The 72,089-nt window shown below is 37.9% G+C and overlaps 2 protein-coding genes across 2 annotated transcripts; one reads left to right on the plus strand and one right to left on the minus strand.

Moving 5' to 3' along the window:
• Positions 1–16,671: 16,671 nt before the first annotated feature.
• Positions 16,672–19,272, minus strand: LOC113319412. Its single transcript, XM_026567667.1, has one exon. The coding sequence runs from the start codon at positions 18,602–18,604 to the stop codon at positions 16,754–16,756; it is 1,851 nt and encodes a 616-aa protein (XP_026423452.1). The 5' UTR covers positions 18,605–19,272; the 3' UTR covers positions 16,672–16,753.
• A 6,972-nt stretch (positions 19,273–26,244) lies between these two features.
• Positions 26,245–27,006, plus strand: LOC113316211. The gene has a single exon (XM_026564430.1). It carries the CDS (start codon positions 26,245–26,247, stop codon positions 27,004–27,006), a length of 762 nt encoding a protein of 253 aa, XP_026420215.1.
• The last annotated feature ends 45,083 nt before the right edge of the window (positions 27,007–72,089 follow it).

Raw genomic sequence — 72,089 nt, forward strand, 5'->3', positions numbered from 1 at the left:
TACCTATTTTTATAGGTTTATATTGCTTTGCAATCAAGTATCTAGTTCGGTTCAAGAACCCGACCCGAAATTACGAAGGAAAGACCCTAACCGTGAGTTTTGGCCTTCACAAGTACGTAAACCACAAAACCAAGGGATAAGTATGCGTACCCGTATGCATACTACAAAATCCAGGAGAAATTTTCGGAATTACAGTATGCGTACCCATTTGCATATTTTACTTTCTTTGACATTCGATAAAAACTTATTTTGGCCACAACTTCTTCGTCTGAACTCGGAATGACCTCATTCTTTTGGAATTCTTTTTATCTTTCAATTCTATTCAATATGGTGATGAGAAATCCTTATTTTGAATGAGTTAAGATCAGTCTTTGGCCCGTCTCTTGATTTTGAGTGTTTTGCTCCTTTTCGTCGCACTTCTTTAACTTCTCTTGGACTTGGGCACTTGGATACTTGGAATAATTCCCTCCTTAGATCTTGTTATAACTTTGTATCTCCTTTTTGGATGATTCACCTATTAGAGGCAAATAAGAGAAAACAATTGTAATAATACGAAAATATGCAAGAATAATAGTTAAAGCAAGTATGGAATGAACACTAAAATCATATGAATTATGCACTTATCAAATTCCCACACACTTAGATTTTGCTAGTCCTCGAGCAAACTAAATAAAACTAATCCTAAATACAACAACTCCATGTCGTTGAGAAAACGGTTACACTTAGCATGTATAACAAGCCTTTAAACCCCCTATGTGTCCCTAGTGGACGAGTTATAGTCTCGTGAGGGTTTACAAGAGGTATATCCACAAAACCTACTCCAATCTCTCGCCTTGGATGAACCGGTAAGGATAGACAGAAAGTAGAAAGCCAAATAATTAGCTTGCATAAGTTCTTTACCTACAAACATCCCACATACATTCCAATCATCACACACAAGCAAAGACTTACGTGAGACATTCAACCTGATGAAAAACTCTACTAAGATACTCATTGTACTTGTTGCAACGTTTGTCATAACACTCGCATACTGAAATCACATGGATAGATAAGAAAATGGAAATAGAAAAGTGAAGTGTGCAAATGTTAACTAAAGTGAAAGATGTTACCCACAATACTTGTATGAATATCGTCAAAGGATTCTTATTTATAGCGCAATAGTTGAGAGAAGCACCCATTTAACTTGACCGCATGATTAGATACTCTAAGCGCATGTTTCCTTTCAGCAAGTATGTGATAGTTGCCTTGGATCCTTCGTTCCACGCTTGTTTAGGCGATGGAGACATGGACAACGTTTCACACATACTGCTATCCAAGCGTCAAGAACCTCATCAATAGTCTTTTTGACTTGCTATATAATGATGATATGGTTTTTGTTTTATCGACAACATGATTAGTCCGCAATTCCGGACCTATCATTTATTAGTGTCGATAAATGAAGATGATCCTTATATATATTTCTTTCTTTTTCTTTTCTTTTCTTCTTTCTTTCTTTTTTTCTTTTTTTCCGGCTTACTCTTTATGAGTGTAAGAAAATTGTCTTTGGGTCTTTTATATACTCAACCAATGGTTACCTTGCTACAACATCCACGGCAGTATCAGGATCCCACCAAATCACTTTAGAGAAACATATAACTGCAAAAATAAAAAGAAAGTGATTCAGTAATGATTAATTGCGAGGATGAATCTTTCAAATGACTACCATAGATGAGTTTCGCATTCAATTATGAACGTATATATAATTAAGGATTGTAGAATTATAAAATGGAACTCAACCTATAGCTGTAAGAACTGTTTCAACCTTAAAAAGGTTTAGAGTGTCATCCTAAATAGCTCATAATTAACTCCAAAGATGAAGTCTAAAAACTGCAAGAAATCAAAGAGTATTATTTATTTATTTATTTTCAAGCCAAACATGCTTAACAACCCTCCATCCCCCCACCCCCCACCCCAAACACACACACTTAAACTCAACATTGTCCACAATGTTCAAAACCGAAAATTCTGATTTCTGACATAACATCCCTGAAAACCTCGAAAACTGTACCAATGGGTAGGGAACTAGGAAAAACATCCTAAACAAAAGTTGTTAGCCTACGTATTTTCTATAGGGTATCAAAAGGGCACATTTTTTCGACAGACGGTCTGACTTTTATGGCCTCCAGACTGACTGACATGCAATCTGAAAAAGTTCTATAAAAATACTGAAACTCAAATGTCCAGGCCTATCGCTCCAACTTAACAGACTTAGAATTCAAATTCTGTTTTTGGAAAAGAAAGGTGAGTTTTTCCTCTTTAAAAGTTGGGGTCAACCACTTAAATCGGACTTCGTATGAAGTCTCGAGAGCCGTTTTCGTGACAAGTTCGCAGTCAGAATTTTCTGACGAGCATTCGTCAAAACTTTCATTGTAGATATAGGACTTCGTAAAATCTAAGATGGAATGCAAGATATGATATGAAAACTAAGAAAACTAAAAAAAAAGGGGGATAGAGGTACAAAACCGATGGGTTGCCTCCCATGTAGCGCTTGGTTTAACGTCGTCAACCCGACGTTATTGTTATCGTTCGTACACCAACAATCTGAAAATTTGGTAATCCTTCCAAATAACAATCTGCAACTCTAATAATATATTCACAAAAACATTAGCACAAAACATAAATATTGAAGCTATCACATTATTGAAGTTTCCCCCACACTTAGTTCTTTCTACACTCGAAAGTGAATAAAGAACATAGAATTCGGGAACTTCAAAAGGTTCCTCATCTTGGTGAACCTGCACAATTCTCGAATCAAACACATTAAGTGGCAGATGCTTATAAGCAAAATAATTCTTAAGAATATTAATAGCACATATACCCAAACCTAAGTGAGGTATCTCCTTAAAAATCGGGTTAACGACTCTTTCAGAAACTATTTCAAATAGGAGAGGAGAATCAAAAGATATAGAATCATGCAAAGGATTAGACAAACCTTTCACAATCTCTTGTATTACGGGATCCTCGTCATTCTTAAAGAATTTCAATGAATTATTTACCACATTTGTATCGTGTTCCTCTATCAAACTATTTAGCCATTCTTCGTCTGCTTCAACCGTAATCTCAGCATCATTATAATCCTTGGCAAGCTCAATTGGATCTTCCACGAATTTAATCAATTTTGTTTCATTCTAAATATCTTCAACACTCTCATCATCTGAATCAAATTCCGCTCTCATGAACTCTTCTTCAGTATAAATTTTAGGTTATTATGTATGAGTCTCCATCGATGGAATAATCGGGTCTACTTCTTGCAAATCAACCGGCCTAAAAACATTGTAATCCAGATATTCATTTTAACGTTGATATGCATTTGAGTACGTCACCCCGTTCATAATAATGGTTTGGTCATACCAAGGCTCCTCCTTTTGAATAGGCGAATGATCATAATTACGATCCGGATATGGTACAACTTCATCACTGTTATATGAAATTCCAAAGGATGCTCATCTCCAAAATATTTGTTTTCGTCCTCAGAAAATTCATAACTGGTTTGGTTTTGAGGCCAAACTTCTTCCTCATTCCTATTCTCAATGAGTTGATAAGTTTGTATCTTTATCTTTTCCATATTCCTTTGAAATTCTTGGCGTGATTCTTCCATCTTTTTGTTGTCCTCATCCAAATTTTGAATGTGTTGGTCCAACCCTTGTTGATGTAGCGTCATCGCTTGGATCAGTTGGTTAAGACGTTCTTCAAAACCTACACTTTCACCACCACAAGATTTCCAGACCAAGTCTCCCCTTTTTGAATAGGTGAATGATCATAAAAACGATCAGGAGTTTGGTTAGATATATTGAAGTAAGATTCAGTTGGCATATTGTTCTCCGCTCTTAGTTTCTCATTGAGTGCCTCCAATGTGGACATACTGGCCTTTAAATGAAGCATAATCTGATCAAACTTTTGTTCAAGTTCATGAGATAAACGATTAGAAGTACAACTATCCTCCCATCCTTATGATTGTTCACTTACATACCCACCATAAGGAGGTTGACATGTATGAGAATATCCGTAAGGTTCCGTGGGATATTGATCATATCCAAAAGATTGGTTTGATTATACCCATAGGATCGTTGGTAGTTATTATATGAATGAGATTGAAAACCATATTGATTACCACTGTTGTATTTGTAATCTTGTGCTACGTACATGTTATTTCCGTAAGGAAACATGACGACTTACAAGAGTAAAAGAGAAAATAAAACAAAAACAAAAACAAGCTAAACAAAATAAAAAATCAATTAGCGACTGCTCCCCGGCAGCGGCGCCAAAATTTGTATGGGTTGTCGTAGGCACAACAAATTAATAAATATATTTCCCACTAATTAACTAGTAATATAGCGGTAGTAAGAGATCGGTACCACAGAGAGCTGTGTAATTGATATGTTATTTGATCAGCGAGATAAGGTAAATAAGAAAGGGGGTTTGTTTCATTAAATTAAATAAAAAGATAATAATAAATAAAGAGATGATCAAGGAATCCTTCACCGTTAAAAAGCGTTAACAGGATTAGAATACTTATTTATCTTAAGTTAGAACCATTCATTACCAACTGTAGAATAGCAGCTAGAGCGGTGTTATTCCCAAAGTTCCTTATGTAACCGGATACCGAAGTGCTCGCATATCAAGTTCTATCCAACTGAACCACCAAGTAGTAGCGCACCCAAGGTGTAACCCAATCGGAAGCTTTAAGTTATGTGAACTTAGGTTGATCCTAGCAGTTAGACTCTTAGCGCAAGGTCCACTTACTATTGTTATCTTCACACACGATTCCTCCATATAATCCCTCTATGAAGTCTCACGTTCTCTGCTTGTGTAAGGGTTATTCAACAATTACACGGATATCCTAACCCTTTACTAGCAATAGAATGATCAAAATATTAATACAACTGTACACTTGAACAATCTAGAAATCAATCATAAACCCTAGATATAGTGAAAACAAATGATGATGATAAAAACTCTCAATAAATTTGTATTAATAATAAAGCTTCATGCTTAGAACATTGAGTTCATCCTTAATCAACAAAGGATTTAGCTACTCATATTACAAAGAAGATGAATAATGGTGGTTTCCCCCTAAAGGGGTAAACCCTAGGTTTTTGATGTAGAACTTGTGATATGAGATTGATCCATTCTATATGAAAAGCCTAATACCTATTTTTATAGGTTTATACTGCTTGGCCATCAAGTATCTAGTTCGGTTCAAGAACCCGACCGGAAATTACGAAGGAAAGACCCTAACTGTGAGTTTTGGCCTTCACAAGTATGTAAACCACAAAACCAAGAGGATAAGTATGCGTACCCGTATGCATACTACAAAATCCAGCAGAAATTTTCGGAATTACAGTATGCGTACCCGTTTGCATACTTCACTGTCTTCGTTATTCGATAAAAACTTGTTTTGGCCACAATTTTTTCATCTGAACTTGGAATGACCTAATTATTTTTGCATTCTTTTTATCTTTCAATTCTCTTCAATATGGTGATGAGAAATCCTTAATTTGAATGAGTTAAGATCAGTCTTTGGCCCGTCTCTTGATTTTGAGTGTTTTGCTCCTTTTCGTCGCACTTCTTCAACTTCTCTTGGACTTGGGCACTTCGATACTTGGAATATACTTCTCTCCTAAGATATTTTTAGCACTTTGTAGCTTCTTTTTGTATGATTCACCTATTAGAGGCAAATAAGACAAAACAATAGTAATAATACGAAAATATGCAAGAATAATAGCTAAAGCAAGTATGGAATGAACACTAAAATCATATGAATTATGCACTTATCATGGACCAATACGATATTTATCTATTTATTAATTGGTTGAGTTGATGCACTTTTGTGCTTGCAAGATTTGAATAAATTCATTTCTTCAACTATCTCATATTACAAAGCATATGGAGACACAAGTTGACTATGGTGTAAAAGACATAATCATAGTACTTGTAAAAGTATTAAAATACTTTAAGAACACAACATAATTGGAATTGAGTTGTGTGAATGGTAGTTTTTCAATAAAATGCCAAATTGCTTCTTACAAAAGAGAACTTAGAGTTCAAACTCAAAATATATGTCATATTCTTTGCTACAAGAGTATAATTTTTATAGCATTCAACGTTTTCGACATAATATGATTGGTACCAATCAAGAGGAATTGCTAGTTCAAGTTTTGGTAGACGTGCCAATACAAGAGCTTACAACTATCGTATATAATAAATACTAATCAGGGTGCACACTGATAAAGTATAAGCTGTCAATTTTTAATAACATATATGAGCATGGGTGATTTAAAATTATTAATTAATATTATGATGAACAATCCGAAGAAAAAAGTTTTCCGGAGGACCTACTTGGATCCAGGGTCACTCGCCCATAAAAGAGTTCACATGAATACAACTTGATATGATGAGACTTCCCGCCGTTAGGGGGGGAAGCAGTCGTTATAAGAACGTCGTGAATTGGTTTCATCATAATTCTTGCACCAATTCGGTATAAGGTGGAGAAGTTATTCATGTCACTGTGATATCCTTGAAGCATTTTATTCTTACAAGAAGAATAATCAAATCTCATATGTTGTTGCATGTATTTTGGCATTAGTTAATGTCCTTGCAGGGCATGCCTTATCTTAGCAATAATTGAGTAGTCTACAACTCATATGATTTGTTGATGAAAAACATATATATTCCTTGATAGAGGAAGCCAATCACGCTGAATCAAAATAGTGCTCTTAGGGAGTCTATTGATAATGTTCTCAATGATACTATCTAACTAGGATCTTTAAACCTGAGCCATATATATGTCCTAAAGAGGAATTCGTCCCTAAGTGGACAAGTGGCGTCAGTATTGAAGAATAATTTTTATACGCGTACATAATCGTAGTTATTGACGAATATGTATTCAGAATAGCCACTGAAAACATTAAAGATGATCATGGATGATATCATTTTTCACGCAGAACGCAGTGAAGTATCGACAATGTTTATGACTGGCTAATTATGGGTGAAATCCATCCATATTTAGTTGTTCTCTCACTAATGTGCACTTTCTGACATCAAATACTTATATATTATGAACTCAGAGGGTTACAATTTTGATGCTTACTTTACATGGAAGTGTGACGAGAGAAATAATGTCCCTTACCCCACAGCGACACTGGTGGCATGTAGTTTCTAAATGCACTTGGGACTTATTAAAATGTATTAGTCTTAAATGACTAGAAAATATAAAATACTTTGGTAAGTATTGTGTACCCTATTGGTAGAAGAATTTTAATGGAAACTATTATTTTTCTGTTTAATTTGAAGTGATTATTAGTTATCAAAGATGTAGACACCCTAATTTCGTACATAATTTGAAATCGTAGTTCCGTGAAATGATCCAAGCATTAAAACCGTCTGTATGCCCATGATAAAGGTCCAAGGATAAACATTTCTTACTAAAGACTAAGAGTACATCCACTAAGTTAGACTAGAGCTAAAATGATAGTCCACAAACGGACGCCCACTAGTCTAAGTTAGACGTCCACCAAGTCCGCCAAGTTCATGTCCGTTTTTGTTTAGTACGAGCCTCATAAGTTAGCTTCCCTCCCAAAACAAATGTCAAAATGATGTCGACATTTGTCTTGGGATGGAAGCTAACTTATGAGCTCTCCGTTTTTGTATGAGTAGGAGAAATAGGAGATACAGACGTGTCTAGACGTGCAGGAGAAATAGGAGAAATAAGAGACAAATGCAAGTTGTTACTTGTCGATCGTATCCAAGACAGCCCAATGCAACGATGGAAGCCCAATGCAAGTTGTTACTTTGTCTTATTCTAACTCTCCGTTTTTGTCTGTACGAGCCTCAGAAGTTAGCTTCCACCCAAGTCTTTCCATTATATGAAGATCCTAGATTTAAATGAATGTCTTTAGACTTTGGTAATAATGTCGGATGATTTTATGAAAATGATAATAATATTTTTAAAAATGAGTAATAATATTTATGTTTTTAAGTTGAACCGTTTGATCAAAGTCATTTAATCCTAGGATCCTAATTGAGGAGAATGGGTTATAAATAGGGAGCTTTTCTTTGAGTTGGGGGAGGAAGGAATTCTGATCGATCTTAGAGATAGAGAAGTAAACTTGTGAGATTTTTGAGTAGGAGAAATAGGAGATACATACGTGTTAGAACAACTTGCATTTGGCTGTCTTGGATACAATCGTGTTCGTGGAAGTGCTTACCCATCGTTGATTTATCGCATTCTAAGTAACACTGAAATCGCTATGTTGCGAAAACAGTTTGGTTGGATAATTTCTTCCGTTTCATTTTCTAATTGTGAACACGTAAATTACGAAGGCATCTATATGTTCACAAACAATGTTCGCATTCTATACACATGCTCGCACTGATGAGACGATTGTATTGATTCTTTGGCTCAAAACCTTCGGGTTTATCATTGCCTCGTCTAATATCATCACCAGAGGCGTTCACATAGAGGAAGATAAAGAAAACGAAGTGTAAAAGTAATACTCGTGGAGTATGAAATGGATGTAAAGTGCTGAAATGTAAATAAGACTGGGATTTACGTGGTTCAGCACTAAGGCCTACATCCACGGGGTTGTCGTTTTCACTATGCATTTGATGATTACAGAGGTAGTCGAATGACTTTGGAGTTTACATAGGTCTGCGAATTTTAAAAGGTAAACTTACACTAACAATTCTTGTCTCTCGACTTCTCTCTAAACCTCTCTCTCTTTTTTCGATCCCACCTCTCTTGGTGGAGAGGGGGTATTTATAGGGTTAGAGTGTGGGACCCGTTTCTGAGAGCCGTTGGAACCTTATCTTCTTGTGCTTTGTGTCCATCACGCAGAGGTCTTCGTTTATTGCTTGATCACGCAGAATCATCCTCGTTCGTTCCACGGATTGATCGACACGTACACTGCTCAGAGTGTTAATGCGGGTAGTTGAGACGCATGCTCGTGTCAGACAAGTGTCTTCTGCCCCTGTCACGTCCATGTCAGTCAACCTTCTCTTCACCGTTGATCTTGGATTCTTTTGGGGATGAGATAAAGCAACTCTTCGGGAGTTATTGGGTGCTCCGCAGTACACCGTGCTTTTGGTACATCCTTTAACTTCTGCCCTTGGATTTGTTCGGGCGAAGATCCGACGTCGACGGGATGGGCTTCTTTGCTGTGGGCGTGTGTCATCATGTTTTGATGACTTGGTCCGCATGCTCTCCACGTGTCTTCTCACATACACGTGTTTGATGATGAAATATGTACACACAATTTGCCCCTTTTCTTCGGGATTGAGTGTTTAGTGGGAGCATTGAAGAAAACAGACGTTACATATTCCTCCTCTCTCCTAATAACTTCTCCTAGATACTTGGGTACGTTTCTCACTCGTGCATTAACTGCTCATTTAATGAGCACATTTCCCATTCCTCCATTAACTTCCTTCTCTTTCTTTTGAGTATATAAAGGAGAGGAGAAAAAATTAATTTCATTCTCCTTGAAAATTAATTTCATTCTCCCTGTCAGACTTCATCCTTTGTTCTTCAACCATTAAATTCTCTCTGCCCTAGCATTAATCACGCTCGTTTCTTCTTTGTTTCTGGTTTGTTCTCTCATTTGTCTTCTTTTGGGATTTTGTTTGTGGTGGTAAGGTTTCTTTTCTTCGTTTCTGTTGTTTTAAATTTTGTGTTGATTGTGTTGATTGTAAATTTCCTGCTGCTGTTGTACCTTGTTTGTGATGAAGAACATCTTTCGATGCATGTATGCTAGTTTGCCCCTGTTCTTCTTCTCAAGTCGAGGAGGCCAGTGTTTCAATTGTATTGATTGATTTTTATTTTTTTTTATTTTTTTTAGGGTTTCTGGGCTATGCTGAGATGAACTGTTAATTTTGTGGTTTTTTGATCTTTGGTGATGCCCTCGTGTTTGCTTCTAACTTGTTTTTTGTACCTCCTCGCAGCCATGTATGACCGTCCGCGGCTTCCTTATCAAACTCCGCCTTCCAGTCTGCCGAGATCCCCTCCGCATAGAGAGTCTGATACATCTCCACATGGGGGAGATCTCTCTAAATTGTCGCAGATGGATCCCCGCGGTAATAGAGTTTCGTCTTCTTCTGGGACGAAGGCTTCACCTCCTAGGAAGGGGGATCCATCGAAGGGCCCTTCCGGGTCTCGATACACTGCCAGTCGTGCTCCTTCTCGTCCTCGTGATGACTCCAGGTGTACGCAGACACCTCCTCGCGGTGACACCTTCGATATTCCCCCTCTTCGTTCTATATTGCCCGTGCAGAACCCTGTGTCGCCGCCTCCAGTACTTTCTTTCAAAGGGAAGAACTCCAAAGGTGTTGTGCCGAGAGCTGAATCATCTAAAAATCCTCCTTTCAAAAGAAAAGCTTCCGAAGCTTTTGTTGGTTCGTCCGATCCCGCGGAAGAAGAGGAGGCTGTCCCGGTGATACGCAACGTTTCGGTTAGTAAGAAGAAAGTCACGTTTAAGCACATTGACCTTGAAGTTTTCAAGGAAAAGCATGAGCTCCAAGCCTTCGAGGTTCGTTTCTATGCCCCTGAGGATGATATTACTTACGAGCTCATCTCGAAGTATCAGTTTGATGAGTTTCATCTGTTGACTACGGTTGGAGCCTTCGAGGCGGGTCTTATGCTGCCGTTGTATAAGTCTGGTGATTTCTTTTATTATGATGTGATGGCTGGTCGCGAAGGCTCTTCCACCAATACTCATAGTCGTTTCGTGTCGCAATTATCGGGGAACTATCTCCGTGCACTGATGGAATCTTATCTGCGGAGTAAGGGGGAGACGACGATGACATGTTACGTTCCAAATCCCGCTGAGAGGGAGTGGTATACTCCTGAAAACTTCAACAACTCCTTTGGGGATTATTTCAATAGTAGGAACTGTAAACCGTGGAGTGTTATTCTTCGTAACCTCGCTGCTCCTCGGGGCGAAATTCGTCTCTTAAGTGAGGTGAGCGATGCCAAACTGAAATACGTTCCAGGCACCGAGGGGTCGGCTCAGCGGAAACTTTTTCCTGCTCATGAAAGGATCAAGCGTGACCATGATTATGAGTGGCATGCCACTATTATTGAAATTGTTGGTCCTTGGGCGTATGGTTGGATTCCCGGTCCGCGCGGTTGGCGTCCTTCTGAGAGTAGCAGGCCTCGTGAATCTCCTCCTGCTCGTTATGGAGATTTCTGTCCCTGGCGTTTAAATTTCGAGGGCATGAACTTTCCTTATGCTCTCGACGTTGTTGATGGAGACGAGGAAGGGGGTTCTGGTGCTATACTTCCACCGAAGAGTGCCGCTACTACCAAGGTATGGTTATTGCAGATTCTGGCCGCGCCCCTCCTTTTTTGAAAATCAAACTTTGTGTATGAGGAAATAACTGTTTTTGTGGAACGTGTATTGGTTTGCAGGTGTCGAAAAATAAAAATATTGGGCCCAAGCAGTCTTCTACCATTGTGACGGGTGAGGCTGAGGTTCATGAAGAAGTTACCAGTCCAGTGAACGAAGAGTTTGCCGAGGATGAGGAAATGTCTGATGGGGAAGAACGCACTGATACTTCCCCTCCTGATGTCGAGGAAGAGGTTGGTGCGGGTTGTGATGGTGTTGATGGGGGAAATAATACCGCGGTGGCCGAGGGTAGTGTTACCGCGAAAATGTCTGCTCCTGCTGGTGGTCTGGAATTTATCAGAGGGGGTGAGGCTGCGGAAACTCTCCCCACCATTTCTCAAGAGTTCTCCTTTGACAGGATATATTCCGCAAGGGAACTCTTTGATGATGCCCTCGGTTTTCCCGAAGACTTTTCTTTTCTTTCCCCCAATGATGATTGGGATGTGCTCTGGGATTTTGGTAAGAAAAATGCTGTTGTTCAGAATGAGGGCGCGGATGAGCACATTGCGCGTGGTGATGCCGAGACTTGTGCTGATGGGGAAATGACAGCAAAGGGGAAGTCTGTGGTTGACTCACCTTCCGAGGATTTCCCTAACTCGCTGATGTTTGAGGGTGAGGATGTCATAATGGATTGGCTCAAGAAAAAGAGTCTGTTGTTTGTTCCCCATCCTGCCCCAGTGGTTGCTGGCGAGAAAGATTCTGATGCTTATACTCGTCGAATGATGGAACTAAACCCCATCACTGGGACGACGGAGGAAGCAACTTTTCATGATTGTGGTAAATGAATTAATTCTTTTATTGACTATTTGCATTGATTTAATTGTTTTATGATTTCTATTAATTATTTGTTATTTTGTTAGATGCCGAATGCTTAGTTCTAAATGCTTTAGATGCGTCATGCTTTTAACTTACAAATAATATTTTACGAAATCTATTTTTGGCAAAGAACTAGAGTCACAACTTCTTTTGTTTGAGCTATATTTTCTAGAGTTAATGACTGAACCATAACAATATGAAAAGTAGTGGAATCCCGCGTCTCAGCATCTCTTCATCTTGTGACAAATTGTGTGTATATATTTTTCTTTATTTTATTTATTAAGTCTTAAAAAAAATTCTCAACAAATCTGAGTGAACGAATCATCTTACTACAACATCATAAAAAAACCACACCAGTAATAGGTGATCTCAACATTATTTTCAATATTGAAGAAAAGGAGGGGGGTCTGCCTTTTGATAGAAAAAAAGTAGAACCTATTCTAAATCTTATAAATAGAATAGGATTATAAGACTTAGGATATAAGGGAAATATTTTTACTTGGAATAACAAAAGAAAAGGTGCTGCAAATATCAAACAGAGACTAGATAGAGGTTTAGCTAATGCAGAATGGAATATAGAATTTCAGGGAGCTACTCTAGAAAACTTAGTGGCAATAGGCTCTGACCATGGACCTATTTGTTTAACTCTTAACTCAAACAATATAGGTCAGAGTCACACATTCAAGTTTTATGATACCTTCCTTAAGGAACCAACCTGTCTAGAAGTGGTAAAAAACTCTTGGGATCATAGCATTTCATCGCATGCTGAAGATTTACTTCACAACATTTCAATTTTGGGAGAAAACTTGAATGAATGTAAAAAAAATGTTTTTGGGAAACCAAATAAAAAGATAAAATTACTCTTAAAACAGACTGACATCATTTCAGCAAAACCTTTAGATAATACTAATACTGAACTCTTAAACAAAAAACTGTTAGAATTAGAAACCTTGTATGATACTCAGGAGGAGATTGCTAAAAAACAATCTAGAAACAATAACATTTCTCTAGGGGAGAGAAATACTAAATTCTTTCATGTAACTACCTTGAAAAGAAGAAAAATAAACAACATTGATTGCATACAAGATAGAGATAACAACGTAGTTTCTTCTAGGAAAGACATTGAAGAAGTGTTGACTTCTTATTTCTCTGTCACTGAATCTCCTAAAAATTTAGATAATGAAATCTTCAAGCATGTGCAACCTTGCATTTCAGTTGAATAAAACACTTCCTTAACTGTTATTCCAAGTTCAGAGGAAGTTTGGGATGTGGTTAAGAAAATCAAATCTAATAAAGCTCCAGGACCAGATGGTTTTCCTGCGAGTTTTTTTAAACATAATTGGGAATTAATTGGACCACAATTGATCTCAGTGGTTCAAGATTTTTTTAGGAATGGAATTCTTCATAAAGATTTAAACCAAACTTTTCTCTTTCTGATTCCTAACATTAAGAATCCCAAAACTCCTGCAGATTTCAGACCAATTGGTCTCTGCAACACCCCTTGTAAAGTGATAGAAAAACTGTTAGCCAATAGATTCAAAAAATCTCTAGAAAAAATTATTTCCCCTTTGCAGTCTGCATTCTTATCTTCAAGACAAATCTCAGACAACATTATTGTAGCTCATGAGATAGTTCATTCTATGAAGAAAAGTAAAATGAAAACAGGGAACATAGGAGTTAAAATAGATATGTCCAAAGCTTTCGATAGAGTAAATTGGAAATTCTTAATCAAAACATTACAATCCTTTGGCTTTTCGGAACAATGGTGTAACTTAATATTCCAATGCATCTCTACCTCTTCTATTTCTGTCTTATTGAATGGCAGTCCTGGTAAGGATTTTAAACCTTCTAGGGGAATTAGACAGGGAGATCATTTATCTCCCTATCTATTCATTCTTTATATGGAAGTTTTCTCTAGGCTCCCCTGTCACTTAGAAACAACTAAACAGGTCCGAGGCATAAAACTAACACCAAAATCTCCTCCTATTTCTCACTTGTTTTTTGCAGATGATTTACTGCTCTTCACTAAAGCTGATTTAGGTAGTTGTAAGAATCTTTTAGAAGCCATAAACTTATTCAGTATCTCTTCTGGGCAGGTCATAAATTTCAATAAATCAGGGTTGTTTTTTAGTAAAAAGGTACATAGTAAACATCAAGGAATAATATGCAGAATGATGAAAATAAAAAAAATCAATATCAAAGATACATACCTAGGAGTTCCTCTTTTTGTAGATAGATCCAAACTGAAGTCTTTCGATAACATTATAGAAAAAAATGGAACATAGAGTCAAAAACTGGCTAGCTAAGGTTCTATCTCAGTCTAGTAAGATTGTCCTCAATAAATCTATTATGTCTAGTATGCCTATTTTTAGTATGGGATGCTTTGTCCTACCTAAAAAAATTACTAAAAGAATCAATGACATACAGAGGGACTTCTGGTGGGGTAAAAATACAAATTCCAAAGGAATTTATATCAAGGCTTTTGATTTCCTATGTAAACCAATCAACCAGGGAGGCTTAGGCTTTAAAGAAGAAAATAAGGTTAATCAAGCCATGATCAGTAGGATAGCTTGGAGACTAGTTAGTAGTCTTGATGATCTTTGGGATAAAATCTTAAAAGGAAAATATTTCAAAAAAAAACTGGTGCTTTACATTTCAAGAAGAAATCAACAGCTTCTTGGATTTGGAAATGTATCTTGCAAGGTATTGAACACATAAAAAAATATTCAGTTTGGGAAGTTGGAAATGGCTTCTCCATAAACGTTTGGAATGACAAATGGGTACCTCATAGAGAACAACCATTAGTCAACTGCACTACCTTCAACTCCAATATAACACTTGTGTCTGACTTGATAAATCAAAACACAAAGAAGTGGAATGAACCTTTATTACTTTCTCTTTTTGACAGACCTTTAGTGTCTGAAATTATGAATATTAGATTATATAGTTCAGCTGATGGCAGGTTGAAAAGGATAAACTAAGATGGCTTCTCACCAGAAATGGTAAATTCTCGGTCAAAACTTTGTATGCTAAGCTGTTAAATCCTATGGGATCCATTGCACCAGAAACTAAAAGTTTTTGGAAAAGTTTATGGAACATGGACACATCTCAGAGGATCAAATTATTTACTTGGAAGTGCCTCCAAGATACGCTACCAACAAGACAAAAACTAAGTTCTCATATGGGTGTAGAAACACAATGCATATTCTGCAAACATGTGGTGGAAACAACTTATCATCTGTTTTTTGAATGTGAATATGCAACAACAGTGTGGAACTTAGCCCCAATGGCTATACATGGAGTAAATTCTAACTCTACTAATGTTTCCTTTCTAGATCAGTACAATGTTTGGCTTAAAGGTGATACTAATTCTATTTCCATGGCATTAGCTGCCACCAAATGTTGGTTCATTTGGAAAGAGAGGTGTCCCAGGGTGTTTGAAAAAAAGAGAGAACACCAGAGCAGCTTGCGATAGACATCCTTCGTCACTTCACATATTTGCATCCACATAATAGTAGTACTAACCAGCAGAAACACAGAAAAAACACTGCAAAGAACATACAATGGATATTTCCTAGCAGGGACAACATTAAACTAAATTGTGATGCCTCTTGGGTGTCAACAGATACTAGTGCAGGTTTTGGTTTTGTGTTGCGCAATTGGCTAGGTACAGGAAAAAGAGCAGGAATGGGAATCTTCAGGGCTTCAACAGCAAAAGAAGCAGAAGCTCTAGCTCTTTTGCACACAACAAGATGGGCCATATAAAATAATCTGCAGAATCTGGTCATTGAAGGCGATAATCAAGTGACTATTAACTATTTACAAGGAAATGAGGTTTCAGTTCAATGGCAGAGTTTACCAATATTAGAAGAAGTAAAGGTTGCAGCTACAAAACTAGTATCTTTTTGGGGTTTTCATCACGTAGACAGACGAGCTAACAAGGTGGCTGATTTGTTAGCTAAAAAGAGAAGAAAAGAAAATCTAGCAGACTTTTGGTTTAATGATGTACCTATGTTTTTAATTCCTTCAATGGCTTTAGACACTGTCAAAGCTCAAGATGTGTGTAATTTAAACTCTGTTGTAATCACTACAGATGGTGTCAATTCTGCAGATTCAGTCATCGGAGGAACAAATCAATCTAATTTGATTTCCAATGAGTCTGAATCAAAGGATTAACCCTCTGCCTTTGGTAATCTATGCTATTTTCAAAAAAGAACATAGCTGGGTTGATCACATCCTTCGGGCAATCTTAACTTATCTAAATATTCAAAACCGGAACGAAAATGTAATGATGTATCGCTGCTCCAATTATGGAACCAATGGTACTTTCTTATCAATGTATTGAGGGTATCTCATTTTTCTAAAAAAAAATAATAATAATAAACAATGGCACCATTAATGTTTTCTTTTCTTACGTATTACACAAACCATCCGAAGAAAAAAAAAATACTGGACTTTATGTACAATATAAAATCAGAGCTTTGAATACCAGACAATAATCATATTTTACTAGCTTGATGTCACAGAAAAGTATCTTGCCACCTCCAGTCTACGCATTCATCAAAATCAAAACTGCTTGCACAGTCTAATAAAGCGTTCTGTTGATGTTCATAACGACAAATATAGTTGAGTCCAACAAGAAGTTGGCAAATGGCTGCTTCTGTTTTTTCCCTGTCCGCAAAATACAATGTTTGAAGAAGGAGAACGTTTGTCCTCGTGATAATTTGTTGCTGCTCCAAATTACGTTCTGTTTGCCACCTGATCATGTTGTGAGCTAATGGTGAAAACCATGCTAACATTTTGTCGAGTTTTTCCTTCCAATCATGAGCAAGAGGAGCATCATAGATAGCCATATTCTTAAAGTAAGACTTTAGATTAGTCTTCAAAGATTTTCTTAAGCTTTCTGGCAACATTTGATATAGATCATCTCTTGCTTCTTCGCCAACTAAATGTGGGTATCGGAGGAATTTCTCAATAACAATGATAACATTCGCATAATGCAAAGCCAGAGCAGAACCTCCTATAGTGGAAGGAGGAGCATTCACTGTTAACCTACTCTTCAGAACAAACTGGGCTCTGTTGGTCATATTAGACTTAGGCTGTCTTTGATCTCCGTCGGAAGGGACACCAAGAGCAACCCGGCTAGAACAACCAGAGAAGTATGTTTGATCTCTCCTCAACCCATTAATACTACCACTATGAATACCCACAGCCTGGTCATTATTTTGACAAACATTCTCAACTTCATCATGTAGCTCTGCCGAAGCTGAACTGCTCAAACTAAGACAATTCATGAAAAGTCTCCCAGGGCTACTTCCACAAGGAAAGTTACAATACTCTGGACGAAAAGTAGGATCACCTGGTTTTGTCGGCGTAGGCCTAGAATGTGCCCCTTTTATCTCCACTGGCAATCTCTTGATTAGTCCTGAAATCTGAACACTAGTCTTCCTTGAAGCTGGTTGTAATGGATCACTAATCATCTGAGAATGTCGGCTTCCACTTAGACGACTCAAAAACGGGCCACTTTGACCCTGAATAGAAGGCGAAACCGAACCCCCAACAGCACCTCCAAAAGAAAACTCTGACCCTAAAGCCAAAAGGTTGGAGACATCTGACCTTGAAACCGAATCCCCAAACACAGCACAAATCCTGGCGTAAATTGTACAAACAGTTCTCACCAATAATGCAACAATCTTATCATAAGTTTGATTCCATAATGAAATATCTCTAAGATGCCTAACATCTTGGCCTTGCCAAATCAATTTCTGTTCATAAGCTCTCCGAGTCTCTTCATGTTGAGTTAATTGAAACTTTTTCGACGCTTGTTCTAATTCATTCAAAACTTGCATCTCATTGTATAAACTCGATGTTGCATTCACAAATCTCTCCATTTTCTTAATCATACCGTCCATATCTTTAACTAAAAAACCCAACTCTTTAACATCAATAACACCAGTCATAATATCAGCATAAACATGTTCAAATCCTTGCAATGCAGATTCAGTACATTTCTTTCCTAATCGTGATATAACAGACGCAACATGATTTAAATCATCGAGTTTTTCAGCAATTACTAATTCTATCAAGTATAATTCATCAGATGCTACTACGGTTTTCACGCCTTCTGAATTCAAGATCTCATTTTTCAGCTTAGAGATTTCTTGATCAGTTAAAGATTTGTGGAGATGCACTGTTTTAGACATAATATTTGCTACTTCAAACGAAAGAATCCCAATTGTTTCCTTATGTTCTGGTTTCTTGTTGTTGTTGTTGTTGTTCTTTTTCTTTGATGTATGATCTAAAAGTAAAGCACTTTTAAGATTATTACTTACTTGATTCCCCATTTTCAGAATCCAAGGTTCTGCCACCATCTCTTCGTCTTCTCCAAAGCTGAGCTCAATATCACCGACGCGAAAATCTCGGAAAAAAACTTAACTTTTCCCGAAATTGACGAAATCTCTGAATAATCAGAGTAAAATAATTCTCAGCCGTTCAATTGGAAGCTTCTTTAATCTCACCGTTTGACTTGAAACTGAGTGAAAAATCTCAGTTATGATAAAATAAATGAAGAAATATTTTCTCTTTTAAACCCTAGATTTATGACCAGATCCAAACTGCTTTAGAAAAGTGTCTCTGAAAAAGAAATCCAGTATTTGAAGGAAAAGTAAAATGAAATGATAGGAAATGAATAGATAATACCACAGAATGGTAATTTTAGTAGAATCTCCACGCTTATCTTGAGTATGTATGCCTACTGATTGTTTCACTGAAACAATGTTGAAGAAAGTTCAGACAAAAAAAAAAGAAAGTTTGATAAGAAAATTTTGAGCTTTTTTTTCCCTTCACTGGTAAAGCTGTGCACAGGGTGCGCATTTTAGTGACAAACTATTCAAGAAGAGGTACTTGAAAGGATTTGGAAGGAGAGAGGAATTGTGGGGAAGGCAAAGGATTAGCGAAGAATTGGGAGGGAAAATAAAATCAAAGAGGATTTAGGGGAATGATTTTATTTTGGTTTTTTCAGAAAGTAGGTCAACAAAATCACCTTAATTATAGTAATTAACTAAAGATTTTGCCTTTTGATTTTTCATTCAAAATCTGGTTATTGTTATGAATGGACTTGTGTTTGGATGTCCATATTCTATGGGCCCCACCTGAACCTATATGTATATGACACCAAAAAGAAAAAATAAGTGTCACTTAAAGTGTTAATGTTGATCTTTTAAATGGGATGATTCACCTCCTACTTCAATACTATATATACACGTTCATGGTACTTTGTAAATAGAGATAAATAAAAAAGAAGAACAAAATTAAATGAAAACTGCCTCTTTCTCTTCCACTTCGTTCTTTCTTATTAAGCTTTATTTGTATGTATACATATCATCCGTATTACGTTGTACCTTGGCCCATAAACAGTAGCACAGTTTAGACGAATTTCAACACGTTATCAGCACGAATAGCTCGATGCCGCCAATTGATAAACCAGTGTTCGACGATGTTTATGCCAAGCTGTCGGGGATGATACCCACAAAGCCATATAATCAACTTCACAATTTATATTTGTGTTTTGAGTTGAATTTGTGTTTTTGATTATATATGTGGATAGTAGTACTGACTCTGTTGCTTCTATTGATCAGGGTAGTAAAACTATTAATGGAGGCAAGTTGTTCTACAAGTATTGTAAACTTGTACGAATGTTTTTGGGTAAGTGCGGGAAGGTGAGAACCGCGACTCCGTAAACTTTAATAATTTTCCGCTAATTATTTTTGTTATGGTACTTGCGGTTTTAGTACCGGCGAAGCGAGAAATTGTTGTATCCCTAGAGGATAACATAAATTTAATTTCTCTTGCTCTAAATAATCTCCAGAGATTTTGAAACAATTCCACCAGAAGCTGGAATTTCGTTTAGCATAGTATGGATGCAAAAGGCACGGTCCGCTAGCCCTTCGGTCCCAGAAGTGACCCGTTATAAAAGTGCTAGTCGTTCCTATTTGCGGTCCCTGAAGTGACCAAGTAGGAAACTTTTCCATAAAAGAGTGTATCCATTTGTACGCTTGTAAATTAATATTTCGTTGACCCTGAAGGTGACGAAGTTGGAGATTTATTGTTATTGTATTAGTACCATATGTGTTTTGATGTTTATCCTTTGTTTTAAGTTTTGTTTGTTTTCTTTGCTTATTTTTTTGTAAGTAATGGATTCCAGAAGCAATCCATGAGATGTTGCCGACTCCAGAAGCAGTCCAACATGTAATTTGTGGTTTCTTGTAAAAATCATATTAGACTCCAGAAGTGGTCTTTGGGTTCCCGAAGTAGCCCATGGTTACGTAATGATATTGTTAATGACTTATTAATGTATGTCTCTCGTCCAACTGTGACATCGAATATGGATTCCTGAAATAACCTATCCATTTTAAATAGACGATAGAGATATTTGTCTCTAAACAAGGGAACAAGAAACACAAATTTTTCGAACAATTTCTGTAACCTTGTAGAGGTTTTGGGAAATGTGAAATGCCATTTCGGGTTCGAATAATATGATAAACGGCTCCGGAAGAGCGTGTATCATTTTGGTGGTATAACAGTCATCTTTATTAACGCCTTATAGTATTCCGGATTCCTGAAGAATCTGTTGAGTTTTTGAGAATATTTGGCGTTACCACCTTGAAACGACAAACGAGCATTTTTATGGAGTATTTTGTTACTTCATTTGTTTTTGTGCCAGAAACACATCGTAAAGAAACATAAGGATTTCTTTTATGGGGTGTGCCATAGGAGAATTCGAATAGTCGAGTTCCATGTTGTCATTAGCCAGAAGTTTAATGACCCTTGAATTATTCATGCTCAGGCATGATCAGTATGGACGCCAAAGTTCTACCAAGATGAGTAGACGATTCAAAATGCTAATGGAATCCTTTACAGAATCTGAAGCTTCTATTAGATAAGGATGTAAATTGTGTTATTGGTCCCTGAGACAATTGGTTGTTAAATTGCATTAACATTAACATTAACATTATGGTAACCCATTACTGAATCACCAACATTAACTCCTAGAAAGGATTCAAGGTGGAAATTGCATGACTTATTCACCCTGCAATATGGACAATTATTTCAATACTTTAATGTATTGATAGACACATCTACTAGATGGTCTCTTGTTATATTAACACGTAATGTTAGATTTTGCTGAACTGTTTGTGCAAATCTTGTGGTTGCGTATCCATTTTTGGACTTTCCACTTAAGTCCATTTATCTTGGAGGTAAATTGATAGGCTTTGATGCTTTGCCTTCAGTTGGTGTTATATCGAGCATATAGTTAGCACATGTGCGCACTCGACATGGTCTAGTTAAGTTCTTTTTTTGAAGCATCTTTAGTTTATTGCTCGACCAACTATTTACCATCAATTATATCTTGGGAAGAAACCTTACAACTTACTTATTTGTTCCATAACGTCACCTAGTTATATATGTTGGTTTCGATTCATAAGACATTTAAAACCATGTGCTGGTAATGTCTTATTGAAGATGAGACTGTATTCCCGCCGTTAGGGGGAGGAAGTAAGCCGTTACAAGGAACGGCGTGAAATGGCTCATCTTTTGTCGAGCCTGCAGTTGTTTTTGGGATACTTTTTGTCTAGTTAAATTAAAACCCAAAAACTATCATGAGCAGAATTGCCTTTGAAAATCAGGCAATTATGGAACCAGAAGTTTCCAGAAATAAGATAATAATGTTTCCGCCATGATCAGGAAAACTAAAATGCCACCAGAAGTTGGCATGGAAACCCGCCACCAGAAGTTTGGAAAGAGTAGGGTTGATAACCTTAAAGGTTCTCCCACTTTAGTCAGGGGGAGAAACGTCACCATAAAAGGATGGTGCAAATTATGATAACCTAAAATGTTTTCCCGCCTTAACCAGGGGGAGAAAGACTTCCACCTGAAGATGGCACGTATTATGTCGAAAAATTTAAGGACTTTTCCTTGAAGTCATAAAGATGCCAGACACCACCTAAAGGTTGCAGTAAGCAATGTCGACAATTCAACAGGTTATCTGATTAAGTATTTATCCTGATCAAACAAAGTTTGGCTGCCGCTAGATATTGGTGTGAAACTATCTCAGTTTGTTTTCTCACACCAAGATATTGGATGTAATTGAGGTGTTGGAGATTACACATGATTAAAACAAATAACTGCAGTAGCTCTGGGAAAATATCATTCGTCACTTGCTTGAGGATGCAAACACGAGAAGTTGTCTCAGCAGGTTAAATTATGCATCTCGCAATGACGAAGTCGTGTGTTAAAACACGCTTGAGGCCTGAATGAATGCCTCATATATGCCTCACAAAATAGAATCCAATCGCTTTTATAATATGTAGTGCTCTTGAAGAGACTACAGATAGTTCTCGTGGAGACTATCGGAATATGATCCACATTCTCTAAGCTTATACCTCATTAAAATGGGGATATGATAATGCCCCTGAAGTGGCAATGGTACCAGTCTATGAAATTTTCATAAATGTGCATGCACTAGATAATGTGTTAGATCGTATATGATTGTCGATTACTGTTTACAATAATGGTTGTGTACCCCTCTGCAGAGGAACATCGACATTATGATTGGAAGGCATATAATTGGTTCCTCTATAACTAAGATAGAGGATGAAATCTCTCGAAAAAGTGTAATTTTCGGATCCGACTCACACTGTAAAATCATGAGGCCTGAATATTACAGGTTGGTGTTTGAGATGAAGCACAAAGAGATTAATATAATCACTCAAGGTGCGATTTAAGGGTTTTTCCTGCTAAACCCCCAGGATTGATTCTGTAAAACGAAAAATATTCTCCTAATATAGATGCACTTTAACATGGTAGTCACTGAAGGACTCATATTGCATCTGGTTATGACTAGTAATTGTAATGAATCCCTGAAGGATTCGAGGTTCTCTGACTCAGGAAGCCAGCCACCTGACTTTGTGAATTATGTCAGGCTTGAAATTTAGTCATAATCACCATCTTGAAGAGGAGAAATTTATGAAAAATCCTTTGTGTATTTTATGTTCTTGGTATAAGGTTAAAATCCGGATGAAATGATGATATCATTTTTGACTTCTGAAAGAACCCTTCGTAGCGCTAAAATCCACGCTTGAACTAGATTTTTGAGATCTCGCTGAAATCGAAATATTTGCTCGACCTAAAGTTCGAGGACATGCTAGCATAATAAAACTTTCCTGTATATACCAGAGTATCTAGTTTTGATACTCGTAATACTTATCGTGCTTCTAAATTAGCACCATTACTGGGAAGTGATCGATCCATCTGATACGAACGTTAAATTTATGGTCCAGAAGTACCATACATGGATATAATGCATGCATTATCTTGTGTTTTCTAACTTTTATTTTGCAGGTTACACTTTTAGATGCTGAAATTGATTCTACGGTATTTATGAGTTTACAAAAGGCCTTTTATTGTTATTCCTGAAGTTAAAGCGAAAATAAATTGGTGTGCAATGGACTGAGGATTTAAATGCAAGGTGTACAATGGCAATTGTGCACCCGGCGCAAGACCTGCAGTCAATCCTCCATAAACTGAAAATGGTAAAGCGGTTTTCTGAAGGCTATATAATGTTTGCACCACCAGCCGCTTTAAGAAGTCATGCTTCAGGGGGAGTAAACTCGTAGAATCTTTGGCTGGACTAAAACGCGTTGTACTCTTTTTCCTTCGCTAAGGTTTTGTCCTGATGGGTTTTTCCTTGTCAAGGTTTTAACGAGGCAGCATATGCGTGTTCAGCACCATTATCGAGCGGCGTCCGTTGTACTCTTTTCCTTTGGTCTGGTTTTGTCCCACGTGGTTTTTCAGACGAGGTTTTTAACGAGGCAACATTGGCATTGACGTCAACATTATTATGAACTTTGGGCACTCAGGTTTTGTCCCAAGTGGTTTTCCTGGTGCGGGCACCCAGGTTCTGTTCCAAGTGGTTTTCCTGGTGCGGGTGTTCAGGTTTAGTCCCAAGTGGTTTTCCTGACGCATTTTCGTCAAAGAAAATATTTTGTGTCAGCGACCACCCTCATTCTAAGCGCAGGTTTTGTCCTAAATGGTTTTCCTGACGCAACTTTGACAGAGGAAGCATTTCATGATGGTGACCAACCTCACTCTAAGTTCAGGTTTTCCTAAATGGTTTTCCTGACACGATTTCGACGACGGGAGAAAATGTGCGACTAGCATCATCACTTTGAAGCTACCGATGTTGTACTCTTCGAATGAATTTTGTCCCATTGGATTTTACCGACAAAATTTTAACGTGGAAACGTTATTAAAATGGTGGTCATCCAAGGGGGAGTGTTACGAATGGACATGTTTTTGGATGCCCACATTCTATGGGCCCCACCTAAACCTATATGTATATGACACCAAAAGAAATACGTGTCACTTAAGGTGTTAATGTTGATCCTTTAAATGGGATGATTCACCTCCTACTTCAACACTATATATACCCGTTCATGGTACTTTGTAAATAGAGAGAAATAAAAAAGAAGAACAGAAATTAAATGAAAACTGCCTCTTTCTCTTCCACTTCATTCTTTCTTATTAAGCTTTATTTGTATGTACACATATCATCCGTATTACGTTGTACCTTGGCCCATAAACAGTAGCACAGTTTAGACGAATTTCAACAGTTATTAAATTGTAGCAAGTTTTTCCTTTTTTAAAATTTATGAGTAAATCTCATATACTGGGAGCATTCAAGTTTTGGAAATGAATAATTTGACATTTTACTGTTTTTGACTTTATTTGGGTGTTAAATGTTGTTTTACTTAAATACTACCATTAAATGGTACGGACGGTGGAAGTAAATAATGACGGGGTACACTTTTTTTTTTCTTTAAGAAAAGAGCTAACCGCCTTATAGGTAGGTACTAGGTAGGGGAAAAAATTGATCTCGGGGTGCGGGAACATTTGTAGAACTAGCAGCCTCCCAATCGTTGGATTCACTGGATGTGACATTATCAAACTGGGGATAAACCACAGTTAATCTTTTTTTTTTTTGAAGAAAAAAGGCGAACTTTTAATTAATAAACTGTAAACGGATTCAGAGTTCAGACTAGTAGGCTGAAAACGTAAATAAGTGGAGGAGAGGAGAGAGACTCTGTGAATCGGGAGATTTTTCTTTTCTAACTCACTAAAAAAAAAATTTGATGTTTTTTCAACGACTTTAAACCAATCTTAGATCTTTATGCACTTCAAAAACTAGATTTCTTAAAATTGCAGCTCTTTTTCAAATCATAGACATTTCATTTTACCATTCTGGAAAAAATTAAACTTGAATTTTAAGTCTTTCTTGTTCATGTCGAACTAATTCCCTTTTTCCTTTTCTCTCACAGTGTTTACAGCCGGTATGATCCAAATGGCGTTTGTCGTGGTATATGAAGTGGTAAAAGCGTTTGCAGAAGTTGTTTATTTGCTCGTTGTAGCATTGTTGTCTCATATGATTATCATCAAAGTCCAGGAAATTGATTTTCTCAGCCGAGTTTCCACCGATCCAGAAGCAAACCCAGAGAAGAGAAGCCGAACAGCCCGCGTCAAAAGAATTCAAAACTTCAAAAATCAAGGAAACAGTTACCAAATTTTGCTCCTGCTCCTAATTTTCCTCGTAACGTCAATCTCCAGCTATACTCTTTCCATAATTATAGATAACAAATTAAAATAGAATATACAATTTTTTCGGTATTATTCTGTAGAAGATTTTCAAACCCTAATCAACACTCAGTATCATTATATATACCATATCCCTTTTAGTGTCTATTCACCAAACAACGGGAGTCAATCACATTCATCTTTCCACAATACTGTGGAAAATGATCAATCTATTTCAGATCTAGTTCAACAATTCAAGACAACAACAATTGAACTAGGTGATTCTTCAGAGATAATCCAGCATAACAATGAAGAGGAAACAACTGAGGAAAATGATCAATGGGATATCTGTTTGATAGGGAAACTGATCAATGAAAATACTATGGGGCTGAAGTTGATAGAAAATAATATTGGGTTCACATGGCCATTCCTTGCTGAAGATGATTTGCAAGTAATTGAAATTGATACCAACATAATGGTATTCAAGTTCAAAGATTTGGATACTCTTAAAAAGATCTTTGTAACAAGACCATGGAGTATAACTGGGTATCTTGTAATGCTGCATCACTACAATCCAACTATCCCATATCAAGAACTGGATTGGACTAACCAAGCCTTCTGGATCCAACTAAGGCATCTGCTGCTAGAACACTTAAAGGTGGATACTGTAAGGAAAATTGGGGCTCTTATGGGAGAAGTTATTGTTGTTGATCCTGAAGATGTAATTCCAAAAGCTGGAGATCCTGTGAAAGTGTGTGTTATGCTTGATGTTAACAAACCATTAAGAAGGGGAGTCTTGGTTATGACTGAAGCAGGTTGCACAAGATGGATTAGATTCTTCTATGAAAAACAACCTAACAAGGTTTGTAATGACTGCTTTATCCTCAACCATAAGAAGGGTGTATGCAAAGCTGCTGCTGAATATCTGGATGCCCTGCATAAAAAAGCCCACTACTTTGGCACTAAAAAAATTCAAGGAAAATGGCAGCTGACTGAACCAAGAGCTACGATTCAGATTCCTAAAAGAATCCAGAGGAATAGTATCAAGAAGACTCCTTTTGTTCCACCACAAGATGGTATAAAGATCAATGTACCAGCAGTTATGACTATACTGGAGCTGAAGATCAGGAAGAGGCAAGACTAGGCAAGAGGCAAAGAAATGAGAAACTCCCCAAGGAGCAGGACATGAGTACTGGATTAGCTGATAATCATATGGAGACAAAAACAACTTCAAAGGCCATTCATCAGGACAAACATGCTGAGAACACAAAAGGAGGGAAAAAGGTTTGCTCTAAACTAAATAACTACATTTTAAATCCTCATCTCTACTTTTTATCTTTTGGTAAATTTTGCAACTGTTTTTCTATTAGTAAAATGCAGATATTATCTTGGAATGTCTGTGGGTTTGGTAATAAATATACTAGGTTGCATCTAAAAGATCTAGTTAGAGGCCAAAATCCTGATATAATTTTTTTATCTGAAACCAAAAATAGGCTGTCTAAGATGAAAAGATACATAGCTCCCTTAAAGTATCCCAATGTTTTTTTCCATGAACCAATAGGCCTTTCTGGTGGGTTGTGTCTTTTATGGAAAGATGGTGTTGACTTGAAAGTTGTGGACTGTCAGTATAATGCTATCAACTGTATTCTCAATGTTGATGCTAGGACTGGAGAATCCTTATTCTCCTTTGTTTATGGAGCTTTGGATGAGGATATTAGAGATGCCCAATGGGATTATCTTATGAATATAGCTAACCAACACCAGTTAGCTTGGGCTGTCATAGGGGACCTAAATTTCATTCTCAGTCATGATGAAAAAGAGGGAGGAAATCCTGTTAATCAAATTGATATTGATAGGGCCAATAATATTCTCTCAAGTTGTAGTCTCCATAGTATGTCTTACACAGGGAACCCATTTACTTGGTCAAATATGAGACAAGGTCAAGATCTCATTCTAGAAAGACTAGATAGATGTGTTACCAACCTTGAGTGGCAACATAATTATCCAAAAGCTGTTGTTTATCACCTCATTCCTATGGCCAGTGACCACTGCCCTATTCTCTTAACTACAACTAGAAGTGAATCTAAAGTTTTTAAACCCTTTAGGTTCAATAGAGCTTGGTTTAGAGATGCCACTTGTAAAGAACTCATTGAAAACAGCTGGAAAAAATATGGAATGGGTTCTCCTGCTTTTAGACACTCCAAATCTTTGACTGTTACTAAACATGATCTTAGAAAATGGAACTACCGTGTCTTTGGTAATATATCTACTCAAATAAATAAGCTGGAAACTACTCTGCATAATCTTTTAAATGATAATCATGCTCCTAACTCTGATGTTGTTTTGGATGTGCAATCTAAGCTTAAAAACTGGTATGATATTGAGGAAGATTTCTGGAGGTAAGAAAGAAGTTTTTACATTTGGTGAAAGAAATACTGCTTACTTTCATAATAAAACAAATTTTAGAAGGAAAAGAACCCAGATTGATACCATTCAAAATGACATGCGTATTTGGTTAACTGATAGAGCTGATATTGTTGCTAATTTGAAGGGTCATTTCTCTAAAATGAGTAGAATTGCTATGCCACCAAATCCTAGTTCTTATTTAGACTACATTATGCCTTGCATCTCTAATGAGGATAATAACATGTTAACTGAAATTCCAACATATGATGAGGTTAAAAATGTAGTTGTCAGTATGCAACCATGGACCACTCCAGGTCCTGATGGATTTCCACCTGGTTTTTACCAGGAAATGTGGTCTACTGTTGGTGATGATACTGTCAGAATGGTCCAATCCTTCTTTAGAAGTAAACATTTGCTTAAACAAATCAATCATAATTTTGTCAGCCTTATTCCCAAAGTTAATAATCCTAAAACTGCTGCAGATTTTAGACCCATTAGCTTATGTAATGTTGCTTACAAAATCATTTCTAAACTGTTAGCTACTAGGTTAAAAGGTCTTCTTGATAGAATCATAACTCCTTTTCAATCAGCTTTTCTCTCTGGTAGATTAATAACTGATAACATTGTGATAGCCCATGAGTTAATTGACTCTATGAAACATTGTAAAGCTGAAAAAGGTTGGATGGCTATTAAACTTGATATGTCAAAGGCATTTGACAGAATTGAGTGGAGCTTCTTGTTGAATGTTCTATCTAGACTAGGATTCGGTGATGACTTTTGTAGCATGATTAATCAATGTTTATTTACAGTAAGCACTTCTATATTGTTAAATGGTTCTCCTGGTGATACTTTCAATCCTCAAAGGGGTCTAAGACAAGGGGACCCCTTATCTCCCTACTTATTTATCATTGTTATGGACTCTTTCTCTAGAGCTCTAATGAATGTTGAAGAAATAGAAGGAATTCATGGTTACAAAGTAAACAAGAATGTTCTTTGTATCTCTCATTTTTTTTTTTTGCAGATGATTATTTGCTTTTCACAAAAGAAAATTCAAAGGAAGCTAGGAATCTAAGTACCATCATTGATCAATTCAGGAGTTACTTTGGCCAAGCTGTCAATTTTAGTAAGTCAGGCTTATCTTTTATCTCTAAGGTCCCAAATCAGGTAAAGAATGAAGCAGCCAATATTTTGAAAATTAAAAAATTATCTTTAAATGATAAATATCTTGGTGTGCCTCTTCTCTTGCAGCAAAATAAAATGGAATCCTTCTCTAGTTTAATTGATAACAACTATGGTAGGCTTGCAGACTGGAAAGCTCGCTTCTTGAATCAGCCTGAGAGAACTATTCTAGTTCAGTCTGTTTTAGGCACCTTAGCAAATCACCAAATGGTTGTTTTCCAGATGCCTAAAAAGCTGACTGATAAGCTTGATACTATTCATATGAGGTTCTGGTGGAATAAGAAAGAGGGGAAAAAAGGTATGTACTTTAAAAAATGGAAAGAAATTGCTTTAGCTAAAGAATTAGGGGGACTGGGGATCAAACAGTCTGTTATTATGAACAAAGACCTTTTAACTAAATTGGCTTGGAGTTTGTTACAATCCCCAGATGCTCTATGGGTCAAGCTCATGGAAAGTAAATACTTTTTTGGGAGTAATCCCTTAACTGATATTTCTAATAGTTCAGGTTCTTGGATCTGGAAAGGTTTGCAGGAAGGATTAGAAATCATTAGGAAAAATGTTTGCTGGGAATTAGGATATGGTTACAGAATTAAAATCTGGAAAGATATATGGCTTGCAGATTCAGGTAAACCAGTTGACAACACCTTAGCTTCTACCCACTATGTTACTGTTAACCAACTCTTAGATCAAGATACAAAGCAATGGAATATGAACACCATTAATACCTTATTTGATGCTAATACAGTTGCCAAAATCACTAGGATTAGAATTCCTCTTAATGGAAGTGATAAACTGAGATGGAAGCACACTCATGATGGTACTTTTACTGTCAAGTCTGCCTATAAAATCATTCAAAGCTCTACTACTGCTGTTACACATGGTACATGGAACTGGAAAGGATTTTGGAAGAATGATCTCCCACCAAGAATTATAACATTTTTGTGGAAGTGCATTCAAGATTGTATTTCTACCAGGGATAAGATATGTAAGTACCTCTCTACTTGCCCTGATATCTGCCCCTTTTGTACTTCTGCTAAGGAAGATTTCCAACATTTATTTTGTGACTGCCATGTCACAAAAGAAATTTGGAGAGCAACTGATCCTTCTCTTGATGCTTACATGGAGAATATTGTGTTACATGATTGGTTGGTGAGTAATTTCTTAACTGCAGCTATCACCACTACTATTCAAGTAGTTAATACAGATAAAATTACTACCTGTTTATGGATTATATGGAAGGTGAGATGTGCTTTAGTATTTGATAGTATACAGGTTAATGTTCAGGAAATTGCAGGGAGGATTAACAGGGAATTTAATGAATGGTTATCTCACAGATCTATACATCATCAAATTAGTAATAATAATGATGCAGAACCTACATCCTGGGAATCTCCCAACCAAGGAGCTTTTAAGATCAACTTTGATGCTGCATTTTATAAATAAACAGGAATTACTGGACTTGGTTTAATTTGGCGTGGTTTTGCAGGAATCTGCCATGGAATTAGATGCATTCCCACAACAACAGTAGATGCAGAACAAGCCGAAGACATGGCGTTATTAGAAGCAATCAAATGAGCAAAGGAAATAGAGCTAAAAGAAGACCACTTTGAGGGTGACTGTAACAATATGGTGATGGCTTTCAGTGGTCACAGGAGAGCAGTTCACTGGACCAATAACAATATCATTGAAGATTGCATTTGTTTACTTAGTCATTTTGAGTTTTGGTCATGTTATTTTGTTAAAAGAGCAGTTAATAATGCAACACATGTAGCTGCAAAGTTCTCTATAGAGTTACCTGTCAAAACAGATTGGAACAACTCATATCCTACGGGTATTGAGAACTGTATTCAAGCAGATAAAACTGCGATTTAATCATCAATGCAACCGACTTTTGTATTAAAAAAAAAAACTGTAAACAATTCGTACATCAGATTCAAACAAAAAATAGTACAAATGATAATGAAAATTCCCATTACAAAGGAACTAGAGTACACCATACATACTAATTGTATGTAACTCCTCTTAGAATTACGACAAATGGCTTTTGAAATTAAATTCAACCATTTTGATTTTGGTTTGTGAGTCTTCAAATTCTGATTCTCCATTAAAAAGAAGAAAGTCACCCATGACTTGTGAGTCTTCAAACTCTGATTCTCCATTAAGAAGAAGAAAATCACCCACAAAATTGTAGTCACAACCAGCAGCCACTGATCTTGTATAAAAGGATTCACACCATGTTTGAATGAAGTATCTCATAAAATATACTTGAATATATGCACTTGAAAAAATTGTTGCAGAATATATCAAAGATTGATGTTAATACAAATAGAAAAACAACTAAATGGCCAATATAAACCATTAGCGATGAGAAAACATCTAAATGGCAAGAACTACATGTCATTGATGATTGACTATTGAAACAAACTAAAACCTAAATCACTTAAGAGAGTGATGGTTTATTTATTTATAATTTACATAAGATTCTGATATGTCTGGCAGATCTGAAATATCAGATCATACCAAACAAATCAAGGAAAATCAGGAAGAAATTGGGGAAATCAAGCATTGTTTTGGGAAGTTTCAGATAGAAAAGATTGGAAAGAGAGAGAGAGAGAGAAAGAGAGAGAGAGCGGTTTTTTTCGTCACCACAGTTAATCTTCATGTTTTGATAAATTTCTCAAACAGATTTTACTGTGATATTTATATCGAGCGACTCTTTTATAATTTCCCAACTACCGAAGATTGGATGTTATTTGTAATATCTTGATTGAACATAACAGTTGTAAGTGTTTCTCGATTAATAGTGTTTTTAATCAAAAACTGTAAGTAGTTTTCGTAATTTTGAGAAAAAAATTTGTACGCTCCAATTATAGCAAAACTTTATAATCCGGTTGAAGCAATCTTTGTTTTATTATTGTCTGTTATTTTTGACTTTTATTTTTAAAACGAGCAGATTCATCATAATCTGTGATCTTTCTTGTTTTGGACCACATATAGTTTACACAATAAATTGCTAGGAACACGCATATTGTAACTCAGGCATTAAGCCCGAATCATTTTTATAGGATTCACATTTTAAAGTGCCTTGGAAGTATTAGAGACTTCAGACAAGGATAAGCTTTTCATGTGATGCATGGTTGGTAATGCTTAATTATGATGTACTCTTAATTCCTTGATTCAGTTTTGTGTTGCATATATGAATCTGAATTAAGCTTATAAATTGTTTTTTAAAGATTGTTTAGAGAGAAAACTCATCCCAATATATCTGGTACAGAAACATTAATAATCACTTGAAGTTTATTTAACAAGGAGCTAGTGAAGAGATAATGATTTTTTTTTGTTGATATGCCAAAAAAAAACAACAACAGGGAATAAATAAGTATATGGTTTAACTCTAGTTTGATGATGTCACATCAAGTGAATCTAACAGCTTTAGAGCTGCTAGTTCAAGATATGCTCCTGCATTGCGAGAGCATTTTTTTCCAATAGTTTCTCATCAGTTACAAATTGGTCCGCAGAGCTACCTCGTGCATCATGGAAGGACATATGCGCGTTATACAAAATATCTTCATTGTCGTTAACTCCTACTAATTTAAGGTTTCTCAATAAAAACATTAAGTTTGGACCTTTCCAATTGAAATTGTTTAAAGCGAGTAGAATTTGTAGCTAGAGTAACTAAATTAATTTTCGTCGTGTTTTGATCTCTATTGACTTTGATCAGATCTCCTAAGACAAAAGAGACTGCTTCAAAATTTTAATCCCTCATTTTGTGGAATCCCAGACTGAATCTTCCTTGGATTTCTTTACTGAACTCACTTTTATTTCCTTCACAGTTGCGTCATTTTCAGCTTTAAAGGCGATGTTGGTTCTTTGCAACTCTTTGGGCCATCAACTTTTTGTATATGAAAATTGTGCAAAGTTTGTAAAACGGCCGTTTTTCTGGACAAGACGATCGTTAAGCCGTGACAACTATATAGTGTGGTGTATTCAATGTTTGTGAAACGGGTATTTACCAGAAAATATGGTTGTTAAATGCGATCACAATATAATGATATATAGTGTGGTGTCTTTGTATCTCCTCTAAATATCTTTTTTTATTAGAAAACGACTGAATAAATTAACAGAAAAAAAAATCTTTAAATAAGTTAGCCCTGATGAGATATAAAAATGCTAGCTAGTAGCCAACCAGCCGTCACGAACTTGCTGAAAATAAAACACCAAAAAATATAACTTTTTGAATAATCGAAAGAACATGAAACAATGCTTAAGTAATGCTAATGATACCCTCTTAATCGTACATAACCATATTCAAATATATGTTCTCCAAAAAAAATTTGTACAACAGACCAATTCAAGATCAAATATTTCACTTCATAGAAAAATTATCATAATTTTATATTTTCCTTGAATAACCTTTTGTTGCGCTCGTTCCATATTATCCACCAGATTGTTAATGGAATCATACTCTAAATCCTGCATTTCATTGAATTTCCTTTCTTGTTGTTTCATTCTCAAATATTAGCCCCGACATCTTCTTTGAGAACCCAAACCAACTTAAAACTATTGAAGAAAAAATTTCATAGTTTCCTAATTTCTTCATAATGCATAAAAAATAATTGTTTTATACATCGGTCTTTTTACACACAATGCAATCATTTATGATAATAGGATTTTTGAGAGTATCCAAAGTGGGAGCTACATTATAACATATAAGCGCCAAGTGAAGAACATGACATTCTGAAGGATTCTTGGTTATAATATTCATATGGATGGGGATATGAGTAATCCATCATCCTTTATAGCATTATAACAAGACTTAATAGTAAAAGTATTACCAGGTACCCAAGTCAAATAGTCATCATCAATTTCGGAAATACTAGGATTATTGATTGACTACATTAGCTCAACTACCATAACCTTCTGAGTCACAGGAAGGCACATTTTTAGTATAATCCACGATTTCTTTTAAAAAATCATGTTGAATTCTTGATAGTCTGTAAAGAGAGGGGAATAGTTCACCCACTTGTCTTGCCAGGAGAAAATTTTGTTGCCGCCATGCACTTGAACTGAAGCATTTTGTTATGGGATGTGCTTAGATTTTGGAATTCCAGACCATAAGCTCTTACCGACAGGTTCAGTACGATTAAACATTTGGAATAATAGTTTTTCGCAATTCATCTTTCTCCATTTTATATCTCCAACGCCATTTAACATGCAGAGCCTTGTTGACTAGATCTAATTTCTTGATATTAACACCACCTTTTTTTTTAGGTAAGACAATCTTCTTCTTTTTGAAATCGGTACCAGCTTTGATATCACCTAATATTTCTTTTTGCAAGTAACAATTGATCCCCATAAAACGTTTCTCATAATACTTACTATTTTCTTTTAAACAGATACAAGAATCTCTGGAAAAGGGATAAATATCAACTTTTTGTAATATAATAGCAAGGTTGTGTAAAGCTTATTAGTTTTCACAGTTGTTAAAAAGGTTAAATATAAGTCTTCATTCAATTTTTTTTACTCTATTTAGTTAAATATTTGGTCTAGACAGATTAACAACGATTTCAAAAGATGAGAAGAAATATTAAATATTAAAGGAGTCTGATATCTTAAATTCAATCCAGCTGAAGTGAAAGAGCCTTTAAGACTGATGCACTTCCGAAAGATATCACATAATAGTTTGTCTTATTTCAAATTTTAATTTGCATTTCAGTCTGTACATCTGAAAGTTGTAATAAAAATATCATTTACTTTATCAATAGGCAAACCACAATTACCACTTTATATTTATGAATCATACTTTATTTTAGTTTTCGCTTGATGTTGAAACTCTAGGCTGCTAATATAGGGTATCAGTTTACTTGGGCGTGTACCAATTCCTGACCAATAAATGTTTTGTCTTATATATCCACCCCAAGTGAATATCCCTTATCATTTTTGTTGAAGCTGACTAATTAGTTTTGTTTCTCAAGAATTTTAGCTTTCGTTATCGTTGGTAGAATTCTTATTATCTTATTTTTATTTTTATTTTCTGTATATAAGAATTACTCATATGCTAACGTTTCAAATCTTGTTAGACCAATTTAAAACAAACTCCGGTGAAATTTATGTTTTAAAAAGAAATGTATATATAATAAGAAGTTCAACCGCAAGTGGGTAGCGTTGACGCGGACAAAGATAAATTTTTGAAAAACTAGGACGCAGACACCTTATGGAATTAATGATACTTCCCACTAAAATGTTGTATATGTTTTGAATGTAATTCTTCTACATGCTAATAAATTATTAATAAATGAGAAATTTGCGTAAAAATAAACATATATAGCAACAAAATAATATATGTATATAAATATTCAAACATTTTTTATACATTTTTATATTAAAATAATATGTGACGTTTACATATGAAATCACCAATGTATCCGGCTCTGAGACGCGCACGTCCAGGGAACCTGCGCGAATCCGATGCGGATACCCAATCATTTTAGACACATCAACGGCAAATAGGGTTTGTGTTGGACAGTCCGTGAGAGAAAAGAAAATATAAATGTTCCTAACTGGGAAGTACTTTAATCTGTCCCACTCATTTACCTGCTCATCTGTTTTTCAACGTTTTGACTTCCCAGTTCTCACCTAAGCCAACATCATTCAAACTAACAAATATATAATATATATAATATTATATATCTATACATATTTGAAGCGTGATATTTTCTTATTTTTAACGGTAGTAGTTAAATCTTCCTCATGTACAATAAATTTTGGGTAAATTTTTAGTTTGGTCCTATGGTCTCAAATTAATTTGGTCTCCTAAGAGCAACTGCAGTGGTGCGACCAAAACCAAAGACCAAAGACTAAAAAAAAAGATCAAATTTGGGTTTAGTCCGTCGTGTGGTGTAGAGGGAGAAGAATAAATTTGGTCGCGCGTTGATATAAAGTTCGCCTGGACATCGAGCGTTGGTAAAATTTACGCCTGGAATCAGGCGTTAGTAAAGATAACGCCTGAAATGGGGCGTTTGTAAAGATTACGCCTGAAATCAGGCGTTAATAAAGATTGCGCTCGGAGGAATTCAAACAGAAAATAAAAAAAAAATAAAAAAATAATGGGGCGGAGGTATAAAGCCCGCCCCATGTGATGGTGGTCTTAATTGTAAGCTTGGGGCGTAATGTATATCAACGCCCACTAAAGGCGTTAAGTTTATCCCCGCCTGGTAGTCAGGCGTCATGTATATCAACGCCCCGTGGGGCGTACATTTAACCTCCGCCCGTTCCAGGTGAATTCTTTACGAACGCCCCTATATCAGGCGTTAACTTTACAAACGCTCGATGAATTGCGGACATTATATCAACGCCCGTTGTGTAGGCGGACATTATATAAACGCCCGATTATATTTGGGTTTGGTCTTGGTCGCAGACCAAATTTGGTCTGGTTTTTAATCTTTGATCAAATTTTGATCGATAGTCCGTCCCACTACGCCTATACACTGGACCTAATATTTGGGTTTGGTCGTCCATTGTGGACGCTCTAAGAGCGTCCACGGTGGACGATCAAACCTATAACTATGGTCCAGAGACGAGATACAGCGGGACGGAGTAAAGACTAAAAGTCGGACCAAAATCAAATTCCAGACTATATATGGGACCAAGACCAAAACTATATATAGTTGAGCGAACGTATAATGTTCGTTCGTCACCGGGCGGGTATATAATGTGATCCTGTTGATGGGGCGTGCATATAATGTGATCCTGGTGATGGGGCGGACATATAATGTGATCCTCATGAGGCGTACATATAAAGTTCGCCTGATGGATGATGGGGCGTGCATATAATGTGATCCTGTGATGGGGCGGGCATATAATGTGATCCTGGTGATGAGGCGGGCATATAATGTGATCCTGGTGATGGGGTGGGCATATAATGTGATCCTGGTGTATGCTTTTTCCTACCGACCAAATTTACTCTTCCACCCTAGTGTAACACCATGAACTAAACTTAAATTTGGTTGTTTTTTTTGGTCTTTAGTCTTTGGTTATGATCGCACCACTGTAGTTGCTCTAACAAAAAGGGAGTTTAGTTTGGTCCATATTTATAGTATAAAAATGTCAAAGTATCTCAAATGTTTTTTTCTTTCTCTCATATTTATTCAAACTTATTCACGTGATATATAATTGTACCATTTTTTTTATTTTATTAGTTTCTCTCGATTTTCTTAACGTAAACAAAATAAATAAATATCTCACAAAATATAAATCAAAAATTAATAAATTTAATATATTCGGAAAGGCCTCGACGAAATCCACACAATGAGTACCCATTATACATGTTTCAGAACTTTTTTTTTCAAGATAATGGTAGTTCATATCCAAAAATGAATTCTATTTTAGAGCATGGTAGTTCTAGTTCTTGCAGTTTATTCTGTGAAATGAACTTGTAATGATAGTTTTTTTTTCTGACAATCAAGGCAAAACTTTATTAAGAAAAGCGCTACTAAATCAGTGGAAAAAGTTACAAGCAAAGAGAAAAAAAAGGGAAAAGAAAAACAAGGATTAGTTGTGCAAGATAGCATCTCAATCACATGTGATAGTTGAGAGCGATATATCTTTAAATAAATTTGTATGTAATGACCAGTTGAATAAAGAGCACTTCACCGCAATAAGTAGTTGCTTAGCCTCCCTTGCTATATTATTAAAAATTATATCATTTCACTCCATCCGCACATTCCACCAGATTGCAAATGGCACCATATCCCATAATTTTTTAGATTTTTTATTGCTCTTTTTTGGACCCCAATACCACAAAACATTTTTAACTCCGTCGGGCTGAACCCACTTAACGCCAAAACTGTCTAAGAAGTAATCCCATATTTGTTTAGTTTAAAACAGTGAAGAAATAAATGCGAATTTGTTTCATTTTATAACTGACGCAAAAGACAAGCCGCGTCTTGAATTGTACCAGCTATAAAAAGATAATCTAATGTTGGCGTACCTTGGAAGCATAAAGTCCATACCAGAAAAGAAACTTTAAGAGGAATTTTTAGATTCCACAACTGTTTATTAGAGAATCTTAAGTAAGCATTAGTATCTAGAAACTCATATATATTGGCCATCGAAGAATCCTTACTTGAATTCCAAATTCTCACATCTTTTCCATTTGAAATTACAGTAGTTGGGTCACTTGACAGTTATATAAATTTGACTACCTCCCCAATCTCCATTTCGTTTAAATTCCTGCGAAAGTTAAAATTCCAAGATAAACCATTAGAAACCATATCTTTTACTACTGCCTTTTTGTTTCTAGACAACTTGAATAAAGAAGTAAAAGATCTCTTAAGTTGACAATCCAAGAATCAGATCACAAAGAAATTTTGCACCATCCTTAACCTGAAAAGAAGTATTACTTGTGACTATTCCTTTGGAATTTAGAATACCAGCCCATAAGCTTGAGCTAACAGTCATTTTTCTGTCACTTGGAAAAAGAGCATTAGCATCACCTCCAAACGTTTGTCGTACAATTATTCTCTATAAAGCCTTTTTTTCACTTCTGAATCTCCACATCCACTTAGCGGGCAAGGCATTATTAACCAGATTCAATTTCTTAATCCCGATTCCACCTTTATATTTAGAAACTGTTGCTTTGGACCAAGAAACCCAACTTTTTTTTCCTAGTATTTAAAAACCCTCATAAAAAATCCCTCACAATCTTATCCAATTCATTCACCATGGACAATGGCATTTGAAACATAGACAAATAGTAAATTGGGAGACTTGAGATAACATTATTAATCATAATTAATCTCCCTCCCTTTGACAAGTATGTTCTTCTCCAAGATGATATATTTTGCTGAAATTTATGAATGACATCCTTCCAGACTTCTTTCGATTTAAACTTGCTACCTAGCGGAATCTCTAAATAATTTATGGGAAGAGAAGTAATTGCACATACAAAAGCTTGAGCACACGCATTACCATTGGGCACATTCCCAATACCCACAGTTGCACTTTTTCTAAAGTTAACCCTCAACCCTGAAATAATTTCGAAATCTAGCAAAACATTTTTCATATTCAGAACTTGTATCGCGTATTTATCTAAGAATACTATCAAGTCATCATCAAATTATAGATGGGTGATCGTAGTTCCACTTGTAGCCACTTTGAATCCCGTAATCAGACCATTGTCAACTGCCTTTTTAGAAATAAAGAAAGAATCTCAACAACTAGAATGAAAAGAAACAGTGATATGGGGTCACCCGGCCTAATTCCTTTTTGACTCATGAATAAACCTATTGCTTCACCTTTTAGGAGAACTGCAAACCTTGGAGTAGAGATGCAACATTTAATCCAACTCCTAAAGAAATGCTCGTAATGATAGTTAATTATGGTAATTCACATTGTAAAATGAAATCGTAATAGATGTTAATTATGGTAGTTCATGTTGTAAAATGATCTCGTGATGAATGTTCATATTGTAGATTGAACTCACAATAGTATTTCATTATACTAGTTCATTTTGTAGAATTAACTCGTATGGTAATTCGTTTTGTAGAATGAACCAGTTAATATAGTAGTTTATTCAAGTTGTTCATTTTGTGGAATGAACTCGTATGGTGGTTCATTTTCTAGTTGAGGTTTAGCTAAAGGATAACATAAAAATTAAAATCTTTGAAATATAACAACAATGGTACTCGTTGTAAAGGTCTCGTCGAGTGCTTTCCAAATATATAATTTTTTTTTTACTTATGGTTCAAAAAACATTTAAAATATATAAACCTTTTGGTCAAAAAAAATATTTAATTTTTTTTTTTACAAACCGTGAATTTTTATTTTTGTTATTATTTTGAAGCATTACAAGAGATTGGATGGGAGTCTCGCCATAAGCTGAGCTTCAGCACCCTTTTGAATGGCCACCCCTATTATATGGAAAAGAAAACTGCCAGAACCAGCGTTTTCCACGTTATTCACTAAACAATTCTTCAACCTTTTCAAATTAAAAGATAATAGTATCTTCACCAAGCTTCCCTACGGTTGAAAAGGCCAGGATACCAAATCCATAACCATGAGCCACACACTTGTCCAACTACTTAGTGCATTTGCGTTGAATAGCCTGAGAAATAGCTTGACCGGGAAAGGTGAGACACCAGTGACATCTAAACAAACATCTTGACCATTTTCCCAAGTGTAAAAAAGAACATCAGCAGGCCTCAAAGTATTACCTCCATCAGAAAAGAAGCCCAGAGAAACTTCTTTCCTAGCAGGTACACTATCCTTGTAACAAATATCTATGAAAACATCTCGAACCAGGTCATGTCTGAATTTTAGCCCACATCACTGGCACAATGTAATGCGTGATATCCAAAAATATCCATCTTCCTATTGCATCTAGAACACAAACTACCTTCAGTGAAAAGAGGCATACCAAGCCTGTAACTAACCACACTCCTGAACTGCCTCGGCTCAATACTCTGATTAAGCCCACAAATTGACAAGGCTAGTAGATAATTTTGAGCATGATTGACCTTGTTCCGCTGCCACAAAATTGCATCACGTTCTGACATCTGAAGGGTGGAGGGGATATGCTTCTTTATAGCCTCAAAGTAAGTGACTTCCAGAGAATACATGGAATAGGGGGAAGTATCCTCGAGGATGTATGTAGTAGGCAAGCCACATACCTGAATGAAAGATTGTAACAGAAGCTGGTAAGAGTCACTAATGACAACAGGGAATACACTGTTCCGGATGATCCGTTGGATATAACGAGTTTGACACTATGAAGCCAAAAACCAATATTTACTCGTATTCGACATAATGTATATTCCCAAACCACCCTACTTTATGGGAAGAGTAACAATACACTGCTGAATTAGACCGAAACCTGCACCATCACCCACAACTAATTTCCTCAGATATATGAACAAATGATCATCAAAAAGAGTTGTAGCCTGATGCAGGGCTAGGGGATGAGTAATACGCATAATGAAATAAATCCTTGAAACACCAGTACAATATTTCACTTTGTGAGTCCTTCAGTTTCTTGATAGATGTCATCAACTGTATATTTTTGTTGACTCTACTTACGACAATATCACTACAGAACTATAAGTCCATACTTACCGGTCCACCAAGAAGTTTAACACCAACTGCAGGTCTTCTGATGTTGATGGGGAAAACCCCCACCTCGAAACTTCTGGGATCCTTGGTAGGTCAAAACAACTCGGTTTTGTTGATATTAAGGTGTAAGCCTTTACAACTGCCTTCAGATTGTATAATATGTAGATAAAAACCTCCAATGTATCCCCAACTAAGGTACCATCATCCAAATACCAAGCTTGTAAATCCAGTTTGCATTGAGTGACAACTTTCTTCACAAAAGGATGGAAAGTTAAAGCAAACAGTAAGGGACCAAGTGGGTCACCTGTTGCACCCCTTGGGCCGAAGACAAATGAAAGATGTTGTAATAAAGTCTAGTCGGCTTTGCATAACAGAATTCCACCCACCTTGAAATAGCCGGGCATTGCTGCCTAACTTCCTTAACGAGAGTTGTTCTATCAACCATATTGAAAGCATTGGAAAAATCAACCAAAAGCATAGAGCTGTCATTCATCGTACATTTCAACTCCATAAGCTTGTTTACTGAATGAAGAATACTCTTTCCACCGCATGGGATACCCACTCCAAACTGATAATCACTCAGGTATGTGTCATTTCTTTGACAACCGCCGATGCAGCCAACTTGGACACTAATCGTCTCCAAACTATGCCGACAACAATAGGTCTAAGGCCCACTCCTTATTTCATAAGTGGAGTGAGTGGTGCACTGGCAATGTATTTCACCTAAACTCGATGTGCATTTTCTAGTTAGACGAATGTTAACTACACAGGCGATGGATGAAAGAAACTCGTCCGCCACAGCTGAAGCCGCACTACTCATGGCATCAAGTAGGTGTTGCGCACGTGAAAAACCGGGGGTCTAACAACACCACCCAATATTTCGATTAGCAATCTGTATGGACAAACTCCGAAATACTTTACTAGAGAATCAACTAGACAGTCATACTCAATCTAGATAAAATTATCTCAAGGAGTTAATATCTCTCTCTTGATTTGATTTTCACTCAAGCTAAAAACAAGAACGAGTCTTTATCAAATACAAGGAATAACTTGGACGGTACCAAAGACCAATTTCCAAGGATCAATCAATATCAATCAACAACCAAAGGTTGGATTTCCAATTGATGATCACGAACGCACAACCTGTATTATTTCAATTATATAAAATATAATGCGGAAAAGAAATAACACAGACACCAGAAATTTTGTTAACGAGGAAACCGCAAATGCAGAAAAATCCCGGGACCTAGTCCAGATTGAATACACAATGTATTAAGCCGCTACAGACACTAGCCTACTGCAAACTAACTTCGGTCTGGACTATAGTTGAACCCCAATCAGTCTCCCACCGATCCAAGGTACAGTTGTACTCATACGCCTCTGATCCCAGTAGGATACTACGCACTTGATTCCCTTAGCCGATCTCACCCACAACCAAGAGTTGCTGCAATCCAAAATCACAGACTTGATAATAAACAGATCTGTCTCACACAGAAAAGTCTATCAAAGGATAAATCTGTCTCCCACAGATAAACCCTAGGTTTTGTTCCGTCTTAAGATATAAAATCAAGGTGAACAGGAACCAATTGATAATCCGGTCTTATATTCCCGAAGAACAACCTATATTAATCAATCACCTCTCTACAATCCTTCCTGACTACACATGCGGTTTGTCGAGGAATCACAAACACTGAGACGAAGATGTTTGTGACTTCTTTATCTTGCCTATCGGAGAACTCTCACGATCTCAAGCCAATCAATCGATTGTACTCGTACGATAGAAGATGCAAGATCAGATCACACAACTACGATAAAAGTAGCATCGGTCTGGCTTCACAATCCCAATGAAGTCTTTAAGTCGTTAACCTGGTTTTAGAGAAGAAAACCAAAGGTTAAAGGAGAATCGACTCTAGCGAGCGCACTAGTATCACACAGACGTGTGGGGATTAGTTTTGCACAATGCTAGATGTCTCCTTTATATAGCCTTCAAATCAGGGTTTTTCCTTAGGTACAAAGCAATCCTTATTCACCGTTAGATGAAAACCTGATTTAGATTCAAGTTAATATTTTTCAACCGTTAGATCGAAAACTTAGCTTGTCACACACACTTGGGTAGACGTTTGCCGGGTTTGTGAAAACCATGCCCAAACGTGTACGTGTATGTTGGTTCAACATAGTGACCCAAAAGGTTAACCATATGAGCATTTCATATTAACCTTGTTCTTCTTCACCATAACTAGTTCAATTGACTCAAATGAACTAGTTAAAGAATTATTCAATTGCTATGAGATCTTATGTAACTACACAAGACAAAATTGAAACAAAGATGATTCGATTCGATTGAATCGGCTCATGAATATTATAGCCACGGTTTGCATAAAGCATTCCTTAGTAATTTAATGTTTCATGTTCAGAGCACATCTTTAGATCACAACCTCATAAGTTCACAAACAAGTTCGCGGACTTAAGTTAATCGGTTGAGTTTTCCAAACTCATCAGAAATTCTCGGAAAGAGAACTTCCGCCAGTTCGGGACTGGGTTCGCGGACTTAACACACAAATGAGTTTTGGAAAATCCAGCAGAAATTCTAGGTCGAGAACTTCCGACAGTTCGCGGACTGAGTCTGCAGACTGGGTTCGCGGACTTGGCAAGCCAATTCCACAATCCTTCTGATTTCTCTTGATCAACAAAGTTCGAAAACTTCGGATCAAGGAATACATGGTTATGTAATCTAAACTCTCATTTCAATCATTGAGACATTCTCAGAGGACGCAATGTAGTCGTTATTCACAGACCGATTCACGTCAGAGCAATTCTCAAAGTGATTGAAACTTTTCATGACTTTCGTCACTAGGTGAAGATAAACTTGATCAAAGCGAAACGCTTTACCAACACGCGATTTCGAGATAAAAGATAAGCAATGAATGCTCAGCTCGAAATGCCAAACGTGTATGATCTAGTCTATATAGCATACGACTTTTGTCTCATAAGAAGTAGGAGATAGAATAGATAGACTTTTGAGTGATAGATAAGTCAAGTCTCCACATACCTTTTTGTCGATGAAGTTCCACGGTTCCTTGTATAGATCTTCGTCGTTGTATGATGAATCTCCATGAAGTCCTTGAGCTCAACTACACTTTTCTATCCTAGTCCGAGACTTAGCTATGTAGGCTAGAAATCAAGACTCATAGTTTTGATCACTAACATTAACAAACATGCTTGAGATAGCAACGCATGCAAGGTCGACCGATCTATGCTCTAACAATCTCCCCCTTTGTCAATTTTAGTGACAAAACTATTAATACATATGGAATACAAAAAAATAAACTTTAGTGGCTCCTATTCCATAGTCTAATCTTCAACGTTCCCTGAAATCTTCGTTCTTCCAAGTACTCCAATGATCCCAAAGGTTGTAAGTTTAGCATCACCGTTGTTGAAGATCCGTAGCTATAACAATGATAGAAATCGAGATTCTCGATCATTATTATACAATGTCATAGTATTATTATGTAATATCAGAGTCCAATTGTATCACGACTTTAACAATAATACTACGGTGATATCACTCCCCCTTAGTCAATACTCAATCTCGATCATGGAAGCCACTACCCCTTACACAATGATTCGGAAACTATATGTATTTGTAGTGTGAACAACATTATTTCTCCCCCTTTTTGTCAATAAAATTGGCAAAGGTACAAGAACGGGATCATAATGAAATTTCCACAAGAGACATTTCATAGACTAAAAGAAAAATATATACCAACTTAATTTAGATGCAATCATAAAGCCGAAGCTAACTGAATTCATCAAGGAGTTTTAAGATACAAGATAACCCCTACAAGATTCCACAACCGCACACCCCGCAAGATATTACCATTAAGAACAAGTTCAAAAGAACTCTCCCCCATTTGATGTCATTCCCGAAAGAACAACAAGAGCGACCTTAATTTCGAAAGAAAAAAAGGATTTTTAATTGGACACCAAAAACCATAGGAAAATGATTTTCTATATCTAAAACTCAATCAAATTAATCACAAGTAAACCCATGATTAATTTAATTGGAATACACAACTAAATCAAACAACAAAAGTGATCAATTAATTGATTGTGCTCAACATAAGTAAACTTACGGAGCTACGACTAAGGTAACCATACGGAGATGACTAATTTAATCGTTCATATACTCAACATAAGGAAAACCTTACGGAATATACGACTACATCAACCAATAGAACATAGTTAGTATATCCGTTCATATACTCGACACAAGAACTTGTGGAATATATGAAAACTCAACTAGATTAATTACAAGAGAACCTATAATTAATCTAATTGGAATACAAACAACTAAACTAATCACCGAAGTAATCAATTTAATTATTTTGGGCTCAACATAAGAGAACTTATGGAACCCCGACTAAGTTCATCATAGAATATGACAACCTTAACCGTACCTGTACTCGACATAAGAAAGAAAACTTATGGAGTACAAACTAAATAACCAAACTGGTTGATTAATTTAGTTACTAATGCTCGACATATAACATCTTATGGAACAACCAACAAAGCCAAGGTAAATCGACTTAGTTGTAAGGTGCTCAACATAAGACACACAATGGAGCTTTAACGGTAAAACATAATAAAATGGATCAATGAAGATAAATACCGTGGATAACATACAAGGATCTATTATATTTTCCATCATAGCGATATAATAGACTTTATCCTTGTCAAAAAAAATATATCATCCTATTTTCCATCAAATACATGATTGCATATGCATAACTTTTGTATATGTCAAAAGTCCATTCGTCCTTTCATTAATACGAATACCGATTCATAAACGACTTTGCTTTTGACCGCAATATGGGATCTTCAAGTTCACGGACGCAAACAATACATATCCCATAAAAATATTTCAATATCACAAACCATTAAAATACTGCAATAAACATCGTCCTCCAAATATTTTTAGAATTTAATAACCAATAAACCTAAAAAATAACATAAGAAGATGAAAACAAAAATAGCTATGTGTAGTCACAATCATCGCTATTCAAAGCACTAGTTATTCTTCCAACTAATCCAAAAACAAGACATCCTAGGCGACAATGCCTTTGAGAAATTCAGCATCATTCCCGAACTCCTTTTTGTCAACAGCCATTGCAACATACGGTTCACGAAGATAGGAGTTTATATCAACGAACTGTCTTGGCTGATTATGTCGTACCAGGGCTCTCTGAATTTCTAAGGACTTTGACACAAAAGCCTTTATTTCACGAATATCCTTTCTTACTTCCTTCAACTCATCAAGAACATCGGAAAACTTCTGAGAGTTAGAAGGCACAACCCTGGGATTTCTTGTATTCCTTCTTTTTCTTTTCAGGGACTTAGAAACAAGAGATTTTTCTTTTTCCTTGATAGAAGATTTAACAATCATGTTGACATCCTTTCCATCTGACATGGTGCTTTGAGAACAATTATAAAAAACTGGATTTGTGTGATTGAATCGCTTAACTCAACAAGCAATCTTATATAGGATGTCAAAAAGGAAAAAGGAATGTAAGGTTCGAAACCTATTGACAGGTTCGTATACGCCCAACTCTAAAACCCTATAAAGAGCAGAATTGTCGATACTAACCCTTTATTTTATTTGATAGACAGAAAATAACAAATCTAAGAAAAGAAGGAAAAAACTTTACTGAAGCCTGAATCAAGACTCAATCTTGTCTCTTTTCGATCAGGCACCTGAGACAAGATTTTCCCAACAACACAATCAAGTTGTGTTGCGATGAACAACAATTTTTCCATATTTTTCCTCAAGGGAGGAATCTTCATACTTCTGTCTATCAAAACGATTCGACCATACTTTCTTTTCAAATGATCTTACTCTATCCCTGGAAACTAACCTCTTAGATGAAGATAAGATCCTACATACCTCGGCGGTCTTCTGAGCAAGTTTAAGCTTCCTTGCTAATCGATCTGCTCCTCGTTGAAGTTTGATGGCATGCCTTATTTGGTGATTGTACTTGTAATACCTTAATAGTTCGTGTCCCTTCATCGAACAAAACGAGCACGTCAAACTTGGATAGTGTTCAGGCATCTGAGATGTGCAAGCAGCTAGACATACAGTAGATCCTGAAACATTACTGACAGGGTTTCCAGTTAGAAAATCTTCCAGCTTGATTGGGTTTCCTTCTTCTCCGAACCCATTGAGGTTGATATATGTATTGCTATAAGTATCAAAATCGATGTTTTCACCAAGGATCCCTACACTTGATTTCCTATCTTCATCGGAATCGTAGGTTTCAGACATCAAGTGTTACAGCTAGACCTTTGTTCCCAGTGTGTTTTCTACGATTTGGGCATTCGTTAGCAAAATGTCCAAAACCATTACACTTAAAGCACCGAGGCATGTCCTCGTCATCAGCCTCGTCAGCATCCCTGTTTTTAGGAGGTACACGACTGTGAGGTTTGTTTGATGACCTAGCTTTGTCTCTTGAAAACCGTTTACTTCTCTTCAACAGAAGATCACTAAACTGTCTTGTGATCAAAGAGACCGACTTGTCAAGGTCTTCATATGAAAAATCATTCTCAGACTGATCATCCTCAGGGACATGAACACTTTTACTTTTGGTTAGTGCTCTTCTGTGCTTTCAAGGCAACATCCTTACCGACTTTGGATGTATGCTCATGGTTAAAGATCATTAGCTTCCAAACCAAGGTGTTTCTGGAAAGATTATTGAGGTTATTCCCCTCAACGATGGCATGCTTCTTAGACTCGTATCTAGATGGCAGCGATCTGAGAATTTTCATCACAATGTCCTTTTCAGGAATAGTCTTACCCGATGCAAAAGATGCATTAACAATTTCAGACACTTTGTGATTAGACTCATCAAATGTTTCTTCATCTGCCATACGAAGGTTCTCCCAATCGTAATTAAGGTTTTGAAGCCTAGCTTCCTTTTAACTGGAGTTTCCTTCAAATACGGTTTCTAAGATATCCCAAGCATCTTTAGACCTAGTGCAATTAGACACATGGTGTTGAAGACTTGGGGCAATGGAATGTATGATAACATTTAACCCTTCAGAATTCTGCTTTGCAGCAAGAATCTCGGCAGCATTATATTCACCAATATTCTTGGGAACAGTTCCGTCTCCAGCTGCAACAACGGGCGCATCATAACCATTCACCACATATACCCATGATTGAAAATCACGCGATTGAAGAAAAGGTCGCATAGCAATTTTCCACCATAAGTAATTAGAGCCATCGAAGACTGGTGGTACGTTAAAAGAGATAGCACCTCTGTCCATAGAGTCAGATCGCTACAAACACGAACTTGTTAGGTTTTAAACGTGTTTGCCTGCTCTTGTACCAATTGAAAAAGCGGGGGTCTAACACCACCACCCAATATTTCGATTAGCAATCTGTATGGACTAACTCCGAAATACTTTATTAGAGAATCAACTAGACAGTCATAATCAATCTAGATAAAAGTATCTCAAGGAGTTAATATCTCTCTCTTGATTTGATTTTCATTCAAGCTAAAAAAAATAGCGAGTCTTTATCAAATACAAGGAATAACTTGGACGGTACCAAAGACCAATTTCCAAGGATCAATCAATATCAATCAACAACCAAAGGTTGGATTTCCAATTTATGATCACGAACGCACAACCTGTATTATTTCAATTATATAAAATATAATGCGGAAAATAAATAACATAGACACCAGAAATTCTGTTAACGAGGAAAACGCAAATGCAGAAAAACCCCGGGACCTAGTCCAGATTGAATACACATTGTATTAAGCCTCTACAGACACTAGCCTACTGCAAACTAACTTCGGTCTGGAATATAGTTGAACCCCAATCAGTATCCCACCGATCCAAGGTACAGTTGTAATCCTACGCCTCTGATTCCAGCAGGATACTACGCACTTAATTCCCTTAGCCGATCTCACCCACAACCAAGAGTTGCTGCAACCCAAAATCACAGACTTGATAATAAACAGATCTGTCTCACACAGAAAAGTCTATCAAAGGATAAATCTGTCTCTCACAGATAAACCCTAGGTTTTGTTCCGTCTTAAGATATAAAATCAAGGTGAACAGGAACCAATTGATAATCCGGTCTTATATTCCCGAAGAACAGCCTAGATTAATCAATCACCTCTCTACAATCCTTCCTGACTACACATGCGGTTTGTCGAGGAATCACAAACAGTGATACGAAGATGTTTGTGACTTCTTTATCTTGCCTATCGGAGAACTCTCACGATATCAAGCCAATCAATCGATTGTACTCGTACGATAGAAGATGCAAGATCAGATCACACAACTACGATAAAAGTATTATCGGTCTGGCTTCACAATCCCAATGAAGTCTTTAAGTCGTTAACCTGGTTTTAGAGAAGAAAACCAAAGGTTAAAGGAGAATCGACTCTAGCGAGCGCACTAGTATCACACAGAAGTGTGGGGATTAGTTTTGCACAATGCTAGATGTCTCCTTTATATAGCCTTCAAATCAGGGTTTTTCCTTAGGTACAAAGCAATCCTTATTCACCGTTAGATGAAAACCTGATTTAGATTCAAGCTAATATTTCTCAGCCGTTAGATCGAAAACTTAGCTTGTCACACACACTTGGGTAGACGTTTGCCAGGTTTGTGAAAACCATGCCCAAACGTGTACGTGTATGTTGGTTCAACATAGTGACCCAAAAGGTTAACCATATGAGCATTTCATATTAACCTTGTTCTTCTTCACCATAACTAGTTCAATTGACTCATGAACTAGTTAAAGAGTTACTCAATTGCTATGAGATCTTATGTAACTACACAAGACATAATTGAAACAAAGATGATTCGATTCGATTGAATCGGCTCATGAACATTATAGCCACGGTTTGCATAAAGCATTCCTTAGTAATTTAATGTTTCATGTTCAGAGCATATCTTTAGATCATAACCTCATAAGTTCACAAACAAGTTCGCGGACTTAAGTTAATCGGTTGAGTTTTCCAAACTCAGCAGAAATTCTCGGAAAGAGAACTTCCGCCAGTTCGCGGACTGGGTTCGCGGACTTAGCACACAAACGAGTTTTGGAAAATCCAGCAGAAATTCTCGGTCGGGAACTTCCGACAGTTCGCGGACTGAGTCTGCAGACTGGGTTCGCGGACTTGGCAAGCCAATTCCACAATCCTCTCGATTTCTCTTGATCAGCAAAGTTCGAAAACTTCGGATCAAGGAATACATGGTTATGTAATCTAAACTCTTATTTCAATCATTGAGACATTATCAGAGGACGCTATGTAGCCGTTATTCACAGACCGATTCACGTCAGAGCAATTCTCAAATCGATTGAAACTTTTCATGACTTTCTTCACTAGGTGAAGATAAACTTGATCAAAGCGAAACGCTTTACCAACAAACTGGACGATAGAAGATGCAAGATCAGATCACACAACTACGATAAATGTAGTATCGGTCTGGCTTCACAATCCCAATGAAGTCTTTAAGTCGTTAACCTGGTTTTAGAGAAGAAAACCAAAGGTTAAAGGAGAATCGACTCTAGCGAGTGCACTAGTATCAGACAGACGTGTGGGGATTAGTTTTGCACAATGCTAGATGTCTCCTTTATATAGCCTTCAAATCAGGGTTTTTCCTTAGGTACAAAGCAATCCTTATTCACTGTTAGATGAAAACCTGATTTAGATTCAAGCTAATATTTCTCAATCATTAGATCAAAAACTTAGCTTGTCACACACACTTGGGTAGACGTTTCCTGGGTTTGTGAAAATCATGCTCAAACGTGTACGTGTATGTTGGTTCAACATAGTGTTGATGGTGGATTTTCATTTAAGACTAAAATTGTAAAAGCCAAAATTATGCGCTGACATCCTGTAAAGGATAAAGCCATTAATGAGTGATGAATACTTCTTCACTTTACTAATTCACCTAGAATGGAGCATGTAACAACAAATCCCATATACCCTATGAATTTATAGCATTATCAATTAATGCATGACCATCCTTGTATTTCTTGTGTTGTTCCCGCAGAACTCTCATTATTAGTGCGACATGACGACTGAGTGTTACTCTCAGCAGAGTAACACGAATCTCCAAGTATTAATAGTGAGGCATGCACGAAATACGCATACAGGCTACATCTCTCGGCGTGTTATACTAACCCGATTGAGCATATTTGAATCTGAACTGTCCATATCAGTCGCAGAAACAATCATGACCACGCAAGTTGACCGCACGATTTAACCAGCCTAGACGATCCTCAGCAGGAGCAGGCTACTACATTAATGACCACCAGCAGGCCCACTAATGCCCTGGTCGGTCGAATACCTACCATGCCTCCCAAACTACCACCGAACACCAGCCTGAAGTTAGATGTCCAGACTGGTATGGAGCATCTTGGAGGAATCGTACAAACAAAGGCCGCCTATGGAAGTCTCAAGTTCATCACGTCCGTCCAACTTCACCGGCGTGGTTGGACGGCGTGGATCATCCCAAATCCGGTCGAACAAGCGTCGTGGTGTACACCAGCGGACCTTCTTCCTACCTGCATGACCGACTCTTCCTTAACCTGACCAGATTGCAATATAGGATTGTCCGAAGTTGTGTCAGCGTGAAGAATTGAGGGTCGTAGGAAATTCTACTAAAGGTCCCAAATTGATCACGACCATCCAATTTCACCGGCATTATTGGATGGCTTAGATCGGACCCATAGACACCAAGCAGGTATTTGCGCGTTCACCACCGGCCAACGTGGGACCCACATGGTCGGCCTCCCCAAAGAAGAAGCGTGGCTTGCCAATTCGTCCAGCCAAAGCATCGTGGATGTGAAATCCTAATTAGGGTTTGCGGCACAGCACATGTGTCGCAAATCAGCCTCAACCATCCATCTTCGCAGGTATAGACGGAGGGTGTAGATGTAGATTCAAAGGGCCCAGAGCATGTCAACACAATCACCGTGGGCCCGCTTACATACATTACTAATCGGTCAAGACCAAGTATGGTTGGTCATCTCGATTCGTGCGCCCAAACTAGGCATGGCCGCGCGTTTTCAATTGCAAATCGATCTCGACCACTCAACTTTGCCGGACAAATTGAGTGGCCTAGATCACATCTTCACGGGACAGTGAGGTACGGACGTGTACACTGGGCTGCCGACTGCACGCATGACTGATCGGCCAAGACCGACCATGGTTGGTCGTCTCGAAACGCGCGCCCGAAGTAGGCACGACATGCGGTCTTCAATTCCTTTGCGTCATGGGATTTCTGTTGCAAATCAATCTCAGCCGCTCCTCTTTGCTAGACAAATTGAGTGGCTTAGATCGCATCTCCATGGGACAGTGAGGTACAGACACCTACACCAGCATGCCGTCTACACGCATGCCCAATCGGCCCTGCCAAAAACGTGTCCCATGCCTGGATTCGACCAAGATAAAGGTTGGTGTTCGAGCACCTCCTAAACCCTAATCCGACGGTCGCAGATATGGGTCACAAGCCATCTCGTCCGTCCAACTTCACCATCCTGGACGGACAGCCTAAGACAGGAGTTAGGCGACCCGTGAGGTTTCACCACAATCACCGTCCACCACTGTTCCACACAGAGTGATCGGCCAAGTCAGGGTTTAACTATACAACTTCCAAACGATCACTCGAAGATGGTTGGACGTGATTCTATGCTTAATCCGCGACTTACTCCGTTAAGCCTTAAAACAGCGATGCTTCATACACGCTGAATATATTCGTTGCGTTGCATGCATATAAATGCACACGATATTTCATAAATATCGACTTCCTAATTAACTTAGTTATTTAACCTAGCATCACTTGCTTTATGTGGGTCCCATGATCCACACACTCGAGACATAAATCATGTCACAAACTTGGGGATACATACTGGGGTATTGGTCTGGAGGGTTTACAGTGTGCAGCGCACAACGCGCCATCACAAGAACGTGCCAGGAAGACATGGACGGTTAGTGAAGATGGGAGAAGTGGGCAAGACTGATCGTGTGACACTAACACACGCAACTCCACTACTCCACTTTCTCCACTTCCCACGAGAGACGTGGGTAAGGCTCAATGACTTGTATAAATAGGTTCTCCTCCCTATTTTCATAACGAGACAACAGAAACCAAGTGTTGATACAATCGTATCCAAACACCAGAACTGATAGATCACATTCTGCAAGCCAATTCATCTTTCTGATACAAGTCATACACAGCCAACACCTCCACAATCTCAACACCTTCTTCGCTTCCCTCCCTAAGATCAACCCCATATCCTTCACTTTGTGACCGAAGCAAGTATGGAACGACCATTTATTGATTTAGGACAGAGTTGTACAAATTGATTTCTCGAATCACAAGCACTCCCGTGAAGTGCATTTGTTTAGTGTTTAGATTCATTTCTCATCCACACACCCCAAATTACCAAAACCGGCAAAAATAGTTTTAACCCATAAACAATTGGCGACCACGGTGGGAGATTAATCTCTCGGTTGCAAAATTGGATTATCAATATTCTTGTTCCAATTTTCTCAATTTTGGGATAGATCTTGGGTACGATTAAATCATTAACCTATTCATTCTTTGGTTTTAATCTCGGTCTTCATCTCATGATGTATCCTCGCCCGCTAGATTCTTCGGAAACCATAAAGGATTCAGGTATCATGGGAAGTGTGGCTAGGATGCTGGAGGATGTCCTGGCAAACCAAGATGGTATCGCTAGGAGGAAAAGCGAAACATTCCGCCTTTTGAACGATATAACAACTCAATTACAAGGAGGTTCGGCAAGCATTTACCCAGACGGTGTAAGAATCGCCGAATCCTTATCTAGAAGTCATGCCTTCACCGGTGAAGATGCAGAGAGAGCGTGTGGCCACAGGGGACTCAGAGAGACGAACAACATGGTCCAGTTGGCGACAGAGACTCGAGACAACTCCACAGAAGAAAAGACTTGTCCGGGATGCCACAATGTTTGCCGGATAAAGAAAAGGATCCTGCAGCTTACGCAGCATTGCTGGAAGATTTATATCTCAATACTCTTGCTGAAGCTCAGAAGACTTCCCAATCCACAACGACCTTTCATCCAAGTGAATAAATGCTCGAGGAGGGAGAAATCAATCAAGGAACACGTGAGTGCAGAGAATGGGAGCGTTCGACTCATTCACCCCGCAATGATATTATGACGCCTTCCGCATTCCGTCATCCAGTCAAGCGAGCCGCGGATATGATGACACACACTGGTTTTCCATCTCCGTCTCCAAAACGTACTCCACATCAAAACCACAGAGAGACGTCACGACATCCACTAACGCAAGAAAGGCTAGACTCAAGATATCCACGTTTCCCGCTTTCAATGAAGAAGATATTGGAATTGCTGGAGACATGGGTACGACACGGAGAAGTACAACTGCCGTCTGTGTGGCGTCTGCCGAATAATAAAGAAATGACAGACCCGAGGTATTGTCATTATCATCGATTCCTTCATCACCCTACCAGTGAATGCAACGCCTTGAAGCGCATCGTTCAGAAGAAGCTTAATTCAGAGGAGTTGCCTTCCCTCTCTGGAAATTAATGCGTACGTCTTCCTTGAAGAGGTTGCTTGGGAAGTTTCAGTTTCATGCGAATGAGGTTCCAAAGATCAAGTAAGTTCTATGAAACAATTTTACAAGCAATATAGTTTTAGAATTTACTGTGGACTTGACATCCTACACGGAGAAAGAGATTCAATGATCAAACACCATGTTTGTTTCCCTTCATGCTTTCCTTTTCGCATGATATTTGCAATTTCATATGACATATGCAATCATTCATAACCAAGATGCAAATTCCATTTTAGAATAAACTCTTTCGGAAAAATCATTCACAAAACTATCTCAAAAAATAAACCAGTTCAAAATTCAACCACCTATTAGTTCAAAACCTAAAATCAAATTGTGAAAGGAAATCCTCAAAATCACTCAAAAAAGCATCTAAAGAAAGAACACAAGTAGGCGGCACGAATCCTTCAAGGAAAGTCCTTTCAGCAGCAACTCGTCCTTCTGAGCAAGAGCGGCTTTCATCCTTTGGAGCACGGCCTGTTTCAGCTTCAACTCCTTAGACAATTTTTCAACCTCTTCTTCCTGGCGAGCAATACAGTCTACAGAAGGAACTTCGCCTTGCAGTTTCTGAAGCTCCTGGATTTCAGAAAATCCTTTGAAGAACCAAGGAGCGTTGAAATCGTACTGCACAAACACGTCTCGATGGCACTTACAGTCTTCAACCACCTCCTCAGAAACACTGCGACCGATCGTGACGCTCATCCCATGAATGGAGAATAAATCTTCTTGGACGCGATTGACCAATGCAAGGCGACTTTTGAGCTTCGTAGTGGTAGCATCGTGGCCGTGCTTCTTCCATATCACCGTGTATAACTCCTCGAACTGAGCCGGCACACTGAATCCCCCAACCAACACATGACCTGCATGAGGGGTATCAAAGGGAGGATCGAAGATAGCCCCAGGAACGACAGATTGTCTTGCAAATACTTCATCAGGAACCTTGTCAGATGCAAGAGGCCTTTCATAAGAAGTTACCATGACTGCCTTATCAATTGGAACCTGCTCAAGAAGATCTTTAAGGGGAGCCGCCTCAGCATTAGCAGATGTTGCCTCTCCTGCATTCCTCTGGATGTCCACTTCACTCTGAATGCTGATTTCCGTCACGACCTCGTCTACTAGCTTACTAAGGTTACCACTTGGGGAGGCACTCCGTTCAGTCGAGCTTGCACCATCTTTGTCATTATCTTGAAGAAGATCAGTATCACCAGACCTCTCCTTAAAAGGATCACCGGACTTCTCATGAAGACCAACATCACCAGACTTCTCATGAAGACCAACTTTGCCAGACTTCTCATGAAGACCAGTATCGCCAGACCTCTCGTTATGACTATGAGCCATTTTTGCGAAAGCATTTTCTTTCGGGATTCCCTGATCGCCAACAAAGGAATACCTTTAGTGAAAGTTTCTCAGGAAGAACGAAACCAAGGGATCAAACAGAAAGAAATTTAAATACCTGCATATTGGAGGAATTGAGATCACCGAACCACATGCCTGCTTCTTAGACCTCACTCCTGCTTGGGGACTGCAGTCGTCAGCTCTGGTTCGTTTACCTGGGAGTGGTTTCAACCGAAAATGCTCCTTCAAAACGTCATAAGATGGTTCGCCGCGGGAATCTGTCACAACCTCCTCCGAGAATTTCTGAAAGGTTAACAATTACTCTCTCCAAAATTCCTTATACCTTTCGGTTACCGCTGGGTTTCTTCCGATAGGCCAGAAAGGAAGACTCTGAACTGACGAAAATGTATCAGCATTAAGAATGTCCGGGAAAAGTTCTTTTGGAGCCTCCAACGGACGAAGAAATGGAACACCCTGGTCAAATCCCATTTGCCGGGCAGCCCTGTCAATATTGTACGGAGTCACGGTGAATGCTTCGTCAAATAAAGATGGGATATATCCCGGAATGCAGCTTCGCAAGTAAATAAGTTCCCCAAGACTCGTGGTTTCGGCATCAGTACGCAACACAACATCAAGAACAATAGCAAAAGTCTTTGGTTGAACAATGAAAGGGTGGATCGGTCCCCATAGACGAAAATCTATGGATTGCACATTGTCGAAGACATCCACGAGCTTCACACCGGCTCTGGGACGTCTTTTCTGCCAACGAAGTATTCTCGAACCACCACACAAATTATTGAGTGAAGTTGCAGCAACAGGAGCATAGCTTTTGAAATGTTCCCACAAAAACTCCTGAATAAAAACGATGTAGATATGCGATTCCACCTTCTTATACCCATTGGAAGCATGCATATCCGTCGCTAAGGCGTCCAGATGAGAATACAGTGATCCAAGAAACAAGGCACCTAGAGGAAGGACCTCACCTTTTTCCATCCTTATAGCAAACATAACAAGGTCACCTCTTATAGTCTTCCTTCCAGAACCGTCATCAAATATGTCTCTGGATAACCACAAAGACAGGAATGCAATCACGCTGTGCTCGTCTTCCAACTCCTTACCGGGTTTCGGGTCTGCAGGAGACCACTCCGCCACCCACCAAGTGTAAAAGAATTTTGTGTCTTTCTTCTCCTTCTCCAGATCATCGAATTCTCCCGCATTTCGAAGTATAACATTATAATCACGACGTTCTACATCAGAAAGTTTATAAAAGAATCTTCCGGCAACATGAAGGTTCATCAATGCAGCAACGCTTTCCAGAGTAATGGTCATCTCTCCCCATCTACATATGGATGTATGAGTAGATGAACGCCACCGAGAAATGAAAGTGATCAAGCCTGCAGCATCCTTCTTAATCTGAAGAGTGGCGGATGCCATGACCACATCAAGGATTTGCGCCTTAATCAAATTAGCTTTAATACTCTTATTATTCAGCATGCGTCTCATCCATCCTTCATAAGGACCCAGCGGGGTATGACAGATCTTGAAGTCAATAGGAGAAGGTGGATACTCATTTCTCCGAAGACAGAATCTCATCACAAGTGCTGAAGAAGAGGATGGATCAGCTTCCATATTTTCTGAACCAGAGAGCAGGACTATCTTGTGAGAAGGATGCTTTCTAATGTTCAGAAAAGGCACGGTGAACAACTCATCATCTATGTTTGGCATATCTTTGAAGCCGTCAACACTCCCTGACTTGGCATCAGCATTATCCCCAGAAGACATCTTAACAGGAGCCCTTTTGTTCATTGTACAATAAAATGCAGGGGAGCCAGTACTTGCATGAAAACGCATGGGATGTGTAGTCACACACGACAGAACACACATTCACGTTGGAGTACACAAGGCTGGGACAATCGTACAAGCAAGGCTGGTATTGGGTCCAAACAAGACTGATATCATGACAGTAGGCTTTTGTTGGGTCACGTCAAGCCGGTATTGATCATCAAGGTCACAAGTCTGGTGTTGGGTCACGTCAAGCCGGTATTGGTCATCAAGGTCACAAGTCTGGTGTTGGGTCACGTCAAGTCAGTATTGGTCAGGACCGATCAAGGTCACAAGTATGGTATTGGGTCACGTCAGTAGGCAAGACCGGTCAAGGTCACGAAGCTGGTATAGGGTCGATGTTCAATCAAGCGTACATAGTGGGAATCACGTTCAACCGAGCATATATGGTGGGACCCGCGTTCATTTGCACGTATTATAACACGGTTTTCTTTATTCATGGGAGTCGTGTCTACGAAATTCAAGCCAAGGGTTTTTCAATCTATAACCTAAAAGCTAGGTTTTGCATGCAACAATGGAAAAAGAAGCAAAAACAACATATTCATGGATTCACGGCTTATTTTACTAAACAATCCTAGCAATATCGGCGGTTTTGCTATCAATTTCATCAAAAATTAATCATATGAAGAAGTTTCGTCTACGATGAGATGTTTTTATCAAGAGTGGAAGAGGTTTACCTAAGAACTAGGGTTTTACCTCTCTAAAAAAAACGTGAAAGCAAGGTAGGACAAAGTACCTACCTTATACACGTGCGGCAGCAACAACGAAGTCCGACAACAAAGAGCGACGGCGGCAACAGGTCCGGCGACGTCAACGACGACGGGAATGGCGGTGGAAGTCGCATACGGGAGATGCTAAACAAAAAAAAATATGTGACAAAAGAAAAAGGTGGTCCCCTTTTATAAACAAATAATTGGAAGAACCCCAATGGAAAAAGGATTCCTCTTTTGATTGGATTCCTCTTTTGATTCAAACGCCCAAATAAGGAAACGGGTCCCACCAAAAGAGTCCATGCTTGCAGGGCGACGTTCACATGGATAATTACTAACGGTCAAAGTTCTTTCGGGTAAACTTCCTTTATCTTGTATTTCTCATATATGTATGTCACCATCTCATGTCTACCCCACAATAGTGTAACCATTATGCGCTAGGGAGGGGACTTAATGTTGATGGTGGATTTTTATTTAAGGCTAAAATTTTAAAAGCCAGAATTATGCGCTGACATCCTGTAAAGGATAAAGCCATTAATGAGTGATGAATACTTCTTCACTTTACTAATTCACCTAGAATGGAGCATGTAGCAACAAATCCCATATACCCTATGAATTTATAGCATTATCAATTAATGCATGACCAGCCTTGTATTTCCTGTGTAGTTCCCGCAGAACTCTCATTATTAGTACGACATGACGACTGAGTGTTACTCTCAGCATAGTAACACGAATCTCCAAGTATTAATAGTGAGGCATGCACGAAATACGCGTACAGGCTACATCTCTCGATGTGTTATACTAACCCGATTGAGCATATTTGAATCTGAACTGCCCATATCAGTCTCAGAAACAATCATGACCACGCAAGTTGACCGCACGATTTAACCAGCCTAGACGATCCTCAGCATGAGCAGGCTACTAAATTAATGACCACCAGCGGGCCCACTTATGCCCTGGTCGGTCGAATACCTACCATGCCTCCCAAACTACCATCGAACACCAGCCTGAAGTTGGATGTCCAGACTGGTATGGAGCAGCTTGGAGGAATCGTACAACCAAAGGCCGCCTATGGCAGTCTCAAGTTCATCACGTCCGTCCAACTTCACCAGCGTGGTTGGACGGCGTGGATCATCCCAAAGCCGGTCGAACAAGCGTCGTGGTGTACACTGACGGACCTTCTTCCTAACTTCATGACCGACTCTTCCTTAACCTGACCAGATTGCAATATACGATTGTCCAAAGTTGTGTCAGCGTGAAGAATTGAGGGTCGCAGGAAATTCCACTAAAGGTCCCAAATTGATCACGACCATCCAATTTCACCGACATGATTGGATGGCTTAGATCAGACTAATAGCCACCATGCAGGTATTGGCGCGTTCACTACCGGCCTAACGTGGGCCCCACATGGTCGGCCTCCCCAAAGGAGAAGCGTGGCTTTCCAATTCGTCCAGCCAAAGCAACGTGGACGTGAAACCCTAATTAGGGTTTGCGGCACATCACATGTGTCGCAAATCAGTCTCAACCATCCATCTTCGCAAGTATAAACGGAGGGTGTAGATGTAGATTCAAAGGGCCCATAGCATATCAACACAATCAACGTGGGCCCGCTTACATACATGACTAATCGGTCAAGACCAACTATGGTTGGTCGTCTCGATTCGTGCACCCAAACTAGGCATGGACGCGCTTTTTCAATTGCAAATCGATCTCGACCACTCAACTTTGCCGGACAGATTGAGTGGCTTAGATCATATCTTCACGGGACAGTGAGGTACGTACTTGTACACTGGCCTGCCGACTGCACGCCTGACTGATCGGCCAAGACCGACCATGGTTGGTCGTCTCGAAACGCGCGCCCGAAGTAGGCACGACGTGCGGTCTTCAATTCCTTTGCGGCATGGGATTTCTGTCGCAAATCAATCTCAGACGCTCCTCTTTGCCAGACAAATTGAGTGGCTTAGATCGCATCTGCATGGGACAGTGAGGTACAGACACCTACACCAGCATGCCGTATACACGCATGCCCAATCGTCCCTGCCAAAAACGTGTTTCATGCCTGGATTCGACCAAGATAAAGTTTGGTGTTCGAGCACCTCCTAAACCCTAATCCGACGGTCACAGATATGAGTCGCAAGCCATCTCGTACGTCCAACTTCACCAGCCTGGACGGACAGCCTAAGACAGGAGTCAGGCGACCCGTGAGGTATCACCACAATCACCGTCCACCACTGTTCCACACAGAGTGATCGACCAAGTCAGGGCTTACCTATACAACCTCCAAACGATCACTCGAAGATCGTTGGACGTGATGCTATGCTTAATCCGCGACTTACTCCGTTAAGCCTTAAAACAACGATGCTTCATACACGCTGAATATATTCGATGCGTTACATGCACATGATATTTCATAAATATCGGCTTCCTAAATAACTTAGTTATTTAACCTAGCATCACATGCTTTCTGTGGGTCCCACGATCCAAACACTCGAGACATTAATCATGTCACAAACAGGGGTATTGGTCTGGCGGTTTACAGCGTCCAGCGCACAACGCGCCATCACAAGAACGTGTCAGGAAGACATGGACGGTTATTGATGATGGGAGAAGTGGGCAAGACTGATCGTGTGACACTAACACACGCAACTCCACTACTCCATCACTCCACTTTCTCCACTTCCCACGAGAGACGTGGGTAAGTCTCAATGACTTGTATAAATAGGTTCTCCTCCCTATTTCCATAATGAGACAACAGAAACCAAGTGTTGATACAACCGTATCCAAACACCAGAACTGATAGCTTACATTCTGCAAGCCAGTTCAGCTTTCTGATACAAGTCATACATAGCCAACACCTTCACAATCTCAACACCTTCTTCGCTTCCCTCCATAAGATCAACCCCATCTCCTTCACTTTGTGACCGAAGCAAGTCTGGAACGGCCATTTATTGGTTTAGGACAGAGTTGTACAGATTGATTTCTCGAATCACAAGCACTCCCGTGCATTGCATTTGTTTAGGGTTTAGATTCATTTCTTATCCACACACCCCAAATTACCAAAACCGGCAGAAATAGTTTTCACCCATAAACACATAGTAACCCAAAAGATTAACCATTTGAGCATTTCATATTAACCTTGTTCTTATTCACCATAACTAGTTTAATTGACTCAAATGAACTAGTTAAAGAGTTGTTCAATTTCTATGAGATCTTATGTAACTACACAAGACACAATTGAAACAAAGATGATTCGATTCGATTGAATCGGCTCATAAACATTATAGCCACGGTTTTCACAAATCATTCCTTAGTAATTTAATGTTTCATGTTCAGAGCACATCTTTAGATCATAACCTCTTAAGTTCACAAACAAGTTCGCGAACTTAAGTTAATCGTTTGAGTTTTCCAAACTCAGCAGAAATTCTCGGAAAGAGAACTTCCGCCAGTTCGCGGACTTAGCACACAAACGAGTTTTGAAAATCCAGCATAAATTCTCGGTCGAGAACTTTCGACAGTTCACGGACTGAGTCTGCGGACTGGGTTCGCGGACTTGGCAAGCCAATTCCACAATCCTCCCGATTTCTCTTGATCAACAAAGTTCAAAAACTTCGGTTCAAGGAATACATGGTTATGTAATCTAAACTCTCATTTCAATCATTGAGACATTCTCAGAGGACGCTATATAACCGTTATTCACAGACTGATTCACGTCAGAGCAATTCTCAAAGTGATTGAAACTTTTCATGACTTTCGTCACTAGGTGAAGATAAACTTGATCAAAGCGAAACGATTTACAACACACGATTTCAAGATAAAATATAAGCAATGAATGTTCAACTCGAAATGTCAAATGTGTATGATCTAGTCTATATAGCATACGACTTTTGTCTCATAAGAAGTAGGAGATAGAATAGATAGAATTTTGAGTGATAGATAAGTTCAAGTCTCCACATACCTTTTTGTTGATGAAGTTCCACGGTTCCTTGTATATATATTCGTCGTTGTATGATGAATCGCCATGAAGTCCTTGATCTCAACTACACTTTTCTATCCTAGTCCGAGACTTAGCTATGTAGGCTAGAAATCAAGACTCATAGTTTTAATCACTAACATTGACAAACATGCTTGAGATAGCAACGCATGTGAGTTCGACTGAGCTATGCTCTAACAACACGTAAGCCATCCCTACCACAAGAGGTCCCCTTAGGAAAGATATTAATATCCCCTAAAACCGATCTAGATTCAACTAATACAACCTCAATATTGATGGATTTTGTCGGAATTAAGGGTGGAGGAGCGAGGGGGCGCTTGTGCCGCAATTCAATAAAAGTATCCTCATTACAGGGAGCAATGTCGTTGGAAGATAACACTCATATGGCTGTCGTGTTATACCCGTAATCAAGCTTTCTTCTGAAAGCTTGGAGATTAGCCAAATCCTAGCTCTTCTTATCACAGTGCTTTTCCCTTGGTTTCTAAATAGAGAGCTGCAACAACCTGTTGAGAATATTAGCAGACTCATTTAGTTCCCTTCAAGTGGATAAAGCATGGTTTATCACAGAGACTTGCATCTTCTTCCTAGCACCATACTTCTCCTCGCAAGTGCATTTAGGGAAGTACAAGTTAACAGTGCAGATAGGTAATAGAAGAAGTTGAATCCGGGAAGATACAACTGTGGGGTTAACCAACACCTTATCTAAACAAGCTTTTAAGGCTCCTGCGAAGTTAAGTCTACAAGGTGGGGGAATGCACGTAACCGTGGTGAACTGTCTTCGGAAGGCCGTGTTGAGTAACTCAAGAGTAAGAGAAGAATTCGCGTCCTCTGCCTGTATAACTACATCAGATGGTAATTCTACCTCCACCGGTGACCTATCAAGCTCTACCTGTACAACTACATCAGTTGGTATTGCATCAGTTGGTGGCCTAACAATGTCGTAAATAAGAAAATCAACACTGCCACCGTTAGCAGGTCCTGCAACAACGTCACCTCCATAATCTCAATACGGTCTAGTCCAAGCATGTAAATGCATACATTTATCACACAACCACATTTGGAGTTGCGTCAAAACACCCTCCCATGCAACGTATATACCCAAGTGTTGGTTAATTTTATTTCTGCAAACCCATTTGTTTTTGGAGAAGAGATGTTTGTTCTGGAGATGCTCAAGAATGAACTTCTAGCAACCCCTCTACCTCCAACACCATTGCGACAACCCTAAAATTCCTTGAATGAACAATGAACGAAGTCCTGTGAACCACTATCTCTGATACATGAAGTATGGGTTGAAGATATAGACCTTGGTAAGGAATCTTGGTTGATAATGGGATCAATAGGACTGGCTGAAGAATGATGAAGGGAGACCAAGGAGCGTGAAGGCACTGATAATCTGGTTTTGCGCTGGTTCATAGCAGGGAAGAAAAAACCCTACCAAAAGATGTTTGAGCCAAAAAGTTGTGGCTGCAAAGACAACAAAAGAAAGGTAAAATCCTGAGATAAAGAGGAGATCAATTCTGCTGAGGAAACCAACAGGAAAAGACCGAGATTGAATCAGGGTTTCAATCGCCTGATTGAATCGTCAGAACCCTCTTTCGCTGGAACCCAAACTGTGCTTGAGTTTCTTTATTTATTTATACAAAGAGAGAGAAAAAAAGAGAGAACAAAACGGTATATTGCAGTAGAATATTAGCGAAAGAGAAAGAGGTAGAGAAAAGAGGGATTCTATTGATAAGAGAGTTCTATGGTTACATGGGTACAATATGCTTTATATACATGGAAAAAGGGAAACCGAAAAGACTTCCGTTTTGGACCGCACATCCATGGGCATGGGCCCTTTAACACTCCCCCTTTTGCGGTTCAACAATTAAATCCAGATGTAGTGCTTCACATATAGTGCTTAGAATGTAGGTCTTCAAATGTCATCCTCTCCTTGATAATTTGTGCCGAAATCAATTTCCTCATTAAAACTTTGACAAGGAAAAACCCAGTGGGAAAAACCTTGTTACAACTATTCACATGTAGTACTTCACATGTTGTCTCGTACTTTACATGTAGTTCATCACATGCAATACGATCTTCAAAGATTGACGAGTCTAAGTTAATTGCCTCGTTAAAACTTCGTCAGGAAAACCCAGAGGGACAAAACCTGAACTAAAGAAAAATAGTACAATATTAAGTAAACTTAGAACATAGTTGGATTCGTATATGTTGCCTCATTAAAACATTGACAAGAAAACCCAGTGGGATAAAACCTTGACAAAGGGAAAAGAGTACAACGTGAAAGATGCAAGTAAAGGTGATCTGTTACAGATGATCACTTTTTTCCATTGAAGTTGACTAGTTGCTTCACAACTCCTAAGGCAGAAAATCCTCGTGGGTAAGGCAATAGCCTTAGCTGGGAACTTACATTCCCGGTGTTTGTTGTTGTCTCATTAAAAACCTTACCGAGTAACAAAACCCTGTGGGAAAAAGTAACCTCGGTGAAGGAAAATAGTTCAACACACCATTAGATGCTCCCCCTGATGTCAGACAATTTTCATTAGTCTAATGCAGTCACGAGGAGTTTATCACACTTTACTTTGGTGACTTGAATGTTTATAAGACCCTATTGTTGTTTCTGGAAGTTACGTTGCTTAACAGACTATCGCATTTCATTTCTTTGATTCGGATATATTCAGTAATATCAACGCGATATTTATGTCTTCAACGTTCAATATACTTGATTTTTTTTTTAGTGTTGTCTTGCTAAAAACCTTGTCGAGTAACAAAACCCTTTGGGAAAAACTATTCTCGATCGAATGGAAAAAGAGTACAACACAGCTTCAATTTTGAAGTAAAATATGTCGACATCATATCCTTGAATCCTCCCCCTGATGTCGGAATATCCCCCTGATTACTTTTAGAGTTGTTCCAGACAGTTCTTTTAGTCATGTATTTTCCGAAACTGAATATCGGCAATGACTTAGAAAATAGTCTACCATATCTCCCCCTGATTACTTTCTTTGGAGAAGAGATTATTTTTCCTTCATAATCAACAACTTTTGGATTGCAGTTTCATCAACATTCCTTTTTATGTCTTTGCAGGGATAAAACAAATTTATGTCTTAAGTACATGAGTACATTCACTATACCATTCCAATGACGTTGCATTGGCGCTGAGATATATCTAGCTAACAAGTTCCCTGGGATGTAAAATTTGATCGAGTATATTATTATACTAAGTACAACAATGCGTCTATTATACTTAGATATGGGAATTTCATCTCCCAACACATCTTCGTCATCTTCCTTTAGATAAAATAGTCACTTACTTACATTTGAACCTCGACTAATCATGAGAGTACTATCAGGATGCATGTCTTTGTTAAATTTCCTGGCAACTTTAGACATATGCAAACTGGTGGAAATATATACCACAATCTCGGTATTCGGTCGAGCTTTCCCCAGATTTTTCATCTCAAATTCGGATTTCAAATAGCTTTTAGGGCCTCTTATTACACCAAGAGTACACATCATGTCTATACCATCAGCGTAGATAGCTACAATTCCAAATCAAGAACTTTCTTATGAATACGCAAGGAAAAAATAACTTACTTGTCCACCCCCCCAAAAATCAAATAGCCACTTAGACGGGTATACCACATCCGCCTGATTGCTTCAATATATAAGTGAGTGTTCTATCTAACTGTAAACACACTCTGTGGTTTAGATTCACTTGATTTGGGAAACCAAAGGCTATCAAGTATTTTTGTAAATATCTGCTATCTCTTGATTCTTTCAGAGATACGTAACAACCACATAAATATGTTGCATTCCAAGTCCTTTTGAAATGACCAAGCTAACTAAGTAGCGGAACACTATAACGTTCATTATAAGAGAACAATTCCAGGGTTTTGTGAGAAACCTCGCGCCACAAGGCAAGTATTTATAATTTAAGACTGCTTTCTTCTCATTATGCTTTGTGACAAATTAATCATGTATGTCTAATAGGATTTACACTTGGTTGGTTAGCACTATCACACCAAATACCTATATATTTGTCAAAGAACCAAGTTCTACCTGGATTGTATAGGCCAAATATGCTCTTCGTTGACATTAAACAACAAGGAGTTTGGTTCGATCTTATCTTGCTCTATTTCCTTAAGCAAGTGTGTATGAAATTAATCATCAATGTGCTCGCATGATCTTTCCATTGACTCGTGCGTGTTCTCATAATCCTCTTGAGATGTCATTGTTCTCTGAAATTATTAAACTTCAGAGCGTCCTACAGTTTGATTCGTGGACATATTCAAATACAATATTATGAGATGATTTCTGATGATATAAAATAAGTTTTTCCTTACTCACCTACTTCCTTTCTAGGTGAGGATTGATCGAACCAAGTGGTCTCTCCAACTTCCTTCATGGAGCCACGGCCTTAACCACACTTCCACTAAGTGTCGTTGCAACACCTTTGTCTATGGTGTATATCCCTTATTGAGGATTTGTAACCTTGAAGGTAGGTTTGCAGTTGGTATGTGTGATCTCATCACTTTAGCTACATCAGTGTACATTCTTCAAATCGACTATCCTTTGTCACTCACATTTACATTTGTGGAGTACAAGAATCAGTATGAGACACAGTGGGTACACACCACGACAATTCATGTCGTTCCCTTTGAAAATACTTTCTGTTATCTCCCCTTAACGACGGGAAGACTGTCTCATTAAAGTGATAACCCGCAAAACTAGCGGTAAGAGATCTCCTGCCAAAGGTTTAAAATGCGAATAATTGTTGGGAATCATTTCCAACATAACTACTTAACAGTTTTGAAGAATCATCATAGTACGATGTGGATTCGTAATGGCACACATATAGTACACCCAAAAATGTGTGAGAACATGAATGTCAGGCTTAAATCCAGTTACCAACTGGTACACAGAAAAGGTTGACTAATATTGGGTTCTAAAACGAATTAAGTAAAGATGCGTGCAATATTCATATCCCCAAAGCAATAAAGGTAGGTTGGTACGCATAACCTATTCCTTAGACATCATCTGTAACCTTTGATTATCCTCTGCGAGACCATTAGGTATAAGATGTTATATACTGATCCTATTAAACATGCAATATTCATCAAGTCCTTTTGATGTAAATTCTCTAGCATTAACAAGGGTGGCGAGCCTTTGCACTTTGTGTGTAATATGTGCTAGGAGTTTTACAAAAATTAAACGCATCGTTTGTTGTGAGAAATAACTAATTCAATGCGTCGAATCATCCACCAGAGCCATAAATCAGTTGAATGGTCCGCATTCTGCATGGATATGTGTTCACTAACAACACTTTATTTATTTGAAGAATGAGTTATTTACCATTTGCATATCAGTAAAACAGGGTGGTCTCAATCATGTTTACTAAAGAAAGACTTTTTAAGATGAGTGACGTGCTTTCTTACTCTAAAGCATAATTGGGAGAGGAAGTGTAAATCTAGTAACTTTAGAAATCACTGATTGTGATAGATGTCGTAACTTCGCATTTTATTAGTTCATTGTCTTTGTACACTCAAATGAAATGATGCCCGTTTTAGAAATTTCAAAACGGAACATCGTGTCACAACCAATGTTCCTTATGGTTATGTCAAAGTCTTTATGAATCAATCCCAATCAGTTCATTGTTGGGGTTAATACGGATTCAATAATTCAAGTTCCAGCGATTTACAATTCACTAGATTGACACATTAATTTTATAAGGATATGCTTCCTTCCACTTTCATTAGAAATAATTTATAGATACAATCAACTCCATTCTCACTGTAAATTTACAAAAAATAGGTAATAGTTCACGCATGAACACCCTTTGCACTTAACAAGATGTGATTATACCTTAGTCATACAACGCTTAGACATTGAGTCTTGAGAGATTTAATAAGTGTTGCGGCCTTATTACGTAATAAAAGTCAGATTCAACTCAATTACTTTAGAATGAATATATGTTACGTTTCATCCAGATATATATCAAGTGCTTTAGAGAATTTATGTCTCGTGGGAATGATGTAATTTTCATTCCATAAGGACAGGCATCTGATCTAATTCAATTAAATAGTTTGGCCAGGCAAACTTCTTTTTGTCATTAAAGTTGATGTCCAAAGTATGACATTTCCATGGAAATTGGTTGCTACTATGGTACTCACATTGCATTGCTTGTACCAATACCGATAAGAAGATTCATTCCCAACTATTTGGTGAGAATTAGAATTACATCTTAGCTTCATCCCATATTCAGTTGATACCTGTACTCTAGTGTCATTACTACCGGGGGAAAAGATACATCTTTGTCTCATGATATATATGTCCCTTTTCACATGATTTATATGAGTTGGTACGTCTAACTCTCCTTACTTCAGGGTTCTTTCCATTTTCAATTTTGCTACATTTAGCTTAATTTGAGAAATTTGTTTATCTCAACGGGCCAAGAGAATCTCACTACACATGTCAACCACTTACTTTAGGTTGAATATATTACTAAAATAGTTCTCTTGTTGTCAAACTTCAACATATCTTCGGAGGACGAAAACAAATATTTTGGAGATGAGAAACCTTTGGAAATTTCGTATAACAGTGATGAAGTTATACCAGCTTCAGATCGTAATTATGATCATTCGCCTATTCAAAAGGATGAGCCTCGGTATGACCGAACCATTGTTATGAACGGTGTGACATACTCAAATACATATCAACGTTATAATGAATATCCGAATTACAATGTTTTTAGGCCGGTTGATTTGCAAGAAGTAGACCCGATTATTACCTCGACGGAGACTCATACAGAATACCCAAAAAAATTTACTGAAGAAGAGTTTCTGAGAGCGAAATTTGATTCGGATGACGAAAGTGTTGAGGAGATTGAGATTGAGAGTGAAACCAAATTGATCGATTTCGTGGAAGACCCAATTAAGCTAGATAATAATAGTTCGATAGAGGACCACGATATACTTGAGGTGAATAATTCACTTTTAATTACGAATGAGGATCACGTACAAGGTTGTTCTAATCCTTTGCATAATTCTATATCTATTGATCATTTTCCTCTAATCGAAGTAGCTTCTCAAAGAGTTGTTAACCCAACTTTTAAGAAAATACCTCACTTAGGATTTGAGTTATGTTCTTCTAAAGTTTTAACGAATTATTTTGCTTCTAAGTATCCACCACTTGATGTGTTTGATTCGAGTATTGTGCAGGTTCACCAAGCTGAGGAACCTTTTGAAGTTCCCGAATTCTTTGTTCTTTATCCACTTTCGAGTGTAGAAAGGACTAAGTGTGGGGGAAACTTCAATAAAGTGATAGCTTCAATATTTATATTTTGTGCTAATGTTTTTGTGAATTTTTTATTGGAATTGCATATCGTTATTTGGAAGGACTACCAAATTTTCAGATTGTTGGTGTACGGACGATAACAATAACGTCGGAGTGACGACGTTAAACCAAGGGATGCTTGGGAGGGAACCCATGGGTTTTGTATTTCTATCCCTTTTATTTTTACTTTTCTTAGTTTTCCATATTATACAAGGTATCCCCGGGGCCTTACGACCCCTGCTCAACCTTTCCTTTTTGTATTAAGTGTACATACATAATCATGTGGCTCCATTGCAAATAAATTAAATTGGTCTCAAGACCGTATTTTATCTATGTCGGTTTTGTATTTCAATTTAGAACGTTGTGTGGAATTGGCGTATTATTGTATTTGATTTTTTGTTTTAATTTATCAATATTTTCGTAGACCAATGTCATGTAGTGGTAAGTTTCTTGTTGGGATCCATATCATGGTAAAATGCCAATGCATGCCTTGTTTTTTACGCACCGTTTGGATAACACATGTTCTCAAAAAAAAATATCCTTGTCGATTTGTTTCAATGTTTAATCGCAGATGTTTCCCCATCTTTCAACAAACTCTTCATTTTTCAAATAAGCCTCAAGCATATTACTATCACGTGGCACTAAAATGTCAATGTTGCAACGACACTTATCACCATACTTAATATGATCAAAATCCTCCAACATAAAAAACAATCATTCTAATCCTTTTTCAGTTACTTATATTATTTAAATTTTTCTAACTCACACTCTTATTCATTTTTTTTCGTAATCTTCCATACGTTTTTTTTCGTTTCAAAATCATGTTTGAACAATTTGTTTTTAGATTCAAATGATTCAAAAGATTTACCAACTCTCGATGTTGTCCTGTTGTTTTAGATCCTTCAAGAAACTCTCCAGTTCACAAACATATTTCACAAAAAATATATACCTCTTGTTTCCCGTTACATGACTAAGACATTTTTCCAAGTCCTCCACATCCATTTCATATACCTATATTTTGGCATCTTCTAAATTGGTTAATTTTTTCTTGGCCACCTCTATCCTTTTTTTACCTTTTTTTCCTTAGCTAACACGTCTCTCATCCCTTTCCACTCAGATTCACATTCCTAATTTTCTATTTATTTTGGTAAAGTCTAAAGTATATATCTTAGCATATTTTCTGTGTTGCATATTATATTATTTGACTCAAAACCACCCACTTAAATACCTAAAGCTAAAGATGGAAATAAAATGTACATTTTTCCAAATTTTCTTTATGTTTTCCAAGTCAATATAATTTGTTATTTCTTCAAATGGATATATCAGAATGCATAAGTAAACTCTAGTGTAATAGGTTTCTTTGTTCGTTACCGTTGTCAGTGACGCCATATTACATTTTCTTCTAATAAGTACTTGGGAATGTCATTAAAATATGCACAGATCCTTGTGCGAGCTTATCGGTTCTTTTCCCTGTTAATATGGCACCTTTTTGTCTATTGGTATTTTTGAACGCATGTCAGATGATTGTATCTAGGAATTCTATTTCATATATTAATTAATTGCGACTTAGTTTCATCTAAATTGGCATTTACTTAATTTCCCAAAAAAATTATTTACATACTTGAAAAGGTGTCATAATGCGAGGTTATGGTGTACAGAAAGAAATATTAATTGCGAAAAGATGATA

This window comes from Papaver somniferum, chromosome 10, assembly GCF_003573695.1.
Source record: "Papaver somniferum cultivar HN1 chromosome 10, ASM357369v1, whole genome shotgun sequence".
Taxonomy (NCBI): domain Eukaryota; kingdom Viridiplantae; phylum Streptophyta; class Magnoliopsida; order Ranunculales; family Papaveraceae; genus Papaver; species Papaver somniferum.

What these genes read in the sequence shown, in the direction of transcription:
- LOC113316211 (XM_026564430.1), top strand. Translation starts at nt 26,245, where the DNA reads ATGGGGCTGAAGTTGATAGAAAATAATATTGGGTTCACATGGCCATTC.
- LOC113319412 (XM_026567667.1), bottom strand. Translation starts at nt 18,604, where the DNA reads ATGGTGGCAGAACCTTGGATTCTGAAAATGGGGAATCAAGTAAGTAAT.